This window comes from Amblyomma maculatum, chromosome 10, assembly GCF_055883805.1.
Source record: "Amblyomma maculatum isolate TAMU_Amacu chromosome 10, ASM5588380v1, whole genome shotgun sequence".
In the NCBI taxonomy this organism is placed as follows: domain Eukaryota; kingdom Metazoa; phylum Arthropoda; class Arachnida; order Ixodida; family Ixodidae; genus Amblyomma; species Amblyomma maculatum.
In genome coordinates this window covers 124664131-124736219 of record NC_139353.1, presented here as the reverse complement: position 1 = coordinate 124736219, position 72089 = coordinate 124664131, and the positions used below count along the sequence as shown (strand labels likewise).

Genomic DNA, 72089 nt, shown 5'->3' with positions numbered 1-72089 from the left:
ATCGGAGACACTTACTTAACACAACTTCATTCTCAAGAAAGAAGACAAACCTGTATGTGAGGGATGCGGAGAGGAACTAACAATCAATCACATATCATTTTCATGCAATAAGCTTGAGAAATTAAGAAAAAATAATTTCAACGTTTTTACAATGAAGAAATCCCGTTTCATCCTAGCCTGCCTTTGGGAGAAGATGTACTGGCAGAAACTTCTCATGTTTTTAAATTCCTAAAAGAAGCAAAGCTCCTAAGCAAACTTTAAAGTTTCTCATCTACAAAATAAAAACACTTTGCTCTTGGCGCATGATAGCCTCAGTTGCTTATGCGGCAAAAAACCCAACACAACACATAACAACCCCCCTCCCCCCCTCAGTTATTTAAATGTGGTCCACGGTGACCACATGTAAATAGCTGCACAACTTGTGTCTCCATTTGTGTTGTCAAGAACAAAAGACTGGGGCCATAGGCCAAGGATATATGACAACGACATTTGGAAACAGTGAGACCTGTTGTTAGAATTATTATACAACCATAAACATCAAAAGCTTAGTGCAGTCAAATGGTTCCGAGAAATAGCAGTTACTGTTAGCACGAGCCGGCCATTTAACACTGTACGAGGAGTCGTCACTGATGATAACCTTATGTTTGTGAGGAATAAAGGATTACATCATGGACTAAAGAAAAAAGAGTCATAGATGTTTACCGGATAATGATCAGGCACGTCAACAAAGGGATCCTCTTGGGTCTCTTGCGTCGGCGGCGCTCAGAATAGCGGCTGAAGAGCACCGACGCTCGTCGAATTCTTCTGAATCAAGAAGCGAAAATCATTGTTTAGTTCTTATATGCATGTTAGAGCGTCGCTGCTAACATCGAAAGGGCCAAAGGAGGTACATAGCCGCGCTGTGATAACAAATGCGTACAAAACAAGTTGTTCTTCATGGAGTGTTGGTATCTCCTCAAGTTGCAAATTCCGCTACTGAGGGCAGGCGGAGACTGCAGGGAAAAGGAGTGCGGTCGCGTGTTAGTGGTGCGCTGCTCTCGACGCGCAGAGAGCGTTTCTGGGGGGGGGGGGGGGGGGGTGGGGGGGGGGGGGGGGGGGGGGACAGTTACACCCTCGCTCGATGTGCTCCTCTACTGCTCTGCAATGCTCGACGCCTCTGCTCTCGTCCCCCCAATCGAACGCGCGATAAGTGTGCCTCCAGAGTACTCCAACAGTCGTACCCATTCAAACTCTTGTTATTTTGATTTGAGGATAAACGCTAAGAACAAAGTATACTAAATACCATTACTGATATGACATCGAGAAAGGTTCCACAGTCACCACGGTACAGCCTTCCTGTTGTTTGTGATTTCACAGTAACTCAGTTTTGTAAACTGGAAACACCACATGATCACATCCTGCAAGAAGTCCTAGCTCTTAAAGCAAAATATTAGAATTGCACACAATTTGATACGGATGGCTCCAAGACAACAAAACATGTGGGTAGTGCAGTAATACAAGAGAAAGGGGAAATAACGATGAGACTACCTCACTGTGCAAGTGTTTTCATTGCTGAATGCTAAGCACCTGCTCTGTCTGTAATAAGAATAGTGGACAAGACCATAACCAACAGTATTATTTCCACAGACTCATTAAGTGTTTTCACAGCTGTTCACCACAAAAACGCAGTTTCACCTCTACTTGTCGACATCACATATCAATGACGTCTGCTCAAGGACAGAGCCTTTTGTTGTGTGCCGAGTCATGTCGGCATTGGGGGCAACGAGAATTTTGCACTGATCAAGCCCATGAAAGACAAGTAAAAAACATACGTGTGCCGTACAGAGACTGCGTCCCGCTATTGCTCAACAAATTAATGGTAAAATGGCGGTCCTCATAGAGTAGGGTCGTAAATCATAAACTGCAGTTGGTAAAGAAAAGTTTGGGGAATGGAAATCATGTAATCAGAAAAGCTTCATGGAAGTGGCCGTCTCCGCATTAGCCACACACACATGCACAAACATTTTTTTTTTATAAAAGAAAACAAACCCCTGTGGGAAGAATGCGGAGAGGAACTCAACATTAGCCATATTTTAATTTCATGCACACAACTCGATACGCAAGAATACAAGTATTTGACTCGATTTTACATCTCATAACATTTAAAACAGCTTCCTCTTGCAAGTATTTAGGAGTTTTCATTCAGTAAGACTTGACCTGGAACTATCATATTTACTTGAGTCTAGCAATTCCTAACCGTTGTAGTTCGTTTGATATACTGACGTGTTATACTTCTGTGAATAATATTATCACGTGATGGTGACCATGCCATTGGCAATGAATGAGGAGGCGATCTTCACCGGGACCAAGTTTTCATAAGGTTAACGTGTGGCCGCAAAAAGAGCAACTAAGCAATCGGCAGTGGCGATAGCAATAATCGAGCTAAGCGGTCGCTGATCTACGAATGTCCATTTCACTCGTAAGCGCAGAATTCAAAAGCTGCGAAGAAACATCTAGATAAAACCGGGAATGATGACAAACATAAAGTGGATCATTGTAGAAACACAAGCGCGTGGCTGGAATCCTTCTTCAGTACGCCGTTATACGTCGGTAGTTTGTATGACTATAAGTCAAGATAGATTGTGTTAGATATTCCGTAAAGGATGCTCCCCTGTCCGTGATAAGCACTTCTGGGGTGCCGTGTCGGAGGAAAATATGTTCGACAAAAAATAGGCGACTTCCGCTGAGGAGCCTTTAAGTAGGGCCTTTCCGTCAGCGTAGCAGGCCATTTAGTCACTGACCACGATGATCCACTTGTTTCGCGTCGGCTTAGTTGCGAAGGGTCCGAGAAGGTCCATACCCATTTGTTGAAATAACTTAGTTCCGATGGTATGAGCTTCTGTAGCCCAGCAGGTCTCACTGGGGGTGTCGCGTCGCTGACAGTCAGGGCACGTTTTGGCGTAATGGGCGACGTGGATAGCCAGCCGCGGCCAATAATACGTCTCCTGGATTCGGTAAAGCGTGCGTGCAAGGTCAAGATGCCCTGCTGTTGGCTCAGCGTTGAGCCCCTGTAGAAGTTCCTCTTTAGGGTTCGCAGAAACAACAAGATTGTGCGTGTTCCGGATACGCTAAATGTTTCTCTTCATCAGGACGTCATTGTCTAACGCGAAGGGTGGCACCTGACGCCTAAACAAAGCAGGAGGATACGCTGTCTTTTCTTCGAGGTATTCTAAGTCAGGGTCTTAACGTTGCTGTTGTGGGAAACTTCTGGCGCTTACCGGTCCCAAGAAGGCGTCGTCGATGTCTTGTGGGAGTGCGTCCACAGGGGCCCGGGAAAAGCAGTATGCGTCGGAATGCTTCGAATCAGACTTGTAGACCACGTCCTTGACCAATAGTCGGTACCACGTGCATAGTCCGAGGAATCGGCACAATGGTTTCTTTTCACTGGTTTGTGGAAACTCTGGTCGCTGCTGTTTTCTGTGGGTCGGAGCGAACTCCCTCCTTACTGAGGATATTGTAATGACCACAGAGAAGATGAGGCGATAGAGATTGTGGAGAACGATGTTTGTTCGTAGGGCGCGCACAGAGCTGAGAGACTAGTAGCTGACAAAGCGTATCTGACACCGGTATCTTCGTGAAGGCCTTCGAGTGTAACAATTGTCAAAGAAATGAAATCTCTTCGCATACGACGCCCCGCCGGGGTGGTGCAGTGGTAAGACGCCCGACTACCGTCCGGAATGCCCGGGCTCGAACCCGACCTCGGCGGCTGCGTTTCGATTGAGGCGGAACGAAGAGGCGTCCGTGTGCTGTGCGATGTCAGCGCAAGTTAAAGATCCCCAGGTGGTCGAAATTACTTCGCAGCCCTCCACTACGGCTCCTCTTTCTCCCTTTCCACTTTAACTCCCACCTTCTTCCCCTCCTTTACGGCGCGGTTCAGGTGTCCACGGACACAAGTGTGACAGATACTGTGCGTTTCCCTTCGTGTGAACCAATTATTATTATTATTATTATTCGTATATGAAGGGACATTTCTCAACTTTCGATGTTAAACCGGACAACTAGATAATGTCAAGCAGTGTTCCAAGTCTGTACATGTTCTTCAATGTTAGAAGTAACTATACCAGAAAAATTTCCTCTTTCAAGCCAACCAGTACGCTATCGATTACTCACTGGTGATGCCGAGCAGAGGCCGACTGATACCTTGAAATAAAAAATGCCGTCTGATGTAATGAATGCGGTTTTGCGGTCACTTTCGTCGACATCAGTTTATCAGTACCCGCCCTTCTGCTCCGTCGACGAGAATTAGTAAGCGTTACATACCCGGTCAAATGTGTCGTTGATGCAGAAAAGCGGGTAGACATCCTTCTTCAGTATGCTAATCAAGCGGAGGTATTCAACGGAAAAATGAAGTGTTCCGTCTTACTTCTTCACCAGGACGACGGGGGCTGCCAAGGGGCTCTGAGATGGCTGGATGACGTCGTCCAAAGCATGTCCTCGACTTGATTGCGTATAGCTTGGCGTTCTCGCAGTGATACTCCACAGGGGCTTTGACGAAGAGGTCGGGCGTCTTCGTTAGTGATAATGCGGTGTTTTACCAGTCGAGTTGGACCTGCGACGCTATCGAAAAACACTCGCTGTATCTTTTAAGAATGCGAATCTGGTGTTGTCTATACCGGGGTAATGCTGGCTTGACGTCGAACGTCGGCAGAATTTATCGGGTGGGCGCGTCATCTGCGGGCTGGTCGGGTAGGACTGCTAGTGAGTCGAGGAAAGCAATCTTCGTGCCATTAAGGTGCCGGTATTCTTCAGTGAAGTTCGTCACCAGCACATGAGCTTCTCCTCCCCAGAAATTGGCGATGCCTCTTGTAATGCCGAGAGCTCGTTCCAAGAGCGACTGGGTGTTTCCTTCGACGACGCCTTCGCAAGTTTCAATGTCTGCGCTACCCACGCAGATTACGACGCTTGATCAGGGCGGCATGACCCCTTCTTCGTCCAAGATGCTCAAAGCGGTAGACTGCGTCGAAGTGTTCGTAGTAGGTATAGCGTTTTCCGTCGAAAACGCGATGAGCTTTGATCACAGCTTGACGATCGCCCAATGCTCGTTCATAAAAGCCATGAACGAAACCACGTCGCGGGAGATCTGCTGAAGGACTACAAATCTGATGGGATAAGTGCGTCCATTCACCATTACTCTTTCGGTGCATTGTTGTGACGCCGTAATTAGGTTGCCGCCGGTGGTGTGGATCAATAGGTCATCCCAAGTTGTCGTCCCTTTCTTGAGCTAGGCGGTGAAAGCTCCACTAATGACAGAATAATCAGCTCCAGTGTCTACGAGGGCGGTAACATGAATACCGTCGACAGGAACTTCGAGGTCATTTGCTCGGGTCATCGCAGTGCATGTTGGTTTGGTGTTCGACTTCTACTTCCTCTTGTGCTGTGGTCACAGCAAGAGCACACCTTCGTTACTTCGCTGGGCGGCGGTGTCAACTTGTCGCATCGCCGGAGGTGCTGTCGTCGTGCGTACCGGTGGATTAAACGTTGAAGCTTCATCACTCTTCGTCGGCGCGGTGGAGGATTTTTGTTAGTTCGCCATGTAGCATCCCCACCTCTAAGGGTTGCTGTCTTTATTTTCTCTTCTTGGGGCTATGGGACCCTCGTCGCTCGTAGGTGCGGCCCGGCGAAGCAAATTGCGAGTATTTCGACGATCGAGAGCGGGAAAGGCGGCTTGACAACCTGTACTCTGCCCTTCGCAAGTAGTCGTCGATTTCCTGTGGTCGTTCTCCATGGCGGGGTCGTGGGGCGGCGATGGCGAAGCCGCGCACGCCGGTGCTTCTGCATGGGCAATGGCGTGGCATGTGGCCTGCCTCAACGCAGTGGAAGGGTAGTGGGCAGTTTTTTGAAGTCCTCCAGGCGTCGTTCTTCCTAGGGCTTGAATCTTGTTCATAGCCTCGATGCGCGGGGGCCAAGTGACGGCATCCAGGTGCAGCTTGTAGGCGTCGAGGAGTGCTTGGAGGGTAGCGTCTGGGTGCAAGGCATCGTAATACATCACCATAGTTCATCGCTGTTGCTTTTTGCTCAGGAGCTGTCGGAGCCGTAGCTTTAGGAACGCCCAATGCTTGCTGTACTGCCTAGAGGATAGCGTCCGTGAGCGACGCAACATGCGTCTGCGTTGACGATGGGAGGCGTCGGCGCAGCTCTTTTCGAACGACCTCATGAATAATCTCACGAAGGTTATCCCCACCTGTAGCGGCGTTAGAGTTGTTTGCAGAGAACATTTGAAAAAGCTGGTTGCACTGTGGATTCTGGAGCATCTAGCGCCCGTTTTATTAAGGATGCTTCTTGTTCGAATTCGGCCACTGTTTGGGGTGGATTTGGCTCGAGGTACGCGAAAAGGGATTCTTTGAGGCCTTGTCTTCGATCATTTCAGGGTCTGCGCAGCGAAATAGCCGCTTTATTTCTTCTGCGTAATTGAGCAATGACTGAATACGCAGTGGTTTCTTGATTGCAGGAGCGATTGTGCTCTTTTTTTTATGCTGCTAGTAACATAATTCAATAGCTCTGTCTTAAAAGTGTCCCAAAACTTCACAACAGGCTCGCGGTTCTTAAATCACATTTGTGCGAATCGCTGAAAAGGACGCTACACATGCCAGAGCTTCGTTTTTTAATTCAACTGCCAGTCTAGAGGGAGAGCGTGCGCTCTTTCTTACGGCCTTCTCAGTCGCCGCGGCAGCAATGAGAACTTTCCTCCTTGAGTTAAGCTCTCCGCCGCCGCAAGAGGCGCGACCTGCTCACTGTTCGCTCAGCATCTGCTTCAGCTGTGGCGGGTGATTTTTGCCTAGTTTCCTGGTGAGTGCAGACCCGAAACGAAAGAACACGGAACACGGATGTTGCAGCAGCATGTTGCCAGCGTGCGACACACGTGAACTGAGTCTTTTCAAAAAACACTGTCGCTCAGAAAACTTTCCACAAGGATATCACATGCATTGCTGCATGATAGCTACTTTTGTTCATTTTAATCCGAATTTTTCTGAAGCTGGTACAAGAATAGCAAAAAAACTGAATCAGTTCTCCATTATTTGTTTGTTAAAGCTCGATATCGCGCGACGAAACTTTATCCGTTGCGTTGTCACTAAGATGCGCCGAGATCTGTCTTGAAGATTCCGACCACTCGCGTATGTTTATACAATGTTCCATGTTGTGATAGTAGCAGCTTGCGACGTTATCTAGATTGTTCTCTGCAGCCTTTATATTGAGCGTTGACGAGTGCGACGGGCATTTTTTGTTTGACGATCGACGAGCACTTTTGTTGCTATCGCCGCCGCCGAGTTGCTTAGTTCTTCTGCGGGCGCTAGTCAGCAAAATAAAAAATAATTTCAGTACTATGACGCCTGTATCTTCTTTTTTGTGTGTATGGTCTTGTCACCACTACGTGACATCTGGTGGAGGTGCTGCCTTTCGAGTCCCGGTTCACTCCTTCAAACCAAGACACCAGCCCTGTTCCTGTCATCCTCGGGGATCAGCCAAGAGGCCAGCGAACAAGCCACCGACTTCAAGGGCTCCAAACCGAACACGGTCTGCTGCCGGACTCCGGTCGATCTCGGGAGGCATCAACACTGATAATGGAACAGCCTACAGCACCGGTTATTTTCGCCCAACCCCGTTAGCCGTCCTGCTTCCTTGGACGACCGGACGAGGATGCGGAATATAGGCTTGACCTGTTGAGACGCGTGGCAACGTTCAACGCCTGGAACGACAAAACAAAGCTCAGGCAAGCCTACTTTTCTCTTGATGGATCTGCCCAAATATGGTTCGAAAATCATGAGGCAGCTTTAAAGGAATGGGAGATTTTCAAGAAAGCGTTTTTCACTGCCTTTTCAAACGTCGTCCGAAAGAAAATAGCCCAGGCCCTCCTTAAATCAAGACCAACTTCTAACGAGCCTGTTCTGGCGTACGTTGAGGAGATGAAGCGCCTCTTTCACCGCGCCGACCCTAACATGACTAATGGTGTGAGAGTAAAAGTTTTAATGTGAGGCGTTTAAGAGATGTTTTGTGCAGGCCATGCCCGAAATCCGCCAAAAACTGTGGCGCAATTTAAAACCGAAGCATCTACCATCAAGAAGACTTTGGACACCCGCATGCGCCACTACGAGCGACCAATTCAAACGGACTACTCAAGCCACTACAGACCATCGCGAGAGGAGAGAACCTTCGAGACCTCATCCGTGAGATCGTCGGAGAGGAGCTCGTTCGATTGCTGCTATCATCCCAATAAGCGCAGGTGGCGACGCTCGCCAACTTCGCCGAGAAGAAGTCCAGCAGACGCTGGGCGTTCCTCAAGCGACAGCTGCAACGGTTCCAGCACAAGACGCAATAGTGATGAACTACGCTGCTGCATTACGTCGCCCTGCGCCCCGACGTGATGGCTTTCCAAGCCCTCGCTGCTAATGTCCTGTTCCTGAAAGCTGCCCCTTGGTCCCCGCCTGCCGAGCCCTGAGCTGAAAGCGCTAGCCGCTTACTTAGAGGGAAATACCGCTTCCTCTTCTGTTGTGTTCAGGTGACATCTATCATTGTTCGCGTTAAGGAATGGTCTCCTCGTGACGAAAACCTTCGCACCCAACACGACCACGCAACTTCTTTTAGTGCCTAAAAACATACGGCAGGAACGCAAAAAACACAAACACACATATCTGAATACGATGCAGCACCAACTAGCCTCCGAAGCCGGTATTTTGAGATACGGCAGGAAATTCGGCAGGCGTTGCACGATGAGCCCACAGCAGGCCATGTTGCGTTAGGCCGCTCGTTGCGTCCAATCCAGGAGAAGTACTACTGGCCGCGACTACCTGCCGAAGTTGGCCACTAGGTGAAGGCATGTCGTGAGTGGCAACAATGCAAGACGCCACCGATCACAGCAGCTGGAGTACTAAACCCAATTCTGCCCCCAACCCTGCCCTTTCAACAAATTGGGATGGATCTCCTCGACCCCTTTCTATATTCGTATATGGGTAACAAGTGGAAAAATTGCAACCCAGGAAGTGCGACGTTTGGAGGACATCGAACAACCGGCCAATGTGCTTCCACTGCGATGAGGCCGGCCACACTCTGCGCCACTGCCCGTACCGACGAATCTGTCTTCGCGGATTTGCAGTCGACACTCCACGGCCACGCCCAGGTGAACGACCGCAAGAGATCGACAACTATCTGGGTAGCGGTGAGATTGCGCCGCCAAGCCGTCGGTTCAGGTCCCCATTTCCGTACAAGGCCCGCTTGCCGTCGCCAGGCCTTAACTACCAGTACCGTGTGCGCAGAAAGTCCCCGAGCCAGCGCAGGGGAAACTAAATAGTGCAACCTTTGGAGGTGAGGTTGCGTCGCGGCGAAGACGCGAAGACCCTCCATCGCCGACGACGAGTGACCACGACGCAGCCATTATATCGCCGATCCACAACACGACAACGTCGACGAGGCCACGCCCAGACTTCAAGTTGACATCGCCGCCGAGCGACGTCATAGCGACGGTGTACCCGGGCCGCGACATCAGCACGAGACAAACCATACATCGAACACCGAAGCCAATGTGCAATACTAGGACACGAACAAGCGACCTTGAGGTTGCTGTCGACGGACTCATGGTTACCGCCCTAGTGGACACCGGAGCCGTCTACTCTGTCATCAGTGGAGCTTTTGCCGCCCAGCTCAAGAAAGTGATGACCCAGTGCGACGGCCTGCTAATCCGCAACGCTGGTGGTAACGTTATTACGCCGTCGGGGCGATGCACCGCAATGGTTAGAATAAATCGACGCAACTACCCTACCAGCTTCGTCGTCCTACAGCACTGTTCCCGTGACGTGATTCTGGGCTTGGATTTTCTAAACGAAAATCGAGCGATCGACGTCCGATCAAAACTCATCAAGCTCTCGACCGAGCAAGGGGAAACAGCGCAAGCTAAACACGGACAAAAAAAGGGAGGACGAGATACACAGAGCGCTGACTTACAACCTGCTACAGAACTTCGACGCATCACGTCGCTCTCTCCGTCCTCGACAGAGAATTGACCGTACCGCCCCAATCAAGCGTCATCATCTCTGTGGTTACAAAAAAAGTTGAAATCACGGACGGGGTTGCCGAAGGACACACTCAATTGTTACTGGATAGAGGACATGGCATCCCAAGAGGCATCGTCCGTTTACGTCATGGACAAGCTCACGGGCTCTTCACGCACTTAACCGAAGAATACCGGCACCTGAACAAGGGCATGACGATTGTTTTCCTTGACGAGCTAGTGGAAACCCGAGAGGTCTTTCGCCCTCCCCAGCCGACTTGAAGACGATGCACTCATCTGAGCGAAGCAGCCCAATTTCAACATCAACCTGGCGCTCACCGGAGACAGACAAGACCGGATTCGCACTCTTCTTGAAAACTATAGCAAGTGTTTTTCTTCAGCGCCGAAGGTGCGGCAAACGCCGTTGCCAAAGCATCGCAACATACCGTACGAAAACGCTCGACCGCTTCGTCAAAGCCTCTATCGTGTATCGCCGCGAGAATGCCAGGGCATACGCGATTAAGTTCAGGAAATTCTTCGTGCTAACGTTATCCAGCCATCGAAGAGCCCTTGGGCGGCACAAGTCGTTTCGGTGAAGAAGAAAGACGGGACACTTCGTTCCAGCGTCGATTACCGCCGCCTAAACAGTGTAACAAGGAAGGATTTGTACCCCTTCCCTCGCATCGATTACACACTGGACCGGCTCTGCAATGCAAGGTACTTCTCATCGATGGACCTCAAGAGCGGACACTGAAAAATTGAGGTCGACGAGAGAGATCGCGAGAAAACCGCATTCATTACACCGGACCGCCTTTTTGAGTTCAAGGTGCTGCCATTTGGCCTCCGCTCCGCGCCAGCCACGTTTCAACGAGTTATGGCGTCTGTGCTGGCAGGCTTGAAGTGGCAGATTTTTTTGGTATACTTGGACGACGTCGTTGTGTTCTTGTCAAACTTTGAAGACCATCTCAGACGGATTCGAACAGTACTTGACGCAATGAAGTCCTCAGGCTTAACGTTGAAAGCAGACTAGTGTCACGTCGCCCACTTATAGGTGTTGTTTCTTATCTTCAGCAAGGAGCGAGTTCGCCTCGACTCAGAGAAAAGAGTTTCGACAGCCTGCTGATAACAAAGCTGTGCGCCGGTTCCTCGGCATACTACCGACGATTCGTCAAGAGCTTCTCACGCCTCGCCGAACCATTGACGCAGCATGCAAAGGCAGACGTGCCATTTCAATGGGAAGCACCACAAGCAGACGCCTTTGAGGAACTTAAGCGCCGGCTACAGTCCCCTATTGTGCTCGGCCACTTTGATCAGAACGCCGAGACCGAGATACATACCTACGTGAGCAGTCTGAGCCTGGGCGTCGTTCTCATTCAGAAGAATTCCGGACCGGAGAAAGTAATTGCCTCCGCTAGCAGGTCCCTCTCGAAAGCCGAAGCCAATTAGTCACCCACTGAGAGGCAGTGCCCTGCGATCTTCTGGGCCACTTCAAAGTTCCGCCCGCACTTATACGGCCGACCATTCAATGTGGTAAGCGATCACCACGCGCTCTGCTGGCTGGCTAATTTCAAAGATCCCTCCGGCCGCCTTGCCCGAAGGAGCCTACGTCGGCAAGAATTCGACATCACAGTCGTGTACAAGTCAGGCCGCTTAGCACTCCGATGCAGACGACTTGTCACGAGCCCCCGTTGATGTGCCGTCGAAAGAAGACAACGAAGACGCCTTTTTGGGACCGGAAAGCGCCTGCAGTTCCGAGGAACAACAGCGATCAGGCCCTGAGCTGAAAGCGCTAGCCGCTTACTTAGAGGGAAAGACCGCTTCCTCTCCTGTTGTTTTCAGGTGACATCTATCATTGTTCGCGTTAAGGAATGGTCTCCTCGTGACGAAAACCTTTGCACCCAACACGACCACGCAACTTCTTGTAGTGCCTAAAAACAAACGGCAGGAAATTCGGCAGGCGTTGCACGATGAGCCCACAGCAGGCCATCTTGAGTTAGCACGCACGTTGCGTCGAATCCAGGAGAAGTACTACTGGCCGCGACTGCCTGCCGAAGTTGGCCACTAGGTGATGGCATGTCGTGAGTGGCAATGACGCAAGACGCCACCGATCACAGCAGCTGGAGTACTAAACCCAATTCTGCCCCCAACCCTGCCCTTTCAACAAATTGGGATGGATCTCCTCGGCCCCTTTCTATATTCGTATACGGGTAACAAGTGGATAATCGTGGCCAGTGACTACCTTACCCGTTACGCCGAAGCAAAAGCACTACCCAATGGTACCGCGGCTGAAGCCGCCGAATTTTTTGTCGAACAAATTTTCTTGCGACACGGCGCCCCAGAAAGGCTCATCACGGACAGGGAAACGGCGTTTACGGAAGAGTAGACGCAAGCCTACAGTAGCCAAATTAGGACCGTAATTAGATTGGCGGTAGGGAAAAACAGTCAGACATTCCACCAGTGATGAAGGATGAGGTTCAGAAAGCACTAGAAAATATGAAAAGGGGGAAATCAGCTGGACAGGATCAGATAACTACAGATTTTCTGAAGGACGGGGGGATACCGTGCTAGAAAAACTGGCCACCCTGTATACGCAGTGCCTGGTGTCATCGACGGTACCAGAACCATGGAAGAATGCAAACATTATTCTCATTCACAAGAAAGGGGTCTCTAAGGACATAAAAGTTACAGACCAATCAGCTTACTGTCTGTTACGTATAAGGTATTTACTAAGGTAATCGCTAATAGATTCAGGACAACCTTAGACTGCAATCAAGCAAAGGATCCAGCAGGGTTTCGGAAACGGTACTCTACTGTCGATCATATCCATACCATCAATCAAGTGATAGAAAAATGCTCGGAATATAACCAGCCCTTATACACAGCATTCATTGATTACGAAAAAGCATTTGCTAATTGAAACCTCGGCAGTGATGCAGGCATTGCGATATCAAGAGGTAGGCGAGCCGCACGTGAAAGTGCTGGAAGATATATATAGTGGCTGCACAGCAACCATAGTTCTGCATAAAGAAAGTAACAAAATTTCCATAAAGAAAGGTGTTAGGCAAGGAGACACAATCTCCCCAGTTCTATTCACAGCTTGTTTAGAGGAAGTATTCAAAGACTTGGAATGGGAGCAGTTAGGGATAAGGGTAGATGGAAAATACCACAGTTATCTGCGATTTGCTGATGACATTGCCTTGCTAAGCAACTCGGGGGATGAACTGCAAATAATGATTGATGACCTAGACAGGAAAAGTAGAAAGGTAGGCTTGAAAATCAATATGCAGAAGACTAAGGTAATGTTCAACAGCCTCGGGAAGGAACAGCAGTTTACATTAGGTAGCGAAATACTGGAAGTAGTAGGCGAATATGTCTAATTAGGACAGGTAGTAACCGCAGATCCGGACCACGAAAAGGAAATAACAAGAAGAATAAGATTGGGATGGAGCGCATTTGGCAAGCACTCGCAGATTATGGCTAGCAGCTTACCGGTATCGCTCAAGAGGAAAGTATACAAAAGTTGCATCTTGCCTGTACTCACCTATGGGGCTGAAACGTGGAGGCTAACTACGAGAGTTCTACTTAAGTTGAGGACAACCCAGAGGGCTATGGAACGAAAAATGGTAGGGGTAACATTAAAAGATAGAAAGCGTGCAGAATGGGTCAGAGAAATAACTCAAGTTACCGACATTCTAGTAGAAATTAAGAAGAAGAAATGGACATGGGCAGGACACGTAGTGCGAAGAAAGGATAACCGATGGTCGCTGAGGGTAACAAACTGGATTCCAAGTGAAGGAAAGCGTAGCAGGGGGCGGCAGAAAGTTAGGTGGGCGGATGAGATTAAGAAGTTCGCAGGGGTCAAGTGGATGCAGCTAGCACAGAACCGGTTAAGTGGAGAAATATGGGAGAGGCCTTCGCCCTGCAGTGAGTATAATCAGGCTGATGATGATGACGCAAGCCGTCCTGGAATACAGTCATCCAAGCCATCGATGAACAACTGCGTACCATCCGTAGACCAATGGACTTACGAAGCGCCTGAACAAAATGATCGCGGACATGATCGCCATGTACGTCGCCGCTGAACACGAGACTTGGAACGCCATCTTGCCATACGTGATCTTCGCGTATAACACGGCAGTCCAGGAAACGTCCAGAGCGATCCCGTTCAAGCTTGTGTGCGGCCGGGAGTCCAATGCTAAACCAGGTAACCAAAGAGGACAGCTTTGACGTCGCCGCCCACCTGCAGCGGGCAGAGGAAGCCTGGCGACAAGCACGGCTGCGTCTTAATGACCAACAGCGCACCGACACCCGACGATACAACTGCAGGCAACTAGATTAGGAAGTCATTCTCGATGGTGCGACCGCATCAAACGGCGACGCGTGCGTCAGAAATTGTACATGTTGTTCGTCTGAAGCCTTATTACGCGCGATAAAGAATCCGTGGTGTTGATAGTTTGTAATGCTACTATTTAAGTTGCTTTGTTTATTTTGAAACATCGGGGCGATTTTGTTTAAGGGGGGAGTAATGCCGCGAAACCTTGAAAATTGTACTTGCTGTTTTTTTTAGCAACCGCCGACATGCGGCCTTGTCACTGATTCTGGCTCACGTATCAGTTCTGTATTCTGTGTTAATGCTCGATGCCACGACATGCAACTTTATCAGTTTCGTTGTCGCGCAAGATGTGCTGAGATCTGTCTCGAATATTCCGATCACTTGCCCATGTTTCTACAATGTTCCAGGTTGTGCTAGTAGCTGTTTTCTACGACATCTAGATGGCTCTGAGCAGCCTCTAAATTTAGCGTAAACGAGTGCGACGGGCATTCTTTGTTCGACGATCGACGAGCACTTTGGTGCTATCACCGCTACCGAGTTGCTTATTCTTTTGCGGGCGCAAGTCAGCCCAATAAAAATTAATTTCAGTACCATCACGGCTACGTATCCTTTTGGTGTGTACGGGCTTGTCACCACTATGTGACAAAATGAAAGGAGAGGCCCGAGGTTGCAGCTCCTGCGTCATATCGGTGCGCGTCCGTGACTGTTACCAGTGACCCCCAGCCTACGCATGCTCATATTTTTTCACTCACAAGGCCGGCAACGCCTGCGGCACGTATTCAAGACGCATTATCGGTGGTAAAAGAATACGCTCACTCACACTCGCGGTCTACATGAGCGAACTAAATGTTCTTACAACGGGCGACATTCTGCAGTCAAATAACCGTCGAAGCATGAAGTCATTCTAATCTAGTGGCACAGTGTGTCAATAGATGCTTGCGTGAAGCCACCATGTGAGCTATTCATCTGCTTCACTTCATACATTCTAGCCATGCAGGAAATTTAAAGATATGTCTGTCACGGAGGCAGCGCTTTCTTGAGCAGGATGTTGCGCCATTTCACCGTCGCAGTCGATTGCACAGAATATGGGTTTATTACATAACTGCAACATTCTTAAACAGCGGTGGAATGCAGGCATGCAAGGAAATGTGGTGTGCGGTTGAAAGTTCGTTAACAACTAGCGTTAGGCGCCCCCCCCCCCCCCCCATATGGAATTTTATTTCTTCTAAGCAGTGAAATAATATGGAACGTCATAGAATTTGCCGCTTTATAACACGCAATCATTATCCACAGTGAAAACACACGCTTTAGTCCGTGCCTCTCTGCCAGCAATGAGATAACTTCAAGTCCAGCATGACTATCTTGCTCTTCAATCACTGCAATATTACCACCAATCACAATTATGGAAACAGTCTCACAGGCGCTGCAGTGGTGCCAAATTATCAACAAACTACGGCCTGCGTGCTCTTCATATAGAAGAAACATACGCTTGCGATATACAAACAGTTTTAACTCAGGGTAATCACACTTTGCTTTCGTCACGCTAGATATTCAAATAACATCCACTGCTTCGGCAGCTCTCCCCACTATCGTGCTTCTGTTCTTTAGCCCCGGGATAATGGTGAAAGTAATCAATGCAGCTAGGATTCGACACTGTAACATAAGTCGAGATAATGAAAATGCAAATTTGGAGAAAACTTGATACTCACTGGGGCAAAACAGCGTTTCAAGAATAAAAAGCTTTCCTAAACGGACAGTGTATCAATAGCAAAGCTGCACGTTAAAACCAAGACACAAGTTGTATTATGTAAACTGAAGTATACGTTGGGTCAGTTTACCACCGAAATGTCCACATATATTATGCTACCCCACTGTTCTCCAAGACATACCCTAAAGTGAGCCTACATGTATACTGCAGCACATACAGTCCTAAAGATGATCATAATAAAACCTAATATAAATTGCCATGTAAGAACACTCGAGGCGAGAACAAAAAATGGCACCTCAAGAACGGGAGAGTTGCACATAACACAGTTCTGTGGACGTAGCACAGGAAATATGATAGAAGCTTGGGAGGAAGGAGAACCACGTGGAACGAAGACGCCTGGAGCTTATCTGAAGAAAGTGCACTTTTTCTTGGGGTTTATGTCGGAGCCTTCTGGGCACTTGAAGGCTTTGGCGAATGGCGCAAAGTTCGCCATCGCCTTGTTGCAGTTTCCGCCTTAGAGGTTATCAGCCTCCGTCTTTGCGCAGCTGAAGAGGCAGGCGGTGATGAAGAATGTCTTCTCCTCAGTCAGTTCCTGCGAAAGATGCAGTACGCAACGATTAGGAAATTCATTGAGCTTTAACGTTGCTATTCCGAAAAATTGAGGTGCTGCATTAATTATGGAGGCTCAACTTTTTTACACATTGTTTTCTCCTTATCTTGCGTTCTAGTCAACTCGAGCGTACTGTGAAGAATTTTAATTCTTTACCAGCATCAGTTATGGCAAGGTTTGAGACAGGAGTAAAAATATACTTATCAGTAGACTTAAATAGGTGACCCCTATAATAACAAACCTCACAAACATGCAGCCTCCGGCAGCAGTTAACATGCCATTTAAAAAACGATGGGCGAGTAATGCAGCAATCGGCATGCGAAATTCCAGGGCAGCTCTTTGGGCATTTTCGTCCTGCGATAGTCTCAGGTAAATAATTTAACAGAGGTATTCACACAAACTTGCAGTTAGGGCATATCTATATAAACGCAGAAGTCTCAATGAAACCAATCCTTTGATTCCCTCCGGAACACTATGTAACAACCATATAACCTTAAAGGCCACCCAAAAGGTCCGCCGTATTCACTGCTTCTAGGTAACAAGGTCGCCGGTGATACCCTAACCCACAGTTTAGAATTTCTCTAAATTAACAAACGAAGATATTTCACCGCAGAATATTGCTCAACAGGCGGCAACAGCCTAGTGCCACCCCTCCAGCGTTCCCTTTCTGCGCAATCCTAGATTTTCTCATCTGGTTTGGCGTGCCTTTCATTTACTGCGTTTCTTCTCTCTCTACCAGTAAGTATCGTCCATTTTTTATTTACGCTCTCCTCTTGCGCTCACTCCCCTTCCATTCTTACCATAGCCTTCTGTCCTCACAATAACTACCTGCGTATTCGTTTAGTAACACTACCCTACGATATGTAAATTCTTCAGCCCTTCATAACCGTCTTCGATGGTAGCCAGTGGACATCTAGTTTTCTTTCGTGGCCTCCACATCCCGGATGCGCATTCCTTTATTCTGGCCATACCAAAAGCAACGGTTGCCTTTCATGCTCTCATTTTCCCTCTTCATTCAATATGAGAGGAATTGCAACATCTTATATTTGCCACCTACTAGATATCATGAAACCAATCTGGTGCTTCGCTCTTTTTCCGCCACAGCAATATTAGCAACAAGTACCATAACGCGCAATCATTAAATAGAAGGCCACGAGGAAAGCTCAGTCTGAGAGAATTCTCCGCAACTCTGAATAGGACACTCCGACAGAAAATGACGTTGGTGTACATGTGTACACAATAACTGGCAAGAGATAATTGGTAGGCGACATGTACGGCACTGACAGTACAACGAATTGCATGCCGTCACAAGACGACACCACGTACCAAGGGCTGTAAACATGGGCAGATACAATGCAATGGGAGGATGAGATGACAATCGCGTTGACCGGGAGAATTGCACCCTGAGTCGCATTTCACTCCTATACTACCCAGGCTCGTTCACACGGCTTGATTAAAGGTCATTGTGTCTATATGGGGCGGCCTTTTCGCATAATGTGCGGATGGAATCCAACGTGCAACACCACGCCTAGTCTGCAGATGGAGGTATTCCGATGTTTAAAAGTCGTAGAGAAGGAACTATGGTTCATTTCGGATCACAACATCTTGGTTCTTACTTTGCATCACAAATCGAAACAAATTTTGCTTCAGCTTTACAACCTTTACTGGTGTTTGAGTCGGCTACCACAGGAACCATGCGAAGCAGCTGCAGATTTCAAGTAAAACTGGCTGAATCTTTTGCAATATGCTGATGTAAAGAATTTTGCAGGCATGTTTGCACTGGGGGGTATTTAAACTGTTTACAGGTTATTTTGATTCCACTGTAAGTTGCGCGACAGTGTCTGCACGGGTCAATTTTAGAGCCAGGTGGAAATTTTGTGCATGAAAAAGCTCCCTAAATAATCAAATAAGCAACTAAAATTCACAAATTAACGTATTTGTTTTTCTTAGGGTGACAAAATTATATTACGACTATTGACGCCGTCAACATAAAAGCCGAGTCCAGTCTTTAAATTGCCTCTGTCGGCAATATCGAAAAGCACTGAACAAGGTTTGAAGGTGAGGCTCAATTCACAAGCTGAGCCAATGTTTCCATAAATCCGCTTGTCGACAACGTTGCCTCGGCTCGCGTACTGAACCACCACTTATTCAGTGTTGTTTCATACTGTGTAGCCATCATCTTTGTCTCGTTCCATTGTCTATCGCCAATATAGATAAAAATGCCTAACGCCAGAAATGTGTTTTTTTTTCTTTCAGGTCAGACATCTGGTATTATGCGACGCACAATTTAAAAAGCCGTCGCGTTGTCTCCTTAATGCCTTAGAAGCGGTACCCATTGTTTAGGCGACATAAAACGCCTTATGATGCTATTTTCAAAATGTGCATTGCCAGAAGCAAGCTTCCAGAGCTAAAAATACCTATTTTTAAAGTTGATTGTCTCTAGTACATCGGCGATCAATAAAAGAGGATTTAAAAACTTAGTTCAGCGTTTATGTTAACGGCGAATGGGGCATTTCAGGAACGGAAGATTTGGGATTCGGGCTTCCCGCCGTTGCGTTTTTCTCGGCCACCTGTGATTGCTGTGTTAGTCTCCTCTATCCCCTTCTGCTGCCTGAAGATGCCTAGAGGTGTGCTGAAGACTTGAATGTCCTTCGGCCAGAGCTCCGTCCTGGTGTCCCACTAGCGTTTTTCTTTAGCGCCTTAGGTCGAGAGAGGACCCTCCGATATATAGCAAGGAGGATACGCTACGTTCTTGTCTGGCGGCTTTTGTCCGTGTAGACTTTTCTACACTGGGGTTCGTCAGCTGGGGGCCTTACCTTAAAACGCAGCTCGAGCCTGTCAATCGTATCCCAGTGATTCCTGGCAGGCACACCTTGCTTTGGTCACCCACCTTCACCAAAGAGGCTGCCCTACTTTTCCCGTGAGAGATCGGAGCATGACACTGGGTGCCTGCGGCGCGCGATCTTAGTAACTTTGTGCATGCATCAGAACCTTGCTCCTCGCAACCTCACGGGACGTAGTGACTGTTTGTATCGTTGGACTGCGTTCAATAAAATGAGCTTGGAGGATCGTTTCACTGCAGCGAATTTATCTCCTCCCTATAAAAGGTTGAGCGCATTGCCGTGTTTAGTGTGCTCGTGGTGACAGCTTATCGGGACAGGGCATGCGCGACGCTCCAACCCGCGGTGGTTGATGAGCCCAGCCGTCAGAGAAACTATGCCTTCAACATTCTTCGGCGCGCTTACTCTATACAAGCAGATTCTTTGACTCGTTATCAGGAAGTTTACTTGTTAGCGCCCTCGGTAAGAGCATATAAGGATGGGGGATCGGTCCCTGGTTTGAACACAATTGACTCGTTCTTCATTGTTTGTTGAAATATAATTTTGACCTTGGTCAGCCCTTCAAGGTCATGCTGTCGCGGCGAGGTTCAATCTAACAACCAATTTAAAAGGCAGCAAGAAAATGATAACAATAAAACAACACCGGCACCGAGATGCTGCTTGTCAACTTCCTTCTTCGGCGGAATTACAGAGTATAGCCACATCTCTCACCAGAAACCCTCACGACCGACTTTTTGATTCTAGCATTTTCACCGTCTTTCCTGCACACTCTGAGGCTGGTGCCAGATTTCCCCGACAGAGCCCAGTGGAAGATTTTGTTGTGCAAGTTGGTATGTTTAATCGTTCCCGAGGCAACTCACCTGCGTACAGATGTTGTTTTTTTCCTTGTTTCCTGCCTTTCGAGTGATCCGAATTCGGAATTTTTTTTTACCTTGATAACCGCGGAAACATTAACCCGTGATGCTTTGCAAAGAAGCTTCCTGCGGTGCGCTATTTCAATGGCGTGAACCACAATAATAAATGATGAAAAAAGAAAATTATTATGACCATTCTATAGTGGCTCCAAACCGGGTAGAAAACATGTGTGAGCGTGTGAATGGTCAGGAAGGCAAGTACAGTCTACAAATCGTGCACCAAAGGTAGTGCTCAAAGTGCATTGAGGACATTGCTTATCAGAATCCCCTGTTGCGTGGGAAGCATATAGCACAGACAGGATGATGTCTCAATAATTGAACAAGAGACCACTGATCAACAATAATTCGGAACACTGTACCGAACCTCTCGAATACCGCTAAATTAGCGCGAACCGGAAGAGATGCTGCTGCGTTTACAATTTCGCGTCTAAGATAAAAAGCCTGCATTGTATTCGCTTCCATGAAATAATAATTTTGTAGCCGTAAGAACATATGAGGTGACAGAGAATTAATGCGGCTAGACGAGCACGGTAGATCCTTCTCAGCTGCCCATTATAATGTGCTGATATTGTAAGACATCAAGCATAAGCTGACGAAGATTTTTTAGGCTTGGCCTACCAAGGCTTCTCGTGGCTAATGTGCCAGCACACAAGCTTTGTAGCTGCCGTATAAAGGACTCCCCCTGAATGTCAGCAGTCTTATGACATGAACAGGAATGTGCTAGAATTTAGAGCGATAACAAATCGTCACTTTAACACCATCATTTTCTACGTCTATCTCCGGTGTTGTTGTGTTCTCTGATGTCGTTTAAAATGATGCTTGAAAAATGAACACCGCAATTAAGACGCCCTTAAGTAGGGCTCATTTGAGTTCTCTTCGGAAACAACTTTTCTTTCAATTCATTTGCACAATATATGCACTCAAACCACTATCATCTCGCGCATCCTTCCAGTTTAGGTTCTTGTTCAAACATGATATATTATTCAAATTTACAGGCTGGATATCGCTTTGTGTGACACTTCGATTAATCATCACTAGCATACCTCCGATAGCTGAGTGTCGTTCTCGTCACTGTGCCGTTTGAAAGCGGCGTATGCCACCTCCAAGGCAGGCACTTCCGGAAAGACGCTGGAATCGGCGCTGGTCAGACAGCCAAGAACGCGTGCCTTGTAGCGATGCTTCACCGCCTCGGTAAGCCAAGATGACACTATCTTTCCTTTAGGGTCAACCTGTCCACGAAAAAGCAATGGGTAATAGTATGTCAACGCTAAGTGGTTGCAAGCTGGACTAAAGATGCAAAGCCGACATGCTTCATTCTTACCTCAAATGTACTGATATCAAGTAAAAACTAGATGGTTAGTTTGGTTTGTGGGGTTTAACATCCCCAAGCGACTCGGGCTATAAGAGACGCCGTAGTGGAAGACTCCGAAAATTTCGACCACCTGGGGTTCTTTAACGTACACACTAGACATTGATCAGTCAGATATAGCGCAAACACGCAGCGCCCATATCTCACTCTCATGAAAGGGTTTAAGTAACACGCAGTGTTCCGCAAGTGCTAAAGAGAGGTGAAATAGACAGAATTTACCTTAGGATCTCATATCGGTTTTAGAGGTCATGATGTTGCCTTGGCCCTTCAACCAATGCACTTTACATCTTTTTCATGATCGTCGTCCGAGTCGCTGTTAACAGTAGCGAAGTCCGAATGTCCGCTCCATCATGGCTTTCAAATGTTGATCTGAGACGCAGATATTTCTCGGAACAGCTCTACCATGGCGGTGTTGTGGTTAGTGGACTCGACTGCTGTGGCCAAAGATGCGGGTTCTAATCCGGGCTGCGGCGGCACTTTTCGATGAAAGCGAAAAGAATGGTGCCCGTGTGCTGTGCTATGCCATTCCACTTTGAAGAAGCCCAGGTGGTCGACATTTTCCGAGCCCTCAATTGCGGCATCTCATAGCTGAGTCGCTTTTAGGCGTTAAACTCCACTAAGAAAACCAAATCAATTTCTCCTATATATATCAACATCATCAGGAGCAGCAACCCGGCAGTGGCAAAAGCCGGTCAATATTGTCTCCTATAGGCTACCTGCGCTCCAGTTTTCTCCGTACTTTTAGAACCCCCTAGTGGCCTTCGCGGCACTCGACTAGTGGCATGATTACGGCTACCGCATGTAGGGAAGGGCAGCTAAATTAATTGCCTTCAAACCCTAAGGATCCTGGTTCTTTTAAAAATTCTCGACTACGATTCTCTCGACTAAGGCTAGTCCTTATTCAGTTTCGTAAAATAATTTTGTCCGAGTACCAAAATAAGCCAAAAAAGCAAGATTCATGCAGGTGGGCAAATACGGGGGATTGCTCGGCTTCTCGTGTTTGCTCTACACGTTTCTCAGTGTGGTTGTGCCTTTCTTACAGTAAGTGTAAATAACTTTGTTTCACTAAGATGTGTTGTCAGCCTAGTTGGTGCTAGCGCTCGTCCTGTACCCTGTCTTGTGTGTGTTTTTTCGCGCTACTATAAGATGTCTGAAGTAACTTTGTTTCGTTGCTTGTATCATTTGCTGAATGAAGGGGATTCAAATGAAGTCACGGGCGTTATTATGCTTTGCAGAGCACCAGCTTCAGCAGTGCAAACCAAAACAGATAGCCATAAACCGATTAGATATACCTGCAGCGTTTCGCCGGTTTCCTGCACCACAAAATGACCGTGTCTGTGACGTAGGGTAATACCTCCATACTGCACTGAGAAGGCGGTGTGAAGTTGGCGAATTTCATCTTCGTATAAAATTCAGCTGCGAGTTCGGGCATCACACTTCTGAGCGTGGCTGGCGCTCTGCATAGGCCATTGAGTTATGAGTAGCAAAAGTGAATAACAGAGCGTGAAGGTTGACATACGTGTCTATCTATAGCTGGACTGTTGCGACCACCTAGATGGCAAACCGACAACCAATTCGTAAGCGATGCGCAGTACTCTGTAATTTGTGGAATGTTCTAGAAGGGAAGTAATAAAATAATGGACCTACGTTGTCAATGCTTCCTCCAGTCATCTGCCACAACTCCCCTAATGCGGCCCCAAGAATTTTCAGAACCAAAGTATCTGTGCCACGCTTGAAAGCAACGCCTTTTGTGCTTGCCTTGAATATATATATATATATATATATATATATCGCTTGAGGAGCACTCAAAGCGGTTTTTTTCTTTATTAGGTGTGTCAGATTGGTTTCGTAACGCTGAAACCATTCCTGAACTCAATGTTTTTACCTACGCCCGAATGCAGCGGGGGCGGGGGAATAGGGGAATTGGGAGGGGAGGAGGGATGCGTACATGTACATGAATAGTCACCCTCATCACACATTTTTGGAATGATGCCTGAAACCTGGCACTGATTATTTGTTTCATTCATCGGTACTGACAGTAACACCTATAAGCGCAATCCATTCTGAGCTCTTACAAAATCAGAGCGCGTGCCGAGACTGATGAGATTTAACGGCGTCGTTACTTTATCCCACGCTCTCTTTGTAGTTCGCCTAGGCCTTCTGCCTGTCATTTATCAGCATGACAGTTCCGGCTGCTTCAATGCTTCCAATAACATCAGGTGGATGTTTTCAGATTCATTATGCGCTGCCTATCTTGCTGTTTTTCGCTTAGAAGAATATTAAAAAAAGGCAATTGTGCCCATGGAAGTCTAGTCGTGCGCCGTTGTAATCAGGTTGTTCTCGAAACTAGCAGACAGTTCTCATTTCTCTATTCATGTTGTCAATTACTTCGTCTTCGCAAACAGTGCATTATATAATGCGGCATATGAAGTAAAATTCTATAAAAGAAATGTTTTGCTGTAGAAGCTACACGATCGTTTAGATGCCTTTAAAAGTGGATCAGATCAGTTCTGCCCATGATCGTAACTCTTAGCCTATGCAGTACTCGAAAATGCATAGGACGTTTGAATGGCAGCACCAGGAATATATTTTTTAGTCGGTTTTGATATTTTGCCTCCAGGAGCGGCGCCTCATCACACATAAGTCGTACTTGCTTGAAATCGTAGAAGTACTTTGCTGTGGAGACACAACACTGTTCGCAAGGGTCCCATAACAAATAAAATATTACGGGGGACAATAAACCCACCTTTTTAAGTATGACGCGATAGCGTAAGCTACCAGCCCACAAATAAAGCACCGTTTTAACAAACTTCTATCAACGTGCCTGCGTGACTTAGGGAAACGTGAAAGGGAGTCCTGCAAGGCCGATTCTAATGTCGTCCTGTCATATTCAAGGAGAGCACAAAGTTGGCCGCTCCTGCCGTTCGGTTCGCCAGACAACCCTACGCCCACTCAGAGCCCGGCCATGTCAGCTGACAGCTACCGCCTGACAACCCCAAGCTCTTGATTTTCGCTCAAAACGCCGGCGTTCATTTTCGGTGGACGAGGCCTTTAAAGCACAATTAAAAGAAACACTGAACAAAAATTTTAACCGCGTATCGATGTTTTGCAGCCGTAAAGCACCGACGGCGAGGCTCTAACCGCCAAACTCTAAAAGCGAAGCCTTCACTGCAGTTAGGTTTCTTCATGTTAATCTGGAGGCTTCCTTACTGAGGAGCCCTTAGCAAACCCGTCCTCGGTGCTTCCTCTGTAGCAAGGTAGCTAGTAGCTGCCTTCATGCGCCCTCGTCGAGCTCCGCGCCTTACCGCCAAACTCTAAAAGCTTCCTTACCTCACTAAGGAAGCCTTCACTGCGGTTAGGTTTGTTCATGTTAATCTGGAAGCTTCCTTACTGAAGAGCCCTTAGCAAACCCGTCCTCGGTGCTTCCTCTGTAGCAAGGTAGATAGTAGCTGCCTTCATGCGCCCTCGTCGAGCTCCGCGCCCTGGAAAACGCACTTCACCTCACTACTGCCACACGTGACCCCACTCTCGCACGCGCGCGACGAGACGCGAGCGAGGCGATCCCGGCGTTGTGACGCAGGAGCGTGGGAGCGTTGGTTGGCGCAGTCGGGAAGAAAATGGCAGAGTGGGCCGACAGCTACGCGGTTGACCGCAGTGATTTTTTTACCCGTGCTTGTGAATGTGCCTTCGATGAAGCGTACATTTATCCCCCTACTGCTAAGTCGCTTCGCGATGTCACAAATCCTATGGAAATCTACTCGGAAGAGGAATTCGCGTTTCGCTTCCGATTTGGCAAGGCGTCCGTGCTGGCCATCTTGGCGGAGCTGCAGATGAAGGCCAACACCGACCTGAGAGGAGCGCCGCTTCCACCGCTTCTGAAGGTGCTTATCGCGCTTCGCTTCTACGGCACCGGTGCGATGCAGACTGTGATCGGTGACCTCGTCAATGTTTCGCAGCAGTCCGTGTCGCGCTGCGTTTGGGAAGTAACACAAGCCGTATGCTTACGCCTGTTCCCAAAGTATGTGCAGCTCCCCAAAGAAGCGGAGACAAAAGGAGTCATGGCTCGCTTTTACAACATTGGCCGGTTTCCCGGCGTCACTGGGTGCATTGATTGTACTCATGTCCCCATTGACAGCCCTGGAGGAGAAAACGCCGAAGTGTTCCGCAATCGGAAGGGAGTCTTCTCCATAAACTTACAGGTAAGCTTCCGTCGTTTCTTTTCCGCTGAGACGTGTGCACTTTATATCACGTTTAGGATTTCCAGGTACGAGATATTTCGATATTGGAAGGTCTTCGTGCATGTATTGTCATCGTTTCTTTCGTGCTTGTTTTGATAACTGTCTCCCGACGAGCGGGAGAGTGTTTACGTCTCGGCTCGAGGCCGCGCATTTGTCACATATATATGCCACGTTCATATTGTTTTGGTGCGAAACCTCACACTATCGTTAGAGGCGAGCAGAAAGCTTTCTTGTGTAGGTGTCCACCAAGAACTGAGGCACTGAGCCTTCCTTTCTACCAAAAGCAGACCAACTAAAGACGTTTTAACATTGCACCAGTCTCTTCAGTACTAAACCGGCAAGCAAAATCATGCCAAACAGTGCTTTTTGGTAACCTAGGCAAGAGTGGTTACAACATGTACAATGTTTGGTCTACAACAGATTACAATATAGAAAAAAAAATTGCGCACAGTAATGTTGCTGTGGAACACATTGGGTTATAAACTTGAGAATATCGCATAATACATTCCCATCTAAACACAAAGAAAAAAAAGGAACATATCAAGGGCATTCACTGCAAGAATCAAACATATGCTAAACTTACTGGCTGGAACTCTTTGCATATGAACATTATTCTGGAAATAAGGTTGCTACATTGTAAGGTAACTTGTTCCAATCAGCTATCGTTCTTGGAAAGAACGAGAGCTTGTAGGCAGTAGTTCTGCATTGAGGCATTAAAATTGTTTTCTCATGTTTGAACCGTGGACATTTCTTTCCTCACAGGCTGTCACTGGTCCAGAGCTACAGTTTTATGACGTTGTCGCAAGCTGACCTGGATCCGTCCACGATAGCCGGATATTTGCAAACAGTAGAGTAATGGCTCTGTATGAGCAAGGAGCTATGCCAGGCGTTCTCCTTGGAGACTAGGGCTATGCCAGTCTACCATTTCTGATGCCACCTCTGAGGGATCCTCGAATAAGTGCAGAAAAGAGGTATGTGGTGATATGATAATGAGGTGCAAGAGAACACTCGTTGAATTCTCAGAGAGTACATGTAGAGATACATTTAAACAAAATGGTGCCTGGGAAACAACTTGATTCCTCGCATTTACCGAAGTTGAACATGTATGAGGTTGTAAGTGTGCATGTAGAGACACGTTTAAAAAAATGAGGTGCCTGGGAAACAACTTTATTCCTCGCATTTGCTGAAGTCAAACATGCATGAGGTTGTAAGTGTGCATGAATGAATTTGCACTAAAACAGATTTCTTGTTTCTAATAAATTATTTGCACACTTTCTGCCTAACAGGTACAACATAAGCCAGATCAGAACCAGAAATACCGTGGAACGGGCCTTTGGTGTCTGAAAGAGGCGCTTCGCATGCCTAAGAGTAAAGCTGCTGACGGCCACTGAGCGGTCCGCAGCCATTATAACAGCTTGTGCAGCTCTGCACAACATTGCATGTGCAATGAAAGACCCTTTCCCAGGTCCTGAAGAGGAAGACCCCGACCTGGGTGAAAATCACACCCAAGAGGAATCCGATGCAGTTCTGGGTACACAAACCCGTAGCTGCCTCATTAGCCGGTGCTTTTCCTCTGGGTACTGATATGATGGAGTGGACTCTGTACAACGGTAAAGCCATTACTACCAGCAATACATTACTGATTGAAAAAGCTATCTCTTATGTTTCAGCCCCAAACAGTGTGTATCTGTTCAGTCAAGCAGAGACAGTCCTCAGAAAAATACAGCATGCCAACTGTGCTGTGCATAAAGCTTTGTTGTGTTGCAATGAAAAGCAAATGGAGGCTCATTGTTGAAAGCACTAGTTTAAAGATTTTATTGGAACTTGAACACATTTAAAAAACACACTGAGCTAACAAAAGAAAGAGTCGCGCTCAGAAACTGTGCATGTTTTGTGGCTTCATAATGAAGTTGCAAGCACCGCTCTTGGCACATGCATTGTTGTCATTTGTCACATTGTCGCTTCCTCGTCTCCATGGGCATGCAGCATCAAGTGTTACCACATCGTGCTCCTATAGGGTGCAAGCACACATTGGCTATAAGCTCACAAGCACAGGTGACATCGAAACACATGAAAAAATTAAATAATTGACTAGTCGCCTGCAAAATAAAATTAAAGTTGAGGATTATGTTTGTCATCTGTGATGGAATGTACTTATGGCCGTAACTACATTCTCGTGTGTGTATTTGAGTATAATGCTTAAAATAATATAGGTCACCAAATTGTTGCTTGTATGTTTTATTTCAAGTATGCGTTTGGCATTAGAACAGATGGACCACAAGTAATTCATCTAGAAATGGTAAAAAATAATTGAGCCACTACTTCATGTTGTTCACCTTTAGCTACAGTGATTCATTGTTTCATTTCTCGTGACTAAACACCGACTTCGTGTCACAGGCATCGTTCAGTTAATGAAACCAAAGCAACATCAAGAAGAAATTCAATTATTTTGCAGTTGTAGGCAACTGACTCTTGGTGATCCATCCATCCATGTATTACAATATCTAACGCATCATCTGAAAGCAAACACTCGGCTAAAATTTGGTGTCCATAGTCCTCACTGCAAGAGTGCGAAATTAGAATTCTGCTATTTGGAGTCATCTGCCTGCAGCTGCTCCCTGAGGACAGCCTGCTTTAACTTCTGCACATTTTCTTTTTCTTTTAAAATGCGAAGCCGCATTTTATGCAGCACCTTGCGCTTGTTCCTCTCATCAGCATGCTGTTCCCTCATGTGCTCATTCTGTTCTGATGTTCCTCTGTGAGACACCGAAGCCTTTCCCTGTGTTCAGTTTCTTTGTGTTTTTTTTTTCGCTCCTTATAGCATCAAGACGAGCCTCGAGCTCGGCGTCAAGCGTCTGCTGCAACAGCGCTAGCCTGCCTCCACGGGCACGCTGCACACTTGGTTCAGCTGCTGCCCTTTGGTTATGTGCAGATGCATCTGTTCCATGCACCGTTGTTTCAGGCGCTGTGGTTCCAGGCTCATCTGCTGCTCTATCTTCACTTTCCCTGGGTGGTGTACTTGAGCTATGCGCCATGTACTGCATAGCTGCCACATCACCTGAGGTGTGCTCCAGTGTTCGCTCTGCAAAAAGCAAAACCAAAAATACTTCCGACATGAAATCCACATATATGTTACATGAAATAAAGTAACTATGTGCAAGAGTTGTTGTTTTTGTCTGATGGACTTTCAGCATACTTCGAAATGAAAAATAAAATACAGCAATAATACAATACAATACAATAATAAGTTTATTTCCAGGTTCAACTGGAGGGTTTCCCGGATAAAAGCTGCCTTCGCAGCTTGACAGTGTCCAGGAAACCCTTACAAGCAGCAGCAGACGAGTGGTGAAGGAAATCTCCAAATCTGTCATATATACAGTAGTCACATTCAAATAACAAAACACACACGGAAATTCACAATAAGCTTTAAAGTAAATGGCAAAAAGAGAAAAACAGTTGAAATGCGCAGTTTTTAAGGGAAAAATGTAAAGTGAGCAAACATTCAGCAATCTACAAACAGAAGCATAAAATCACATTTCAACAAAATATTTGCGCAGCTTGGCTTTTGTGTATCCTATTGTACTTTGATAAGTGTTTAAAATAGGGGCAGGTTGTAAGACAGCATTTGTAATTTATAATCAGTGCGAAAACGTGGTACATTCCATGCATTAGTACTTCTTGTGTGCATGTTAGCACGATGCGTCTCCAAAGATGCTAAGGAAGAATAATATTCGGCAACGGATGCCTTCGAAAAATACATGATTTGTAGTAACCTATAATTATACAATTGATCAACACGGATAATACTATGAGCTTGGAATGCATATTTGGAGGTGGTCGCATAATCAACATTAGCTATTATTCTAACAATTTTCTTTTGCAATACGAGAAGCTTATTTATGTTTGTCTTGGTCATTGTGGCCCACACTAAACTACAGTAGTTAAGGTGAGAAAAAAATAATGCGTAATAAACTTGTAGTTTACACTTCATAGGTAGAGTAGCACGACATCGCGAGAGGGCCGCACAGGCAGAAGAGAGTTTTTTGCAGATATGTTCAACGTGAGCATTCCAGTTTAAATGAGATGAAAAATATACACCAAGGGATTTATGTTCTTCAACAATTTCTATTTGTTGGTTTTCAAACTTCAGTACACAGTTTGGTGTTGTCGGCTTATTTCTTGCGCGAAATATTACAGCCTTCGATTTTGAAGGATTTATCTTTAATTTATTTATCATTGACCACCTAGATAATCTATCCAGTAGGTCGTTACCTTTCGCTATTACATCATTGAGATTATGGCCTGAAAGAAGTAATGTGCTATCATCGGCGTAAATTACAAAATGAATAGAAGGATCTATAGTTACAATGTCATTTATATAGGTACTAAACAAAAGGGGTCCAAGTACGCTCCCTTGCGGGACACCACAGCTAATAGGTAAAGGGGATGAAAGTTCATTATCTACAGATACTGACTGGCTTCTGTTTTGGAGGTAATCTTCAAGCAGTCTGGGTGGTTTACCACGGATTCCGTACATTTGAAGTTTATAAGCAAGAATCGCATGATTTAAGCAGTCAAATGCTTTATTAAAATCAAGGAAAAGGCCCACCGTATATAAGTTCTCATTAATATTGTTCAAGATAATTTCTTTCATTGCTAATAAGGCTGTTTCTGTTGATTTGCCTGTTCTGAAACCAAACTGCGAGTCAGATATTACCTTATTTTTATCAAAAACCTTCGTTATTCTTGAAGAGATAACCTTTTCCAGTCCCTTAGAAAACACGGGAAGCACCGAAATCGGCCTATAGTTTCCTGGTAAGTTTCGGTCGCCCCCTTTATAAATTACTGACACTGTTGCAGTTTTCATTCCGTTGGGAAAAACCCCGGATTCAAGTGCCAGATTATAGATATGAGAAAGCAGGGGACAAATTATAGATATGACATATTTCAACGGTGTCATCTGCATGGCGTTTATATCTAAGGCTTTGCTATTACTAATTCCCATATACACGTTGTAAACTTCACTTGCATCAGTTGGCTCGAAGAATATAGTTTCGCTAACCTGACTAGGATAACCGGCGATAAGGGTGCCTGTCGGATCTTGAGATGAAGTAACACTATTAAGAAAATGTTTGTTGAAGTGTTGTGCGAGTGCTCTTCCACTTTTCCACTGGCAAGCATCGTTTTCGTAGCATGGTTATTTACACGGCGACCAAGGACATCATTTAAAGCTTTCCAGGTAATATCAGGTCTACTTGAACTGACGTTAGAAAAGAGCCGCTGATAATAGATATTTTTAGCTTTCCGTAGCTCCGCGTTCAATCGGTTCCTTAACTTTTTGAAAGAAAGCAGCGCATCCTCTGTGCGTGTTCGAAGGAACATTTGATACCGACGATTTTTGTCCTTTATCATTTTGAACAATTTTTTTGTAACCCATGGTTTTCTTATCTTTTTGGGAGGGGTGTGTACTTCCAGCGGAAAGTGCGTCGAATAAAAACGAAGGAAATGGTGAAAAAATAGGTCGTACGCATCATTGACGCTCGTTTTCTGCAACACACAAGACCAGTCAAAGTTCATAATACCGTGCTTAAAAGCTTCCAATGAGCTATCGTTGATGCGTTGCACACGTATGGACTGTTTCACAATGTTTCGCTTAACATGCTCATTCCTAAAAACGACAAATACCGGACAGTGATCACTTACATCAGAAGCAATTGTACCGCAAGAGAGTACACTGGTTTCAATATCCGTAATTAATAAATCAAGTGCAGTCGCACTAGTGCACGTGACACGTGTTGGTGTTTCTATTAAGTTTACAAAACCGCAGGACATAAGTTTCATGTTAAAATCACGTACAGTAGCATTCTGGTCAAGCATATTGATATTAAAATCACCACTGCACAAAAGCGAGCATTTGTTCAGCGACGCATATTCTAGAATCTGGTCAAAATAATCTGTAAAAGCCTTCATGTTGCCATTTGGGGGGCGATATACAACAGAGATCACTTGGTTTCGATTTTGCAGTGTTAAAACTTCATAATCTTCTGTAACCTCACTAAGATTAGGCAGAATGTGGCATCTTTTGCACGCGAGAGTATAGATAGCGACACCGCCGCCTCGTTTATTTGGTCTGTTAAGGAAGAAGGTTTCGTAACCGGGTAATTCCAACATCTTGCAGCCAGACTGATACCACGTTTCAGTGAGCATCAAAACCGTAAATTCAAAAGTGAACTGTCTTAACAAGAACGTGATTTCTTCTTCCTTGTTTCCTACTGAGCGGGCATTAAAGTGCAGGGCAGTTTCACACCTTCGGTCCTTTAGTTTCACCTGTTGTGGTAGTGCAAGTTCGTGATAGGCCATTTTGTTTTTAATTGTTACGGATTACCAAGCAGAAGGACGCCCCATTTCAATTGCTAGGTGAGCTATGAATATCGCCTGTTTCTAACTCAGCACGACTGCTTTCCGACGAGATCTTGATAAGGTCTTTCTCGCTGGTTATCGGCATAACCGCCGAGCCATCAGATTGCCTCATGAAAATTTTTCCATTTTGCGACCAGACAGACTTCCAATGATGCTCATACTTTTTTTTAACAGCGTATGCAAGCAGTTTCTTTTGTGCTGGGCAGAGGTGTTCGTTTACGTATATAGGGTCCGAAGTTTCTATCCCAACATCAGTGTTTGTCAGCCTCATTTTTTTTGGCTCTCTGAAGTACCTTGTCGCGTTTGGCTTGAGACCAGAACTTAACCACAATATTCGACTTGTCTGCCTTACGTGTCGGCACTCTATGACAGGCTTCAATATCCCGTTCTTCAATAGGCTCACTAATTGCAGTTCCTATTTTTGAGACTATGTCAAATACATACTCGCTGTCATTTTTGTTGACTCCTTGAATTTCTAGGTTGGCTCTTCTCGAGTATTGCTCAGAAAGAGTAAGTCGCTTCTCCAAGTCAAGCATTTTACCTTCCAGACTCGTGTTCAATGACTGAAGGGTCTCATTTTCTTCAGCAAGGTTCTTGTTTTTAGCGATATCTGCATTTAGCTTTTCCTCAAGCTCTCTGATAGAGCCATGTGCGAACTCGATGCTTTTAATTAAGCCTTGTTTTTCACTCTTCAGTTCTCTAATTTCATTACGCATTTCTCGCTCCATCGATTCACGAAATGTTTTGATTTCAGCTTTAATTTCTTCTCGTAGCTTTGCGATATCAGCTTTAAACTCATCTTTCACTTTTACCGCCTCTTTCCCAGTCATTTTTGAAAATATGTCTCTCTGCAAAACACTCGATAGGCCTCAGCAAACAGACGGAGAACAGCACAAGTTCACAAAGCACTTTCCCTTAAAACCACTTTCACTTGAAAGCAAATAAAATGAACTGAAATGAAAACGCTTGGCAGCAGCGACGAGGGGCCAACAATAATGCTTAAGATCAATGTGTTGTTTTCACTAACCTGCGATGAATGCAGAAGTAGATTAGGACGTTTCCAACGCTCTCGTCGCTACTGCCAAGTGCCGCGAACGTCGATGAAGGTGTTCCTTTTATAGTGGCTGAGGTCACGTGGAAGCAAACGTAGCAGGTCACAACGCAGCCGACAACGACGCCTCCTTGAACCGGGTGGTGACCAGCGTAACCCGCGTTTTCACGATGGCGGCTTCCAGATGAAACAGTGTTGGCGCCTAGTACGGCTGCGCAGGTGTGCCCTGCGATGAATGCAGAAGTAGATTAGGACGTTTCCAACGCTCTCGTCGCTACTGCCAATGAGACCTGACAACGGTTAAAGTACATATAGGTTAGCAGCAGCGGCTGCTTTTGAAACATACGCAGTGCAGATCAGCAGTCAGTAATCGTGCAAGTCCCAACCCAGTTGCAGAACGGAACGGTATGCATATTTCTTTTTTTTGCACATTACCTACAGCTCGTGTTTGACAATACAGTATTGGGGTACAGTCAAGATAATCATTATGGTATAGTGGCACAAAAACAAAATATAACTCATCTTATGTTAATGCAAACAAATACAAGCATAGATACTGCAGCAGTGAGGCAAACGATTCATTAGATTTTGTGGAAACGACTTCCTGGGACAACTTGTACCATTAATTTATTTTTGGAAACAAAAATGAATTCCACCATTTGCATGCCGAACTTGACTGCTATACAGTTATCGCTACGTTCATGATTTCAACAGTAGCGAGAAGTTTGCATGCACCTTGCAATATTTGAGAGAACGCACTCTCGCGCGAGCAGCCTACTTCGTTCCACAGCGTATCTGACAAATGAAGTTTACGTTCCCTGATAAAAACAGCCTACACGACTTACCCCATCTATGCCACACGGCAAGTCTTCTAATTAAAAAAAAAATTACGCACCTTCGTCACTGTCATCTGGTGCGCTGTCGCGCAGCACGCCGTCCAGTATTTCGGCAACGGATGCCGATGGTCCAGTTTCCAGCGGGCGGTCTCTGTCGTAAGAGTTAGGTATGCGCACGGCAAGGTGCGGTACAGCTGCTTCAACTTGCGCCAGCTGATCGTCCATAGGTGGTGGGGGTGGCCCGCCTCCTGCAATGTATGCATATAGTACATGCATAAAACAGGCCTAGTAGTTGCGGCTACGCGGAAGAGGCGAAAAACGTACTGTAGTACGTATGTAGTACATACCTGTCGCCATGACGTCTCGTATTTGCTTCGCTTTCTCGCGCTTCCACCGCTGTTTCATGTCGTCCCACAACTTTCTTAACTGCTTCGACTCTCGAGGGCGTACGAAGGGCCTACTGTTGAACTCTTCGCAAAGTCTCTCCCACGCTTTGCTTTTCGCGCTGAGCGAAACAGAGTCCGTACGCTTGTTTTCGATCACAGAGCTGCTCTGTCGGATGAGCTCCGTCAAGAGGTTTTTCTCTTCCTCTGTAAAGTATGCTTTGCCAGGCATGGTCGTCTCCTTCGGTGGTGAGTTCAGGTAGTGATAAAAAAAAACAACGCTGAAGCGGCGTGGCGGCGTGCATAGGTCGTGTACTTGCAGCGCAGAGTTGACATCGGCTCGACTGACCAGTGTTGATAGACGGCCGCCAGCTGGCGATCGCCTTTAGCAATGTTTCACGTTTAGTAAACGAAATCGAAAGAAGAAGGCGACACGCCTGTATGTCAGTAATTAAATGAAAAACTGTGAAACAAAGTGTATTTTTATTATTGAATAAAAGCGTTCGAGTAAAGCTTCTGGCGCTACCCTCAAACGCAGACGCGTGGCATGCGTTCCTTACGTGAGGAGGCGTGAGGGGTGCTTTCAGAGTACGCTGGCTTCCTAGATCAAAAACATGCGGAAAGGAGGCCTCGCATAAGGTTAGGAATAGGCTGACGGAAAGGAAGCTTTCAGAGTTTGGCGGTAAGCCAGGTTGGCACAAACCTTTAGCCGTCAAGGTATGTTCTTAAGGCAATTTTTGCAAACTGCAGTTCTATTAAAACAAAGCTGAAATAGAAACAATAAGCGTGTAAAACAAGCCTTTGCAACAGCCGGACATTTATGGCCCCCCTTTAAATGCATGACACGATACAGTTAACGACCCTGTTAGCTACTCATTTGTGTGAAGGCCGCATCGCCTCTAGGCCACGCAGTCGGCTTCGCAGCGCTTCGCCGTGTGCGCCAAACTTGTGGCAAAGGCTGTATAGAAAACCGCTGAAAGCATTTTTATTATTTCGTAGTGCATATGCGATGCCGTCCTGTCGTGAAGAAATGTCAAGTAAGAAGAAAAGTCAAGTAGAAGTTTAAATGATGCCTAATTTCAAAGACGAGATATTTTTAAAGAATCGCGATACAAACTACAGGCAGCCTGTATACATAATACACATATACATAAAGGCGGCCGGCACCGGAGGCGCGCGCGACGCATAGAGATGATCATGAAAACAAAATTTTATGAATATATATTTTTTTCGGTTCATTTTGTAGTAATGTAGGCCGCCGTTTATTCACAGTCGGGGTAAGGTTTTAAGAGCACTGTGACAAAGTATGCGGCGACATTTGGAAACAATATATTTCAATGATCACGATAGGCGTGTGAAGGAAGCTTCGCGGATGCAACCTTGACAGAAACTCCGTTGAACATTATCTCTCAGAGCGCTATGTTTACATGTATTTTTTGGGGGCCCATCTGCGACCATTGGTGATGCGCGCTGCTCCGGAGTGAGATTGTGCGCGGTGCATATAGCTATTTCCAGACACCTGTGCTGCTTCGGCAAAATCGCGTTTAGCGCATGCTGTGAAAGGTGACTGGAACCAGCTTTTGTGCCCTTTTATACCGCAACAAATGGCCGGGCTGCAGTGCGGGTGAATATAATATATATCAAAGAAACTATCTTGCTTTCGACTCATTTAAGTTCACACGCACACGGTATATCATGCCTTAGCCTTGTTGTGAGCGAAACACATGGACAATCTGCAGGAATTTATTCTTGCTCTAGTCTTGGCAATACCAAAAGCAACTACGCGTACGAACTGATCACGTTTCAACTGACCAGTTTCAACAGTAGTATGCTCGAAGCGAACGGAATCCATCTCGAAAGAGGCATGCTTGGCGCGCTCCAACGCCGCTGCCCATCGCTTTCTTATTAATTTAACTACAAAAAGCCGGCGACACCGGATGCCGATCTCTTTCTTGTGGCTTGCTGCACATCCGCCCACAGCTCAACTCTTATAAAACCGTTAGTTGTACTAGCAAAAAGCGTGGCACAATCCAATGCTGCCGCTCAGGTATATTGGATGCCTAACAAACGCCACTCGCCAGTGCCACCGGGTCTTTGTGACATCACGGGCTGCGTTCGTTTATACGGGAACATCAAGAGGAATCTAGGCTTTGCAGGAATGCAGGTTGTAAATCGGCCCAAGCCTTTTTGGTTCCTCCGCATAACGATAATTCTAATAATGATACTTCATTTCCGCAACATTAACTAATAAAAAGAAGTCGCATTTATATACTTGAACATTCAGCATTTATATTAAATCACAAAAAGTGCATTCAAACTGGTTTAATTCTGCACGTTCCTCTGTCAGATACCCTTAAATAAGGCACTGTGTTGCAGGTTACGGTCACCAGATCTATGTTATCCTTAAAACAAGATACTTGCATTTAGCTAGACCACTTTACTTTTCGGGTGCAACTTTTAAACCAGCCACGCTAAGCACGTACGAAGTTTACCTGCAAGCCCTGAACGTCCAAAGCCTTGATCAGCTCCTTGGCGTAGTAGTACCCTAAGCCACCGTGCAACATCGCCTTGGTGCCGTCCTTGTAGTAAAGGGGCGGCGCCAGGGCACCCAATGACAGAGAAAGCTGGTTCAGCACGTGCTCGTACTGGATATATGGCTCCGAGAAGCACTTCGGGATTCGCAGCTCTTCCAAGCCAGCGACTGAGCCGAGGCGAGCGCGCCACGAGCGCCTGGTTTCGATCCAGTAATGCGCAAATGATGGCGACTTGTCGGGGAAATTAGCGTACGCCTCTTCGAGCACCTCCGTCGTGAGGAACATCTTGGCTGGCCAAAGCACCCTACGCATATTCATTAGCTTCTCGGCGGCGACATGCTGAGTCTGATTGTCCAGCCACGACGCAGCGAGACACATTTCCGTGGCCATCTGCGAAACCTCGAGTCTATGGTGTGTATGCTTTGCAGGAAAACCAATCATTTTGTAGAGCACATTGGGTAACCAGATTCCAGACAGGAGAAAAGGCGTAGGTAGATCTATTAACAGCCATATTACCATTCATGCGTCCAAAAAGAACGCGAAGAAAACTTCATTGTTACAGCCCTCAAAGGCAGCAAACTGGCGCGTGATATGTAAGGATATCTAAGGTGATGTGTAAAGAAGGTTGACGGAGAATATCTCAGAAATGTTGGATTTGCTGATGATATTGTCTTGCTAAGTAACTCAAGGGAACACTTGCAACGAATTATTATTGAGCTAGAGAGACGAAGCAGTAAGGTAGACGTAAATATTAATATCCAAAACACTAAGGTAATGATGAACAACCTGGAAATGGTAAACCAGCCTAAAATAGGTAGAGAAGCGCTGGAAGGGTTATGCGAATATGTCTTCTCACGACAGGTACTAACCGCACATCCGGACCCCGAAGACTAATAAATTGAATAGGTTTGGGAAAGAACGAAGTTTTAAGATACTGCCATATAATGACTAGCAGTTTACCAGTATCACTCGAGAGTAAAGTGTATAACAGTTGCACCTTACCGTTACTGACCAATGGGGCTGAAAACTGGAGGCTAACAAAAAAAAAACTTATATTTAAGTTGAGCATATCGCAGAGGGCTATGGAGCAGAAATTCGTAGGTGTGACGTTAAGAGATAGTAAGCATGCAGAGTTGGTCAGAGAAATTTTCTAGTTACTGATACGCTAGTCGAAATCAAGAGGAAGAAATAGGCATTGCCAGCACCTGCAATGCGAAGAGAGGATAACCGACGGTCGCTGAAGGTAATCATTTGGATTCCATGGGAAGGAAAGCGTGGCAGGGGGCGGCAGAAAATTAGAATAGTGGATGAGATAACGAAGCTCGCAGAGATGAAGTATATGGACTAAGCACAGGACCTAAGTACAGGAAGATGGGAGAGGTCGTTGCCCTGCAGTCCGGCTGATAAAGATGACGACGACGTAAGCATTGGCCGAATGGAACACTCAGCCTTTTAGGGTTCATTGTCGTAAATCAAATCATTTGCGCAAAGGAAGCGCGTTGCCTTCTCAAGTCATAAAAGCCGTGTGCCTTGATATTTCTACTTAAACAAAACATGGAAATTCCAACGAATTCAGTGTTCGCTTTTCGGAAAATTCAAGCGGTTTCGACATTTTATCTACTTACTTGACGCCTGTATTCTTGTGGTTAGTATCCATCATCTACTCGAACTCTAGATTCTGCAGCAGGAGCGATTATTGCTTTTTCACACACTTCGCACCTCTCCAATCGTAAATAGAGGGTTTACAAAAGTACGTCTGGCAACCGTGAGCGGCACGCTGATCCCGCGCTGGCCGCCATATTTTGTTCGCTCCATCTGTTCGCTTCGTGTCCGTCCGTCAGCGCTCGTCGTTCTGTTCGCGCTTTTCGCGTTTTAACCTAGTGTGCTGTGCTTGGACCTCTCTTCGGTCCCTGACGGTTTCTGTTAGCGACGCCTAGAAGCGTATTTTGACAGCCGAGACGTGGCGGGGCCCACCAGCCGCGCTGCGAGCGCAGTTACGAATTGCTCTACGAGTTGTGCTGGGCCCCTCGGCAATCTCCAGCGTCATGCCTATCCAGGTACAGTATCCAGAGTTCTGTAATATGGATTTTTTTTCGTCTGTGCGCCTTTGCTGTTTACTTAAACGCCTATGAGAGATCATCGCGAGTTTGCTTGCTTGGTTTGCGCAATCCCCGTCGCTCACTCCACTGGAAGATTCTTGGTTGGTGAAATGAACGAGGATGCATTTCATTTTATGATAAAAGGATCGTGCGTAATTGGACGTAAGTTGGACTGGCGCTTAGCACTTTCCTTCCCATGCCGTCGGCGCAGTAGTTGGCATTGGTCTCGGAAATAATCGGGGGCTGCGTAAAAAAAAACGTGCCATGGTAATTTGTCCCTCCAGTGATTGAATATTGATTGGTGTGCGATAGGCGATGACGAGTTAATAAAATCTTTGTAATTAATTGATCAATTGATGAAATAAAGAAACGAAAAAAAAAAGAAAAAATTGGAAAGTAAGGGTTTAAAGGTGTCAGAATGAAAAACCAGTGGTTACTGATGCTAAGGAAGAAAATTTAAAATGTGTTATTGATTAATTGAAATAATTGAAGAATGTGTTCAAAAGCCAATTGTTGCTGACGCATGCGTATAAGGTGAATAAAAATATAAAACGTCAAATAAAATAAATAAATAAAAAATGATAGAAATATAACATAACATACATAACATAGAAATATAACATACATAACAACATATAACATACTACACTTGTGTGTAGTATGTTACTTTTGATGAATTCATATTTCACTGCATTGTATTCTTTTCGCCCCTAAATAAAAGAGCTAAAATATAACACGTGAAGAAAGAAAACATCGTGCGTGTGTGTGTATGAGACAGAGACACTATCGAGTTATACCTTTAACGGTGGAGTTTAAGTGACCCCCTAATTTTTCTATAACGATATGATGTAATATAAATCTGATTTTATGAACACAGCCAGTTGCACAAAGCACAAACACTTCGCAGTGATGTGAGTTGACTTTTCAAATTTCTTTTCCTTTCAGCCGAGTTCCTCCTCCTCCGAGTTCCTCGAAGCTTCCGATGTCAGCGCTTTCATATGAGATTACGGCTTCAAATGTTTACTTTCTGGCAAAGGGAATAATAAATCGACATATTTAAAAATTCCAGTGAATTTCAGGTAGCTGTGAATTAGCGAACCATCGAGTGACTCGCAAAAACACACAAAAGTGAAGCGCAGGCTTCGTTAGTTTATCGGCCGCGCTGGCAGGTATAAAACCTGAGCTGCGCGCTCTGGACGTGGAGCGGTCGAAACGGGCTGCACGTGAGCATGTTACAACACACTAGTGGGATGTCATCTTTTCCTGCTTTTCTAGACACCGCGAGTTTGGCAGCCGCTTGCTTTTGCAGCGTAAAACACGCACCTCGGGCGCACTAGACAACCGTATTGCTCTTTGCACCAAGCACTACCATTTTGTACGACTATGAAAAGTAGTTTCGGTAATCATGTCCGTGTCTTAAATCCAATACACAATGGTGAATGCAACCTACGTACAAAATGTTTCAAAGAACGTATTGGCACAATAGCGTTTGTTATAGATGCATTGCTCCTACTCCCGTGTCCTCCATCGCAGCATAAGCTTCTCCTTCATGTTCACAAGGCTCCACAGCGCGCAAAACAGCCTTGCTGCTTTAGGTGATAGCACATTCTGTGAGCTAGCTCCCAGTCAGAGGGACGTGCAGTAATGCTTTACATGATGCAAGTGACCCTTGTAAAGCCGATTAGGACTGCAAACGAACGGTCGCATACACGCGTATACCTTGATTCCGTGCGCGGAGGGGGCCAGCTTGGTCGGTCATCTTGCGAGCGATAGAATTTGCCGCCTCATTTCCAGGGTGCCCCGCGTGAGCCGGAACCCAAAAGTGGTGGATAGATCGGGAAGGGGGGGAGGAGTGCTTAAGGATATTGAGAGCAGAGGAAGAGGTTCTACCCTTTGTAAAGTTGCGGACTGCGGTCTTAGAGTCACTAAATATGAAAAGGGCTGGTGTGCTGGCATTGGCGAGGGCGATGGCTGCTTCCTCTGCGGCAGTGAAAGTGAGAGCATGGATAGTGGCGACGAAGAGGGGGTTAGTATGTTAGAAACAGGCCAGAGCATAGGCGGGATGCGAGGGGTAGGGTGCCGCATCATCAAACACGGCGTCAGACTGTGTACCGTAGTGGCACCAGAGGGTGGAGGCGAGGGCAGATCGGCGAGCGGCATGCTGTTCAGGGTGCATGTTCTTGGGAAGGGGCTTGACAGTGAGCATGGAGAAGAGGGAGCTGGGCAAGGGATGGGTGACACAGCTAGGGGAGACAGGGGTCAAGCGAAGGGAAGTAAGAATGGCTCTGCCAGGGGTGGTGCGAGATAAACGATCGAGTTGTGCCACGCGATGGGCCTCCACAAGTTGTGAAAGAGTATTGTGGACGCCTATCGCCAGTAGAGGAGAAGTGGGGGTGGAAGTGGGAAGCCCGAGAGCCGACTTATAGGTTTGGCGGATGAGACAGTTGACCTTGTCTTCCTCGGCACGAGACAGAAAGAGGTAGGGGAGGGAGTAGACAAGGCGGCTTGGCATAAAGGCCTGAAAAAGATGACAGAGGTCGCGCTCGCGCATGCCGTAGTGTCGGTTAACGTCCAGTCGGATCAGCCGTACCGTCTGCTGGACGGTGGTAGTAAGGCGAGAAACGACAGTAGTGTGTTTGTCATTGGATAGGAGAAAGAGGCCGAGAATACGGATGCAAGAGACAGAAGGGATGGGATGTCCGTCGATAGTGACGTTAGGGTTAGGATATGAGGTTGGAACTATGCCTCGAGCCAGGAGGAGCAGGAGCTCCGACTTGGACATGGAAGAAGCTAGCCCGACCGTGCGACACAATCAACGACCGTTTTAGCGCCCGCCTGGAGAGCGGCTTCCATCTCTCCAAGATTGCCGGTAGTCAGCCTGAGGGTGATATCATCAGCGTAGTAAGCATGGGAGAGGTTAGGAATGGTAGCTAAAGCACGTGCCATAGGGAAAAGGGTGATGTTGAAGAGAAAGGAAGAGAGAACAGAACCCTTGGGGGGGGGGGTACCTCAATATTTAAGAGTGAAAGCAGCAGAGGAGAGGGTGCCGAATGAGAACTCAGCCCTGCAATGGGCGAGAAAAGCCTTGATGTAACCATGGATTCGGGAACCCACGTTAAGGGTAGAAAGGGCGTCTAGGATGGCGGTATGGAAGACATTGTCAAATGCTTCCGTCAAGTCCAGTGCCATGATCGCGCGAGTGCGCTTTCCGTGAAGAGGGTGGAGGACCTCTTCGGAGATCTGGAGCATGACATCCTGTGTAGAGAGGGATGGGCGAAGCCGAACATCGAATCGGGGAAAAGATGGTTGTCCTCAAGGAAGCTCTGCAAGCTTCCAGAACGACGTGCTCAAAAAGCTTACCGAGACAAGAGGTGAGGGAAATAGGACGGACATTTTGAATGTCTATGGGTTTGCCAGGCTTGGGGATGAAGGTTACCTTAGTGTGGGTCCACTCAGAAGGCAGAGTGCCTTCGCGCCAATGTTCGTTAAAGAGGTCCGTAATGGCCTCTAGGGATGATGTGTCCAGGTTACGGAGGGCCTTGTTAGAAATTTGGTCTGCTCCTGGTGGGGAAGTGGTGCGGAGCTTACTTAGCGCCGCACAAACCTCCCCGAAAGTGATATCTGCGTCTAGCGCAGAATTAATGGTGCCAATGTAGGAAGGGAGGGGGACGGAGGGGAAGTGCAGAGATAGCGATCTCGGAGTGCAAGAAATCGGAATCGGACAGCGGTGAGGATTGTAGGAGGCGCATCACATCACTGCGTTGCCTGGCCTTTGTATGTGACGGGTCAAGGAGGACACGTAGGAGCACCCACGTATCCCTCAGCCCGAGGTTACCGGCCATGCGGTCGCAGGTCTGGCCCCACTGCTGCCGGGTGAGGTATGAGCAGTGCTCCTCAATTTCCGTACCCAGGCGGGCAAGGCGGAGGTGTAGTGAGCGGTTGTGTTTTTGTGAAAGCCAGCGGCGGTGCAGGAAATGATGCGCCTTCCATAGGTGAAGGAGGCGGCTGTCGGCAGTGGAGGAGTGAGGAGGGGTAGGGACGGTAGAGGTGGCTTATGAAACATCTTTGAGCAAGGTGGCAGTCAATTGAGAAAGGTCTGAGATGGAGGTGGGGGCATGTTGCCGTGAGTGGCGGAACCGATGCCAGTCGACTACCTGGCTCGGACGCTGGCGGGAGAATAGGCTAAGAAGAGAGAAAGATTTTGGACAGAATATAGTGGTCGCTGCCGAGAAAGACCAAGGTGTTTATCCGCGCGGCGTTCACGGCGGTTTTGCAGATGGAAAGGTCCGGATTAGTGTTGCGTTGGACGCTGGAGCCGATGCGGGTTGGGTCAGAAAAATCATTAAGGATGGATAACTGTTTGTTCTGCACATATGTCCACAGCGCGAGACCTTTCCTAGAGTTCCCGGGATAACCCCAGCTGACGTAATGAGCATTGAAATGCCCAAGAAATGAGGAGGGCATTGCAATGTGCGCGAGAAAGTGCTTTGCGTAGAAGGAGGAGGAGAGGAGCTGAAGGTGTGAGAGGAGGGCTGTAGACAATAAGAACAAAGAGACTGGCGTCCGGTCGCCGCCGGGGGAAGAGTTCTAGGAAACGGTGCGTGCACTCTGGAACGTCAAGAGGATGTTCTATCGCCGTGTAGTTGCGGTGAACCAGAGTGACAATGTTCGGGGGGATACAGAAGGATGATGGAAAGCAGTGAAGTCGCGCAGCTTAACTGGGGAGAAAGTTTCTTGGAGGGCGATTAAAGTGGGAGGTCGGAGGGAGGGATGTTCTGGAGGTGGAGCTGCAACGCGTTCCGCTTTCCGCGGAAACCGCGGCAGTTCCACTGTCAGAACTTCAGGCGTGAGGGGTGTCTGGCCATCACGAGGCCTGGGTGCCCTTGCTGGTGCCGAGGGATTGGGAGATGAGGAGGAGAGGAGGAGGGATGACGCCATTAGGGTCGTCTGGGCAAGTTCGGCTTCGTGGGCACTCTGACGGGCCTCAATTCTGTCTACGCGTTCGTTAATTTGTTCCATACATTTGTGCGTGTCGGTACGCAGGGCAGAAATGAGGCATTGCTCATGGGCATCAAGAAACGAGGCTGTGTGGCGGATGACGGCCTCCACCTCCGGGGTGGATGTGGGCTGGTTGGTGGATCGCCTCTTTTGTTGAGGGGTGCGGGAAAGGGAGGTGGCGCGGGAGGAAGCGTTGGAGGAGGTGGACATGGAGGCGGGAAGGGGCGGCGGGGGCGTTTGAGTGACAGGTGGTGGGGGGCATTGTGGAGAAGGGGTTGGGAGGGAGGGGGTGCCCTAACAACACCTGCAGCTGTTGTTTTAGCAGTGTGATCTCCCTGTTTTGGGCAGTGACTTGAGGTTTGAGCTCTTCTTTTTCGGGGTCCGGGATGGGAGGCTGCAATGGGAAGACGTCGATGGGGTGTCTTGGCTCGGCAGTGGTGGAAAATAGACGAAGCGGCGGCGGGGGCTGCGTTGTTAGCGGGTCCAGGAGTTGGACCGCTGGCGAGGTCTAGACGGGCGGGAGTCTTCGGTGGAGAGTTTTGATTGCGGTGGGGTGGATGACGTTGACTTAAGGCTGGAGTTAGTTGAAGAGGGACAGGACCGCACGTAGTGAAGTCAACACGGGTGGGATCCCGTGACATGTGTGCCCTGGCACAAGATTCATTTAGGTGTGCAGTTGGAGGGCTCCCGAATCTCGTGCACGGCTCCGCAGCGAATGCAGCGTTCGGATCTGGGATGAGTGCATACGTCGGAGCGATGGTCTTAGCTCCAACAATTGGTGTAGGCTACGGCCTTGCGGCGGAAAGGGTGGCAGGTAAAAAGGCCGCAGTTGAATACACGGTGCGGGGTAGTTTTTTTGTGCCGACGAAGGTGATCAGGATGGACCGCGTACGTCCCATCTGTCTTGCATCGGCAATGGCATAGGTGTTGCTCGGGTTCATAGCTTGAAGGTCTGCTATGATCTCCTCTTGGCTCTGTTTGTCCAGGGCGTTGTAGATTACGCCTCGGAGATCATTGTCAGAAGCGGCAACATAAGCGCACAGGGGGTACGAATGCAACTCAGATGTTCGGACATATAACCGGGTGCGCTGATCTGAAGGTGAACTAACAGTGAATAATTTGTTGTATGGGTTGATACTCACGCGATCCTTGGCACGGGCAATGGCATAGTCAACTTTGTCGATGGCACAAAGTCAGGTCAGGAGGGCCCCATTGGTAGTGGTGCGGAGGTCGAGGCCGCCGCCGGGGCGGAAAACGATCTTGTAGTCTTCTTGTGGAAGTCGAGGTAGGGGGACATGGTAACGTAATCTAAGAGTCTTCAGTGATGGCGGGGGCGCTATGGCGGACTTGAGGGGGTCGCTTTGAAGTGTACCGTCTCCTCTAGGGTAGGCCGAACGATGGGCCTTAACAGTTCGAGTCCAGCGGGGGTCGGCTTCAAATTCTTCTGGAGTGATGGACGTACCGTCAACTTGGTTCTCCATGTCGACGTCTTCGAGGCTGCAGCAGCTGCAGCGGTAGCTCAGCGGCCCCTGGCGTGAGACGCAGCTCTGCGCTGCGGACGAAGCGGTGGCACGCCGACCGTTAGGCTTAGCTTGATTGCTTCGTGGCGGGTCAAAGATGAGGTCCTAGTCAACCGGCGCTCGGTCGGATGAAGGCAAATAAGGTGTCAGGTGAATACTTACACCTCCACGGGCTTGCTCACAAAAATGGGTGAGTATCCGAGGCGAAATATGAAATCCAGGCCTGGTGGATGGACGGATGGGAAAACATTTATTTCACCGGCTTTAAGAGGTTCAGTTTGATTGCTGGCCGCGCGAGATGGCCGCCAGTTGCGTCCTGTCGGCGATCTCTTCGGCCCACTCAGTAACCCGAGCCTGGATGGCCGGGTCCGAGCAGCACAGCGGGGCCTCCCACTCCTCCAGAGATGGAGCTGGCAGCAAGTCGGCGGGTGGCGGATAGGCCGCGCACCCCCATGTAATGTGGTCTAAAGAAGCGTCGACGCCACACTCTTTGCATTCAGGGTCAACCTGCTCTTTGAATATATATGAATAAACTTTGAGGGGGAAGGAGCGGGTTTGTAGCTGACGTCAGAGTATCGCCTGGGCCTTGCTTAATGAATTTTGTGGTTGAGGGAAGATGCGCCTTCCCAGGCTAAAATGGCGAGTTATATCATGGATCGAGAGCAAGCCCTCCCTCGCGCCCGCGGGAAACGAGGTGCTCCCCGCCCGGCCGACGAAACCTCGGGCATATTCGTGAGCCTTCTCGTTCCCGGGATTGCCCGAGTGCGCCGGAACCCATACCAGTTCTATAGTCCTACCAGGGACTGAACGGTAGCTTTTAAGGATATTCCTGGCGGCAGCCGACAGACGGCCCCTCCCGAAATTCCGTACGGCTGTTTTGAAATCACTGACTATTACATCTGCTTCGGTAGAAACGATAGCCAGAGCGATGGCTGCTTCCTCTGCATCCTCGGAGGTTCTGGTGCGTACAGTAGCTGAAGCTAAGATTTTGGTTGGTGTGGACTCACGGGCCCCAGTCACAGCACAAATCGCGAAACCGCGGTCCGTCTCCTCATATTCGGCCGCATCTACGTAACCAAATGGTTTCCTTTGTATTTGGTGTGTAGTGCACGTGCGCGTACTAGTCGCCTGCCTTCGTCGTGAATGGGGTGCATATTCTTAGGGAGGGGCTTAATAACAAGCTCCTTCCTGATTGCTGTGGATATTTTCCTGGGATCATCCGCCATGGGTTCGGCATTGATGCCTAGCCTCAGCAAGACAAGCCTCCCGGCTTTGGTGCGCGCCAGTCTGGAGTACTGCGCTATTATATGCGTTTCCTTGAGTTCAACTGTGTTGTGCATTCCAAGAGCTAACAGCCTATCGGTTGAGGTGTTTCTCGATAGTCCTAGTGCTGTCTAGTAAGATTGCCGGATAAGACATTCAACCTTTTGCTTCTCGTCTCGGTAAAGGTGCAGATAGGGCAGGGTGTAGACTAGCCTGGTGATGACGAAAGCCTGAATGAGTCGACAGGTGTCGCCTTCTTTCATGCCCCTCCTCTTGTTGGCTATTCGCTTGATTAGTCTGGCTGTTTGGGTGACTGTTGTGGTCAGTTTATCTAATGTTCCTAAATTTCTGTGGTTACTCTGAATGAACATGCCTAGGATTCTGATGGTGTCTACTTGTTTGATTGGCAGTCCTTTGACCTCTACCCTGATTGCAGGAGGTGGAGGTCTGTTCTTTCGATTGGGGCCTTCTCGAACTACAAGGAGTTCGGACTTAGAGTGTGAACATTCAAGATTTTAGGAAACGTAGCGCAAAGAAGACAAGGACAAAAAAGAAGGAAACAAACACGAGCGCTTACTCACAACTGATTTTTATTAGAAAAGCTAACAGAATATATAGGATACAAAAAATTATCAAATACATGTAATAAAGGGGTGAAATTGACAAAAATTGACAAAAATGTGAAAAAAGGCAAGTCTGCAAAGATACACACGTGAAAAAACTACTTGACCACTGATTCTAGGTATGTAATCTCTAACTTTTATTAAGTTAATAGAAGCTTCGCTAACACACTTATCCCCTCCTTTCATGATATGATATGCCTCTATAATTTCTCGTGTACGTTGATTGCGCGATGTGCCAAGAACGATAGTTTTATGGAAAATGGGGCGGCATTTACACTTCGTGCAATTTTTAGGCCAATTGTCTTGTGATGTAGGGGTTAAAGAATTTCTATGTTCGAAGAGCCGGATATTCAATCAACGGCCAGTCTGCCCTATGTAGTATTTTTTACAAGAAAGATGAATTTTGTAAATTACCTGCGTTCTGCACTGTACAAACCTAGATTTATGGTTAACATAGCAGCGATGCTCACTTTTTAACGCATCTGCCTTTCTTCTTACCAAGGCACACACACCTGACAATTTCGTGGGGGCTGACATTACTGTGCCTACATCATAGCGATTGGCGACATTCCGCAAGCCATGTGAAAAACGGTGCACGTACGGCAGAACCACTGGTTTCCTTCTATTGCTGCAACACTTAGACTTTTTTGTGTCCTTTCCCTTCACCCAAAGCAAGAGTTTATCACATCTGCTACTGATTAAAGGAATCTGGATAACCAGAATTACTCAATCTATTGACTTGATCGAGAAAACTTTTACAAATTTTATGCTCGCAAGATTTAATTAAAGCAGAGCGCAAACAAGACGAGACAATTGCGTTTTTCACCACTTTGGAATGTCCGGAGCGGAAATGTAGTAAAGGCTTAGATGATCTAGGGTGATAACCCTAACACACATGCTTATTCCCAAAATGAAGAGATAAGTCAAGAAATTGTAGAACATCATCAACGGGCAACTCAAAAGTTCAAACCATGAGCACTTTCTTCGAAAACCTTTAAAATATTAACAACAGAAAGATTGAACCGATTGGAAGGGAGAAGGACTAAATAATCATCAACGTAACGAAAAATACTCAATGAAAGGCCATCTAGATTCTTTTGAATAGCTTTGTCTATTTGGCTAAGAAAAATGTCTGAAATTGTTATGTACGGCAACGCGGGCCTTTGTCAAAAACATGTGATTACATAACAATTTCCACAAGGTTTCTGTAAAAACAGCCAAGGTCAAGCAAAGGGCGATATCCCTTCTCGAAGAAATAAAACTAGATCGTCTTTCGACTGCAGTTAAGGCAACTAAGGCATTACATTTAGACATTTTTTTTCTCTGTAAAAACACGTAAGCCTGACTCACCCTTCCGCGCGATTGTGTCCGAAGCTGGTTTGTGGCAACATGTCATTACAGGTTTCCTGCTCAGGTGCCTTTCAGCTTTAGCAATCGATGACCCTTTCCTAATTTCCAATTCAGAAAAAATTGTCCAGCATCTACAGATTTCCGACACAAAGGGGCTGCGCGCTTTCAGCATAGACGTAGAAAGTCTTTATTATGACATCCCCCACAACGCCCTTATGCAAAGTGTGAGGGCGTGCATTTCTGACTTTAATGATGAAGCACGGTGCATAAATCATTGTAGCATTCCTGTAGAATCTTTTTAGAATTAGTTTCTTTTTACCTCAAGTCAAGTTTTGTTGGGTGGAAGGGTTCTTTATACTTACAAAAATCTGGCGTTTGCATCGGTTCGCGTGTAGCGCCAGTTCTTTCAGAAATTTTTCTTAGCCAAATAGACAAAGCTATTCAAAAGAATCTAGATGGCCTTTCATTGAGTATTTTTCGTTACGTTGATGATTGTTTAGTCCTTCTTCCTTCCAATCGGTTCAATCTTTCTGTTGTTAATATTTTAAAGGTTCTCAAAGAAAGTGCTCATGGTTTGAACTTTTGAGTTGCCCGTTGATGATGTTCTACAAATTCTTGACTTATCTCTTCATTTTGGGAATAAGCATGTGTGTTAGGGTTATCACCCTAGATCATCTAAGCCTTTACTACATTTTCGCTCCGGACATTCCAAAGTGGTGAAAAACACAATTGTCTCGTCTTGTTTGCGCTCTGCTTTAATTACATCTTGCGAACATAAAATTTGTAAAAGCTTTCTCGATCAAGTCAATAGATTGAGTAATTCTGATTATCGGCTTCCTTTAATCAGTAGCAGATGTGATAAACTCTTGCTTTGGGTGAAGGGAAAGGACACAGAAAAGTCTAAGTGTTGCAGCAATAAAAGGAAACCAGTGGTTCTGCCGTACGTGCACCGTTTTTCACATGGCTTGCGGAATGACGCCAATCGCTATGATGTAGGCACAGTAATGTCAGCCCCCACGAAATTGTCAGGTGTGTGTGCCAGGTAAAAAGAAAGGCAGACGCGTTATAAAGTGAGCATCCTGCTATGTTAACCATAAATCTAGGTTTGTACAGTGCAGAACGCAGGTAATTTACAAAATTCCTCTTTCTTGTAAAAAATACTACATAGGGCAGACTGGCCGTTGATTTAATATCCGGCTCTTCGAACATAGAAATTCTTTAACCCCTACATCACAAGACAATTTGCCTAAAAATTGCACGAAGTGTAAATGCCGCCCCATTTTCCATAAAACTATCGTTCTTGGCACATCGCGCAATCAACGTACACGAGAAATTATAGAGGCATATCATGTCATGAAAGGAGGGGATAAGTGTGTTAGCGAAGCTTCTATTAACTTAACAAAAGTAGAGATTACATACCTAGAATCAGTGGTCAAGTAGTTTTTTCACGTGTGTATCTTTGCAGACTTCACCCCTTTATTACATGTATTTGATAATTTTTCGTATCCTATATATTCTGTTAGCTTCTCTAATAAAAAATCAGTTGTGAGTAAGCGCTCGTGTGTTTCCTTCTTTTCTGTCCTTGTCTTCTTTGCGCTACGTTTCCTAAAATGCGAATGCACCAACTCGCCCAATTTAGCATTCTTGTGCAACATTCAAGACCCGCCCTTAGAGCATGTCTCAATGGTGTCGACTGCTTCCTGAAGCACACTTTCTATTTGGGCATCACTTCCCCTGTTCACCCACAGGATAATGTCGTCCGCGTAAAACGTGTGCTGTAGCCCCTCGATGGCGGTGAGTCTGGGGGGCAGTGTTATCAGTGCAATGTTGAAGAGGAACGGCGACATCACAGAGCCTTGTGGTGTTGTTCCCTTTCCGCTCAGAGATATGGGGTCTGATTTGATCGCGTCGAGAGTGAGCTCGGCCGTTCTGTTCGTAAGGAAGGACCGGACGTACCCGAAGACTCTCTCTCCAGGATTCAAAAGCGAGAGGTTTTCTAATATCGCCTCGTGCGAGACGTTATCGAAGGCTTTACAGAGATCAAGCCCAAGTATTGCCCTCGTTCCATGACAGTACCTGCGATCCATGACATCCCTCGACAGCTGGACCATGACATCCTGCGCGGAGAGGTTGGGTCTGAATCGTATCATGGTTGAGGGGATGCGGTCGTTTTCCTCTACATAACCCTGCAGCGTGTTGAGAACGATGTGTTCCATTAATTTGCCTAGGCACGACGTTAACGAAATGCGTCTTAGGTTTTCTATGTTAATCTTCTTCCCTGGTTTCGGTATGAATGTCACTTTGGCATGTTTCCATTCTTGCGGTACCTCTCCTTTCCTCCTGTAGGTGTTCATGAGGACAGTTAGGGCCGAAACTGAGCCGATATCTAGGTTCCTGAGGATTTTGTTTGAGACGCCGTCTGGTCCCGCCGCCGAGGTCGTCCTGAGTTGTCCTATCGCGTACATCTCCGCTTCCGTAAAGTTCTCGTCCAACTGTTCATTGGGGAGTCCTCCATACATAGGTAGTGGGCTAGTGCTAGGTGTCGTGTTCAGGTACATTTGACATAGTGCATTTAGCAGCTCCGCGTCCGTACCTTGATACTTTTGTATAATTCGTGCGAGGTGATACCGCGCAGCAGATTTTGTTTGCGTTGCGTCGAGTAAGTGTCGGAGCAAGAGCCAGGTTTTCTTACTGCCGAGCTGTCCGTTCATTCCATCGCAGGTTTGCCCCCACTGTTGTTTCTCCAGTTCGCTGGCATGTGCCTCGATCTGCCTCTCTAGTTGTGCAATGCGCCGTCGCAGCGTTCTGTTGAAACGCTGCTTTTTCCAACGGCAAAGTAAACTAGCGTGAGCCTCCCACATGTGCAGTAGCCGCGCGTCCGTGGTTGTGTTGTCCTGACCTGCGGATTGTATTTCGGCTGTGGTGCTGTGAACGTCATTAATAAGTGCGCTGGTCCCGTCTTTAAGGCCGGTTATGTTGGAGGGGGCGATTTGTTCCCTCAGTTTTCTAAATTTGTCCCAGTCCGTAATTGTGGCTTTTGCGGTTAGGCGTTTATGTGGCGTTGTGTTGAACTTGGCGGAGATAATGTAGTGGTCACTGCTTAGCGAGTGTTGCGTATTGTTCCAGCGAGCGTCCCGAATGTTTTTGCTTAGTGTTAGATCAGGAGAGGTGTCTCCACTTACGCAGTTGCCTATTCTAGTGACTTCCTGTGGATCGTTAAGAATGAAGAAACCAAAATCTTGGGCTGCTTCCCAGACTCTGATGCCCTTGGGCGTGGTTTTATTGTAACCCCATGCCGTGTGACGTGCGTTAAAATCGCCTACCACCAGTAACTGCGCCCTGGCTGCGAGCTTTAGTACCTTCTCTAGTAGACGCGGTATTCCTGAGCCCGCGTCTTTGGGTGAGCTGCACAAGTTTAGGATGAAAAGCGTTGTATCTTCTTTTTTCCTGGGGACAATTTCTAGCAAAGTGTAATTGACGTCGGTGTCATCGAATGTGTGCTGTATGGCGGTGATGTTTCGCTGAATGAGAGTCGCGGTCAGCTGGTCCCGCTTGCTCGACACGCCTGTTTGTACAAAAGCTTTGTAGCCTGGTAAATTGATTGGTCCCCTGTTTTCTTGGAGCGCTATTACAGCTGGTTTGCTAGCTGAGTTTTGAATGTGGAGCAGCAGGTTGCCCCGCTTGCCGCGGAACGTCCTGCAGTTCCACTGTTATACCTCAATTTCTTGGCGAGGGGCCATCTTTGTGCTGAAGATTTGGCAAGGTTGTCGGAGTTGCCGACAACCTGTCGATAATTATATCTAGTTTGGTGGATTGACTGGCAATTGTTGTTTCTATGGTTGCTACTTTGGTTTCCATGGCTGCCACTCTAGTTTGTAGGTCGCCTAAAATTTTATCCTGTGTGTCCATACGGGCGTTGCTAATTGCATCCCTATCAGTGAGACTTTTGTTTAAGGCATTGAGTCTGGCGTGATGGTCAGTTGTGTTGGCATTAATTTTGGCTTCGGGTTTCCTGATGTCCACGTCCCTGGTTGGTTGTAGAGGGGTTCCCTCAGGGGAGCTTTCCAAAGGTTTTTTGGCTTTGACGCCCTGCTCGTCCCTGGTTGGTTCCTGAGGGGTTTCCTCAGGGGAGATTTCCGCATGTTTTTTAGGTATGACTTCCGGCTTACTGTCCGAGGGTGCCGGACATTTTAAGCTATTGGATGATCAACCTCCATATCTTGTGGCACAGTCCGTTTACGACACAAGTGTTAAGAACGCCAGTAGGTAGGGGAGGTTTAGGACTTGCTGTTTGTTTTGATGTAGGAACGACGCTCTCGTGATTCTTTCGTGGGTTTCTATTCTTTTCATCATGTAAGCCAACTGCTCCCTCAGAAGTTTGTTTTCTGCTGCCAACTGCTTTTCTAGAGGAGTGGAAGGCGCCATAATGGCTGCACTGCTCACCTGTGCGTAGGTGCCTTGGCTTAGAAGCGGGGGGAGTGCTTGGTCCATTCCTTCCTTTGTCCACGCTGTGGGCTTTAGGCTGGTCGGTCCGGCCGAGATCGTGCTGTCTGGTTTCCCGGCTCGATGTCCAGGTTTCACAGTCATGCCACTGCTCGGCTGTCACTCGAAGCGGAGTTCACACTCCCTAGAGCCCGTGAGGTGTTGGCCTCTGCATACAATGCACCTTGGCGTGCAGTCAGGTTGCTCTTTCTTTGGATGCTGCATTCCGCACCTCCTGCAGAGGCTTTTCCTCTCCTTTATGCAGACGTCTGCGCGGTGTCCAGGCTTCCAGCAATTGAAGCACGTTTCCACCTTGTTCCTAAAGGGTTCGCACCGGTAAAGTCCCGAAGCGAACCGCATTCCTGTGGGTACCTGCGTGATGTCTGTGAAGTTCACCACGACAGACCTTGACTTTCCTATACGTCTGTGTCGGCGATCTCGTATGGGGGGTTCAAATTCTGGATGTTCTCAACAATCTGTTGGTGCGTCTGTCCATCGAGCGCTCCACGTAGGACGCCTTTAATGGAGTTGTCTGGTGCCGCGATGTACGCATTAACGCGTAGCGTCTGGTCTTCGATTTGCACGTATTGCAGGGCTACGTATGCTTCGGTCCTTTTAGTTCAAGGCGAGCTTACGGTGAAGGAGTTATTGGTGGGATTGATCCTCACCTGATTGAGGTGCTGGGCTTCCTCGAAGTTTTGCTCGGCTCCTTTACACGCGGCGCGCAGGAGCGTCTCTGCAGTGGTTGCACTGAGGTTAAAACCACCTTGAGGCCTAAATTCCACTTTATAGTGTTCTATTGGTAGTCGAGGTAGCGGCTTCCTTCTCGGTAGCTGCCTCTTGGCCGGGAGCTTAGGAGCTGCGTTGGCGTCCGTGACCGGATTCGGCGGTGTATTGCCAGGCTTCGGATGGGCCCTGTCGTGGGCTTTGATGGCCAATGTCCACAATGCAGGATTGTTATATTCCTCCTCGGTGATCTCGTCCCCCTCCACCGTGTACACCATGGGGTCGGATCGCGGTGGAACTTGGTGTGGAACTCAGTCGGAACGCGGCGGCCTAGCTCGCCCGCGTAGCCGATGATCACAAAAATGCCCAAAAATGGGCCACAGGACGGTACTTGTCAACTGACAGTCACTCTACGTGGTCACCACCAGCATTCTTGAGTCGTGTAGAACCAAACTCGCGAACAGAAAAGTTCTCGTCGCAGGAGCCCATGTGAGGCACGTCCTCAGAGTCTAAGCGAACGCGTGGGTTTTTCAGGCCTGAAAAATACGAATCCCAGGGACGACGGCTGTTGTTGCGTCGCGCGTCTTCCTCTCCCTCTTCATTTTTTCCTCTCTATTTTCTCTTCTGTCCGCACGAGACAGCGGAGGTGGCTCCGCTACAGAGCCAGTGCAGGCCCGTGCATTTTCTTTTCCTTCTTGCTACTGCCACAACAACAACAACACTCCTCCTTTCCGGTGGAGCTAACGCATGGCGTACGAAAGTTCATGGGAGTAATGGTTTGAGATGGCATAGGTCGTCGGTGCCGATCACTAACGTAAAACAGGATTTTATCCAACTAGTAAGTTGTGCTCTGCAACACGCTGAATCGTTTGATACCACTCCGATACGTCTTCGTCAAATAGGTGTGCTACATTCATTTTATACGGATGGTGGTGGTGGTGCTAAGTGGTCTAACCACGATAGTACACCGTGCTCGATGGTTCTCAAACCGGAGTATATATAAAGGAACGAAGAGGAGGGCGCTGCGATCGCCATAAAGGAGGGAGAGAGAGAGAGTAAACTTTATTTGTTTAACAGAACAGCGTGGGTAGGTTCCTCAGTCCATTATACCATTGGCCTGGGCTGTCTTCCGGGCCCCGGGGAGCAGGATGCGCTGCTCAGAGAGACCCGTGTGGGCCAGCTCTGCCTCCCACTCCGCTTGGCTGAGAGCTCGAGCTTTATAATGTTCTAATTGCTCTTTGCAGTTCCATATCATGTGAAGGATGTCGAGACTTCACTGCATGCAGTGCATGTGTTATTTGTGAATTTTTCGGGCCAAATGTTGTGGTACTTTGCTAGGTTTGGGAACGTCCTAGCCTGTATGCTCCTCCAGGTTACTGCCGCCTGTCTACTGAGGCCTTTCTGCGGTTCTGCGTATCGTTTTCTTTCTAATTTGAAGTATTGTATTAGCTCCCCGTATGTGAGAGGGGTTGAAGGTTCTGGAGCAGCTGGCGCAGGTGCCCGGAAAGTATGCCCTCTGGCTATCCTGTCGGCAGCCTCGTTGCCGTCGATTCCTTCGTGTGCCGGTATCCGCATGATTGTATGCTTCATGTTGCCCGTCTTTTTTTCCTGCTTCATTATTCGGTGTTCTTGTTTGCATACGCACCCCAGGAGGAAGGCACCACAGGTCTTTTGGAATCGCTCAGTATTATGTGTTTTCTACCTCGGCTGCTGACGTGTTTAACTACAGGGGCGATTGCAACCTCCTCTGCATCTTCTATGACGTACTCATATTGGCTTCGTCGTTGATTTCCTTTTTCGCAGCGCTAATTATTCTGGATCCAGAAGATTTTAATACCATCATGTTCGTGAAGGTATCCGCATTCATCGGATAGCGGACTTTTTATCAAAGGCGCGTCATTCATCGAATTAACAGATCTCCTGATTCACCGCCAAGAGGAGACGCTAGCTCGAAGCGAACCCAGGGCTCGCTAGGCGTAGCCAGCCGTACTTCTGCCGCGACATGGAGGGGTCCACCGCCGCTTCCGTGCATAACACCAAGGTTTCCCTGATGGGCGTACAAGTACTAAGAGAAGAAATTACCCCCGAGAAAATTCAACGCTCGTCCGAATGGCTGCATATCGGCGGGCACAAGAGCCCACCACGCCTGCAAAGAACGCCGGGTGAGTCGACTTGTCAACCTGATGCACCGAGCTCTCAGGAAAACCCTAAATTCAGCAAGAACGTTGAGACCGCAGTTATTTGGAAGGCTCGCATGCCCGCCGTGCCAGCAGAACAAATTAAAATCGTCGCGGGTCCCCGCGGAGGGCTCGATATTTCCAAGGCAGGAGCTGCATGCGTAACTACTGCCATCATGACGGCAGCAGGAATTGAGATGCCAGATCAAGCTGAGGATACGGAGTGTCCCAATGCTCAGCAGAACATTATGATGGTCAGCACTCCGAGCTAGGAGCGAGCGGAAAAATATGCTCGAATTCAAGCTATTTTGAGCCTTTCATGAATCTTCTTTCATTTCTACATGCCATGAGCTTCTTTCATTTCTACATATCAACGTCATCGTATCGCGGCGTCGGCACGCGCCTGGGTTCGTTATCGGATTTAAACGCTAGACAAGGCATCGCTGGCCTTGCCGTCACGAACTTGCCGTCTCGACATGGCCTTCTTTCACGATATTAATGTCCAAGCCAACACTACCAAATAAGTGCTTATGGAACGGCGGTGCCCACGACACACTCAAGGGCGTGGTCATGGGCATATCGCTCAAAGACAGCGAAGCTTATATAATGCAGCAGATCATATCCGAGTACCACCCCCTCACCGCGGGTGCTAAGCGAATCTGGAATACGACGATAGTCATCGTAGTGTTCAACGGTGTCAAGGGTCCTAAGTATGTGCGATACGGTTCCACGCTGTACCCGCGTAGTCTACAAGAAGCAAATAGAAGTTTTCAAAGTATGTGGCGAGATGGGCCACAGGTGCGACGTGTGTCCCACACCAAATGCACATGCTTGCCTTGCATGCGGTGCTTTTAATTCAAGAGACGGCCGTACGTGTGTCCCCAAATGCAAGCTCTGCGGTGAGGAACACCCCACCGTTGGCTGCGTCTGCAAAGCCAAATACAATGTTTCATATGTCTTGCGGCGACGGCAATGGGAACGCCGTAACGCCGGAGAACAGAAAAACGAAACAGTCGAACGCCGTAATACCGAAGAATATCACAAGCAAGCACTCGACTCAAGCTCGTTTCCAAGCATGGATGCTCTCGCTCGCGCAATGCTTCCCGTACCGGATCCCCGAAGAGCGTCGCACAGCGCATTGCGTGGCCGTGACTTATCTCACAGGAACAGACGCGACGCTAAGCGTTCGCTATATCGTGGCAGAATCAGTTGGGCGGACGCAGCAAAGGAAGAAGTTAAAAGCAGCAACCCTAGCTCCAACAGCGCCAGTAGTTGCCGAAGAACACAATGCAGCTAGCAGGAATGGACTGCCAGCCTCTACTACAAGGAACTCGAACAACTCCGCGCCGCCAACGCGACCTTGTTAGAAACCACGCGCCGGCTTACCCAAGAGCTTGCCGACGTCGGAGGAGGAATCAACATTTATTATGCCCGAAATATTTTGGTGGTGCATGCTTGGACCAGACGGGGTGGTTCTCTAGTTGCGGGACCCATATGTTCCTTGCTGCTCTTGGCCCCTGTCCGTCAGTGCGAGCTGGGTGGATAGGGCGGAGCTGGATAACCAGGTCTCCCATCGCTCAATGGGTTGGAGACGGGGGTTTTGGCGGGAAGGGGAGGAGGGGGTCTCGAGTTTTGTGCATTCTGCCAAAACGTGCAGCAAGGTGCCTTTTTCCTTTTTTTGCAAAAAGGACAGAGCATATCGTATTCCGCAGGGTACGTGCGGTTCATCAGAACAGGATGCGCAAGCGATCCCGCCTGCGCTCGACGTAGGATCGTCTGTTGTTGCCTGGTGAGTTTGAGGTGCGGTTCTGGCAGTCTGCACCTTTCCTCTCGGTACATACGGGTTATCTCCCTAAAGCTGGTAACCGCATGCAATAGCTCTTCCGGCTCGTGCTCGCCCTGGATTGGCATTTCTCGGGCACGGTAGTCTGCGATGGTGTTGCCTGCTACCTGCGAGTGAGCGGCGACCCACACGAGCTCTATGGCTCTTCCCGGAGGCTTGCACGTGGATAGAACGGCTCGGGCCGTGGAGTGGATTACCCCTGCGGAAGCTTCTGTAGGCTGTCTTTGAGTCGGTGACCTCAGTGTCCACGCTCGGCTGTAGGCTTCTTCGGCAAATGCAGGGTCTGTTGTCTTTATGGACGCGCTGACGATCAGCCTGTCTTTTGACGTAATCACCACCGCTGCACGGTCACTGTGTTTTCGGAGCGAGGCGTCTGCGTAGAGGACCCTGGGGTTCTCTTCCAGCTTCCGGGCTCTGGCTTTGGCCCGCGCGGTGCCTCTCTCATAGTCCTTGATCGGCGTCACGTTTTGGGGAAGGGGTTTGGTCTGAATGGTCGTCTTCCAGTCTTCCGGAAGGGCTTCCTTGAGGGGTACTGGCTCAATCTGCCTTCTATCTTGCGTAGGACGGCTGGTTCGTGTTTCGTGTGACTGATCCGGATTCTCTGATTAGAGAGGTGGGGTTCCATGAGCTCCTCCACCGTGTTGTGGGTTCCCATGTCTAGCAGTCTGCGTAGACGAGTATATGGGTATGGCCAGTGCTTGCTTTCTTGCCTTACGAAGCATCGTGTTTAGGGTGTCCCTATTTGCCTTTGTCAGCTGGAGATAAGGTGCGGAGTAGGTAACCCGCGACACGACGAACACGCGTATCAGGCCCGTGGCATCGTCCTCTTTGAGGCCTCGGTTTCTGTTAGATACCCTTCTAATCATACTGAGTATCTGTTCGGTTGTGGTCTTGATTTTTTTTACGGTGGCGTGTGCCTTCCCGTCGGTCTGAAGTAGTAGGCTGAGGATCCTAATCTGCTGTGTTGGCTTGATAGCCGTTCCATCGTTGGTGACGACCACGTTCGGCGGCAGCTCTTTCTTAGATCTTCCCGGTTAGATCATAAGCAGCTCTGATTTCTGGGGGGCGCTTAGTCTAATTCAGTGCGTTTCCTTCTCTGTGTTCTACCACTTTAATGTCAGGCATTTTTCAAGGTCATGTTTTCAACTTTTCATCAGATGAGTCTGAAGGTCCTCCCCTAGCTTGCTATTCTCCTATACGGTTGGAGAACAGAAGACGAAAGGGAGGTTTGACTGCTGACAAGCTGGGTATACTATGTGTCAGCGCACAAGTGTTGCGGGCACTCCTAGTCGCGAGTCCATGCCGGTGAAGACTGAAAAATGGATAAGCGCTCGTTGCCTTGTAAGCTTTCCACTGCCCTAGTTAAGCGCTAAGTACAAGAATATCATAACAAAAACCCAACGCTTTCTTTAACATCCTTCGTATCTAAAGAATGAAATATCTAAATTTAGTTCAATAAGAGAGCACTGTGAGTTGTTGCTTTAACTATGCAGCGGTCTTCCAACTTGTATTAAGTTTGTGATTCGAGTCCTAGTGTGGCTTTTAGTCTACCGGTTTATTATTCAGTGCGTTTCCTCCTCTGTATTCTACCAATTTAATGTCAGGCATTTTTCAAGTTCATGTTTTCTCCTTTTCATCTCAATAGCTTCTACATTGGTTTTTTGCAGTAGCTGGCATTTACTAGTGCCATTTTGTAAAGCAATCAAGGGTCCTTTCTCTCAACTTTGAAACTTGTTTCTCACTCGCGACAATTCTTTAAGTACTAGACGGAGTCATTGCTTGTTACTCTCCGGCGTGGTGCCCGGTAACGTTAGGCAAGGGTTAATTAAGCCTTTCAGGTTGGCCAGACAAACCATTTCAGTAGATCTGTCAGCAGTCTTGTGCCATGCAAGCAATGTGTTGTTCTCCAATATAATAAGTTAGTATTGAGGAAATTTTAAAAAGTACAAAATTTTGACAAAAGGCGATGTGGTTTTCAATGATGGAGAACCTCTAAAGAAACCCTTTTAATATATTTGCCATAAAGAAAGCCCCACGTGTATCTTTTTTCCGAGCTACAGATGAATTCCACAAAATACAGAAACATAGCGGGATTAGCGTGTTAGCACGCCACGATTGTGCTGCTCTCATTGATGGTTATAGTGAACGAAATCAGTTGCGGCTGAGCTCTGCGTCCCCGTTGAAGCAGCTGGCGGATGGGTCTGCGTTCGTGTCTACGCCCGCATCAGCTAGTTGGCGCACATGACGAGACAGCAGCAAGCGTGGAGCGCTTATGCACTATGCAGCTGTAATACTTTAGACATCAGAAATAGAAGCCCGTAATTATCGCAAATAAATGCAATGGGGATTCCTTAATATGTTTTTCAACTTTTAACATCAGATATATTGTCTAAAAAATATTTAGTATTCAACTAATCTGTCTTATAACTAGCCATTATTTGCAAAACAGGAAATTGCCTGTGGTGCTCAGGACGGCAGGAAGCCATACGCAAGTGGTTCGTCTGGCCTATATAAAATATAATTTTTCCTAAACTCATCGACAACGTTAGCTGCTACACGCTGTATATTAAGGTGAGATCCTTTATAGACTCATGAGTGTTAGCAGAATGTGTGAATTCCCGAGATGGTGCGTGATATAGGCGGTGTTCGGTTTCACTTTTAAGAACGGGAATCGAAATTCTACTCGTAAGGTCGCAAGACGAGCGCCTTACTCAACCAGCGCCTAAAAAGACAAGGCACGTGAGCAACGTATCTAGTTCTCTTTTCTACCTTCTACCTTCCCCTTGGCAAAGTAAGCGGACAACGACGACAGCTTCAAACCGGTCTACTTGAGGGCGCTTAGCCTACGCCATCTACCGTAATCTCTAAAGAAGAAGCACCGCAAAAGCGCGCTTTCGCTGCCGAGTGAAGCTGCTCACCTTGAATTCGGCATGGAAGAAGTACTGTCTGATCGGTGGTGTTCTGGCAAATAATTACTAAAGTAAATCAGTCCCAATAGTTTTCTCCTTACCACCGCTAAGAGTTCCTAAGTGACTCAAGAATATTCACCCTTCCGAAATTTATGGTTATATCTCTAATTAGAATCAGGTGACCTTTGTATGAGATCCAGTATGTAACTATTCTTGCTCATTCTTGTCACTCCCCCAGAATATGGACATAGGACATCTCGCCGTTTTAAGAAGCGCATGTTTTCAAATACCTGATATTGTATAGCATATCGGATGCATACCCCTGATGACTAAAAAAACTCAGTGGCAAAACCAATACTCCTGGATCGCTGCATTATGCTGACTAAGGGTCACTGACATCACTTTGTTACAAAGGGCACTGCTACTATGGCAAATATCTTCCTTTCTTTCTTTACTAAGCTCAGTTATCCTCACAGTGGCTCATTATGCTCGCAAGCGTTTCCAAGAAAGGACAGCAAGAACGGAATATCACTCGGTGTACGGTACTCAGTCTTGGTTCAAAGTTTTGCTGCCTTTTTTGGACGAATTGAAAGACGAATGTTCCTTCCTCCACTCTTAATTGCACTAATCGCGATCGCTCACTACCTCTCGAACCCCTACTCCCTAAAACAATAAGTATCAACTCACCGATGCAGACGGTTCTTTTGTGCCGACATCTAGCAGCAGTTCATTCAGTGCCGCCTTCATAGAGTCCTGTCGGGCTTTCTGGTCGCTGGACTGAGGCGGCTGGACGCAAGACAACCACGGACGCACAGCTCTGGTTGATCGGTTTTGAGTCAGCGCTAAGGGAGGGCGCTCAGGCACACCACTGCTCCCCTCCTTCCGTGCCGCATCCTTGGCTTTCGTCAACTGGAGCAAAGAAAACGTGGTGGACATATACTGCCGGCATGGGGCGTTCACTGTGATGACGTAAAGGTTTGCAGGAACATTATCGCATTTAAGTTTTTAAAGACATTCACCTACGCTCGGCCTAAAGCAATGCAGTAACTTGAGGACAACAGTTTAGGGCGAATATGCGACTATCCTGAAAGGTAACGAAAACGCTTATAAATTTGAAGATAATTAAAAAATTAAAACATACAATACAAAGGCAACAATGTTGCAGCGAACAATTGCATTTTTTCAAGCTTTCCTTTACACCCAGCGGCTAAATATAAATAAGAAAATCATGCACCAGTGAAAGCTCTTTTATGGGGGAATCATTTTTCCTTGGGGCAAAACAATTTTATATGCCTTTTATAGGAAACAAAATTACCCGCACATAATCAGAGCCTGGCTAATCGTTTGTTTTTATATTCTCGATATATGTCTGAAGATGACAATTTTACTGCAGTTCAAGCAAGGAATTTCCACTGTGCACATTGAACACAGTGAAAATCACAGTAAACTGCAAACCTAACGTCACAAATGTTTGCGTATCTGTGGGGTCCTATCGCGTAATTGAAACCTTCTCGGAAATGCAAAAAACATCTAAATGAACGCACAGAAGTCGATTTCTGCTTAATCAGGGCAATTTTGATAAGGTATTTGAAGAGACCTCTGACAGTGAACGTTCCTCGAGATGCTTAAATCAAGAAAAAAGTTCAAATGCCGTCTTACCAAAGCGTCTCCAGTGATAGGTGATTCCAGACTACCGCTGGAAGGCGCGTGTTCAGGCAACTTCTTGAATTTGTGTGACGTCGACGGAGTGGATACTGTCGTAGCCGAGTCCGCGAATGAAGGCGCTTGTGATGACGCCGTAGAGGCGCCCTGCTTTCCGGTAGGCGTCCTCCGGGACTTCCTGGGGCCACGCCGAAAGCTTAGCTTCGGTCGATTCGCTGGCGCTTTCGATTTTCGCCCTGCCCCACGCAGAGATGGTGATGGAGAAATCGGAGTAGCAGTGCTGGGCGGAACCGCGGAAGAGACGCCCGCATTCTGTCCTGCGTCCACAGCGACGCGAGAAGACCTCCGCTGAACGACAGGCTGCGGCGGGGATGGAGAAAACTGAGTATCCTGGGAGGAAGTCGGAGCCGCGGAAGAGCCACCCTGGTTACATACTGCGTCCACTGCTAAGCAAGAAGGGCTGTATTGGATGGCAGGCCGTGTCGTGGACAGAGAGGGAGGAGATACGGAGGAGGCGTCCGAGTCTAAAGCGACGCGAGAAGAGGTGCGGTTGGCGTGAGGCCGAGGAGCGGAGGTAGAAAGATGCGAACCTTGGCGAGCCAGAGGCGTGGAAGAGGAGTTTGCGTCGAGCTCTGCGTCCACCGCGACGCGCGAAAACTTCCGCTGAACTGCCTCCGGAGTCTTGCCTTCCGAGGATGGCATGGGAAAAATTAAACCCGAGAACGAGGACTTCTGCAGAATGCTAACTGTACGAGTCGAAGCTGGCGTCTTCTTCTGAGCGTGCAACTCGCAGGCACGTACCGAGGCACAAGCAATGAAGCTGGAAGGACGTAGCTTCCGGTTGTATGCCAATTAAACTAATAAGGCTTAGCGCCTTGCACATAAATTGCTTGCTGGAGGAACAGTTCTCCTTTTTCACCATGCTACTGCAGTCAATTCTCGACAGTGTAGAAAGGGCTGCGATCCGATCACAATGCAATGTTGGCAGTGGGAAATATTGGCAGATCAGCAGAATCGAGACGTGTAAAGGGTGCAAAAGTTAAATTAGTAATCTGGTGAAGAAGGTAAACGTGCGAAAATTATGCAAACTAGGGAATGACAGGGAGAAGTCAGAGCATAAACGCGCAAATTTTTAAACAATAAATATCGCAGTGTTTATAATAAAACTGCGCAGCTAGAGTCTCTACTATTTGACAGGACGCAGATAATTTTGCATCGCCCGAAACATGGTTAGCTACCAATACTTATGACCGCTAGTTAGGGCCAGTAGATTGAAATGTGTTTTGCAAGTTCGCCATAAAATAAATGTGGAGCATCTGCGGGCTCCAAATAATAATGTGTAATGCTCTTAGAATGTGTGGCAATGCAAAAACAGAAATAATATTTTGCATTACTATATTCCAAAGGCGTATATAAAGACCTCTCATCTTTAATGCCATTCTAAATAATCTAAGGTGCACCTAAAATCAAGCCTTAAACGAGAAGATAGAATAATAATTTTTGAAAATATTAACTGTTCCTTCTTTTGATTATTCTCATTCAGCTTTTTTGGACTTGGACAAGGCATTGTCCCCACATTCGATTTATTACAAGTTATAAATATTTCTTGTAACATTCAATGTAATTGAAAATAAATTCTTTATCTCCTCTTTATCAGTGCCAATAGAATACATTACGTTCTATTCGATGTTTTCAATGGCATCCGATCACGAAACAATCTCGTTAACTTTCAAAATGTACTGCTCAGTGCTTGCAGCAGCGTGCCAATATCTCCGAAATTTTTCTTCGCGCTGATGGTGAAACAACAATTGATCGTCTGAAATTTCACTTCTACGTATTCTAAATAAATGACTGCAGGGTCAAGAGCGTTTGATTGATGTTCAAAGATATTGTTACGGACGACATCAAGGAAGAAAAAGCGGGCAGTGTTGCGGACAGGAGCGCTCGCGCTAGGCCCGGCAACATTTTCATTAAACGTCATCTCACTGTCATCGACCATCTCTCTGTCCTCTGTTCTCCTGTTTTTATCGGCTTGCCGTATCGTAACATTTGGTGGAGGTGCTGGGTAATTCATCATCACCCCCCCATCCTGGTCCGGACCATCAGCGCCCTGCGACTTCTTGCGCCGTCGGCGAAAGGTTAGGAGACACTGCATGGCTGTTCCCCAGCCTGCCGGACCCAGCAAGACCTTGCCGTTCCTCCGCCCCGACCACAAGACACGACGAAGGAGAGACTGACCCGAGACGCCACACATGACCACAAGACACAAGGAGAGACCCGAATGACCTAATGTGACCCCACTGACCTGATGTGCCGACCTAAGACCCGACGACCCAAGACACCGCTATACTTCAAGACATTCTCCCGTGCCAATGCCATGCGGGGCGGGGCTTGGCCTCCGCCATCGAGTCGTGGCAACGTGTGGCCCGAGAGTGTCCTGCCAAGGTTCATCGCGAATCATCGTGCCGGCAAGCCATTCTATTCTTCCTTCTTCCTCTTCTTTTTCAAGCATCTAGACACGCCCATCATCATGCCATGGAGTCATCAACATCGTGCATTTCCTCGTCCACGATCGGGACGACCGCTCGGTGGCCCCGGGTAATGTTACGGACGACTTCAAGGAAGAAAAAGCGGGCAGTGGCGCGGACAGGAGCGCTCGCGCTAGGCCCGGCAACATTTTCATTAAACGTCATCTCACTGTCATCGACCATCTCTTTGTCCACTGTTCTCCTGTTTTCATCGGCTTGACGTATCGTAACAATATAAATGGGGCTTATGACAAAGTCCTCCGTAATGCTATTCTTGATGGACTTGACGACGTGGGAGTTGGGGGGCCGGCTTGACTTGTGGGTTGTTAATCTATCTCAGTGGCCGGTCTCTTCACATGACTACGCCTGAAGGAGATACTACCCGCTATCAGGTCGGTCGTGGAGTTCCACAGGGAGGAGTCCTCAGCCCAACTTTATTTAACGTTGCGCTAATTGGCCTGGTGAGTAAACTGCCAACTAACATTCAAATCAGTGCATATGCTGACGACATCTGCATCAGGGATTCTGGTTCGACTCTCCCAGAACTACGTGCGAGATTGCAACGAGCTGTGTCACCTACATCGATATACCTACGGCATCAAGGTTTACTTTTAGCGGCAGAAAAGTGTGCAGCGATCGCACTTACGGGAAAATGTGTCAGCCGCTACCCGATTACTCTTCATGGAGTCGTAATACCGTACGTATCTAGGCACAGATTCTTGGGAGTAATTATTTACCACCGGCCTATCTTGGTCGAAACATATTGCTATGGTGAAGAAAACGCTAATTAATTTTTGCCATGTACTTGCCATAGCTTGCATCAAATGGGAACCAACTGAGCGCTCCTTAATACGGCTTTACGAGACTGTTTCTTGGCTACATCTGGTACACTCTCCCAGTACTTTCTAGTATGAGCATTTCCTGCTTGCGGACCTTAGAGAGCGTGCAAGAAAAGGCACTCAAAATATGCCTTGGACTGTCCAGATGCACCTCAAACAAAGGCACAATTCAAGAAGCACATTCTTGCCCAATTCCACTTCGTGTATATTTAAGAGCACTTACTAGACACTGTTTTCACCCACTCAGCAAGATTCTGGATGGGCTGCCGGACTGCAGTTTTACAAATGCACTCTGCTGCCATCAGTCGCAAGTACCGACAGGGTATGCCCTCCCATATCGTCCCGCCCAACCACCATGGACGATGGATAATCCTTTGGTGCATCTTCATATTCCCGGAATACTAAAGAAATCAATGGTGCCACTTAGCGGACTCAAACAACGTACTCTGGCGCATATCTGGTCAGAATATCCTAATTATATTCACGTATACACCGATGGATCTGTGTCATCACAGGCATCCGCTGCAGCTGTGGTCATACCAGCTCAGACAACGACTCTACATTTTCTTTTGTGACATACTTCAACATCAACCGCTGCGGAACTTGTAGCCATTAGGGAATCTATTCGCTACATATGTGGGGAACCATCTCAAAAATGGTGTATATTCACGGACTCGAAGACTGCATTGCAAATTTTGGAAAACTTCTTACGCCACACTGCCTATCAGTCCCTGGCACTAAACATTATGGAGCTCCTCACATCTGCTCAGCTCCGAGGTCACAGGATATTGTTTCAATGGATCCCTGCCGACTGCGGGCTCCATGGAATGAACAGGCCGATGTTGAAGCGAAAAGCGCATTCAGCAATGGCCTCCAAACAGCTGTGCCTTTTTCAAGAGCGGATACGAGACGCCTTCTTACGAATTGTATGAAGAATGCTACAGTAGCTTACTGGGCCCAGACAGAAGCCCGGCACATTCGTCTAAAATGGCTCGATCGAAGATTGAAAGTTTATGTTCCGCGTGATATTCCGCGTCATCAGGCACGCTTGCTACATAGACTTCGTTTCAACGTGGCTCTCACGCGCAAGTACTTGCATTTAATTGGACAGGTGGACTCGCCGCAATGTTCAACTTGTTGCATCCCAGATTGTGGACAATGTATTATTGGTGTGCCCAGTGTATGCGGCCGCAAGAAATGTGCTAGCCACTTCATTGAAGCGTTTGGACAAGAGGCCTTTGTCGGAGGAACTGCTGCTGGGCGCTTGGCAGGACAACGGAAGGGTGTCCAGGCAGTGCGTGCTCTTTGCCGTTTTTTGTGCGCCAGCGGGCTTTATTCGCGCCTGTGAGGCAAGCAACTGTGCCTGCATATATATTTCATATGCCTTCTCCCACATCGTCACCCATCATGATCTTCTTTCGTCTCCCCTTCCCTAGTGCAGAACAGCAGGCCAGATTTGAATTATTCCGGCCAAGCTCTCTGCTTTTCCTTTCAATAAACCCGTCTATGTATCTATATGGGGTCGGGCCTTTAGAATTGAATCGAGCCGTTTTTTTCCTTTTTTTTTGAGGGCCTCTTAGCTTCGTATAAAATTTACGTGACGTCTGAAATCCAACCAACGCTGCGCATATAAGGCTGCTTATTAAAATGCTTACCGTGCCTAATGTTTCCTTTATATCGAACTGGTTCACTTCACAAGTTTTCTATTTTCGCTACTCTCAGGCCCATGCTTCTTTTATTTTTAATTTTTTTTAAGTTTGCGATGGACTCATTTTGATGCAGGCCCCCTTAGTTTTTCTCTTTATTGCTGTTTTGTTAGGGCCATAAACAGGAGAACGGGTGATAGGTTGTGGGCAAAAATGGGCGGCCTAAGTACGTCAGAAGAACTGTAAAACATTTTACAGGTATATGCTGGGGATCCGGTAACTATGCTTTCTGTTTAATGTAATAAAGGCACATTACGCAGACGTGGTACACTTTTGCCCTTGGGTATGGCCTACAGGTCGAAGCTGTATTGCTAAATAAGACAGATATCACATTATTTTCTTTTGGTACAGCAACCAAGGCAGGACTTGTTTCCATCATCTGTATAATTGTTAAAACAATGCAAATTCAATGGGACAGGTTAGTGGGCTAAAAAAACACAGATCGTCATGTCACCATGCGAATATGCACCGTAATATTGAGATGTGACCATCTTCGTCCAATTCTCACTCGCCGTGAAAACAATAGGTCGTTAACCTATTCCTTTGAGCTTAAATGGCCATGACCTGTTGTTTTGAGGAAGCTTCACTGCACGGCATAACTGCACTCTTTCTGCAGTGAAGCATCCGCTATATGTGAAGGGGTCATTTTCGGTGAGGCAGCATTGCTACTGCGGCGTAATACAAAAAGGGCCGTGCACTGACGATTCTGGTCAACGTAGAATGTAATCACTGTGGCTTTTATTTGCATTGATGCGACATTATACTCAAGGCCAAAAGTAAAATATCAAGCAAAATGTCTTAATGTGTTTTCTCCCAGTGAAATCGCGACCGAAACTAAATTTTACCTGCAGATGGCTAGCTATACCTGACTTTGTGTATTTCATTTCTTCAACGCCGTTGTTAAATTGCTGGGCCAACTTACTTTAGTCACTACCTGGCCTTTGTGATTGCCCGCTATGCCAGACATCGCAGAACTACAATGTTTGACGTGCGTCCTTAAGTGGGAAGTGTCATGAAGTGTGCTGTGTTCAGCGTGCGATTACAACTGTAGCAGTGAGTTCGCCTGTGCAGTGCTGTCTAAATGCGATATTCGATATAAAAGGCCATTTTGAGTCTTGTTAACTTCGTATTGTATGTGCTTCATTTTGCTGTGCTCTGTCTAAAGGATGGGTGCTCGGTTTCCAGTTTCAAACGATCGGAAGGAGGTGGCCTGGACAGTTCTGATCTATGCGACTACATTTTGTATCTGCCAAAAATGCGGCATCATGTTTTCCTGAACCTGGATAAAGGCGAACAGCTGGCTGCATGACTACACGTAAACAATGTTTACAACCTGAATTTAAAATACTTGCACACATTGCGAAGACAAGTTAGAGACGACGTATTGTATCGCACTGCTGCGGTAGTTGCCTTTACAGCCTCTAAATTGAGTTGTAGGCGTTTTGTCTCGAGTGCCGTAAAGTCGTCACGGCACGTGTGGGTTAAAGTCGCGGTGATTTGTTGCTTGAAGGTGTGGTGCAAAAGGGCTGCAGCGTTAGCATAGACCTGGTCGTTTTCGTATTTAAAAATAATACGACCATGTATGTGCAATATTGTTTGTGATTTTAGTTTCAGAATATGACAGATGGGCAGTTTTTAATTGAGATGCTTGATATTAAGCGCTAATCTGTCTACATTTGTGTCTCAATCTACGCATTTCAACGTGCGCTTCTTCCCGTATTCTTGTACGTAGGTTTGTTTCGTGTGTTCATGTACGCCCGCGCTAGTTTAAATTTATATTTGGTGATCAAGATAACAGCAGTATTTTGTGAACACGGGCACTCAAATCACTCTAGCATGTACTTTTTTGGCTGTGTCATTTGACTGCTGAATCCATCCAAACTAGAATCGCGATCCTGTTGGTGTTACTAACGAGGTAAATTTCTCTGAGTCTGGATTTACATTTTTGATCACGTGAGCATTCTTTTATGTCAATCTTGTGTCTGTTTGCCTAGACTTTATATTCTGGCATTTTGATGCGTCGAATTTGTTATTGGTTTTGGGCTTACCATGGTTTTGGACGAGCATTGGCACATTTTTCTCCACAGCACCCCAATGATTGTGCTGATCAGATGAAGACAAGTCCCCGTATCGAAATTTTGGCTCGGCTTGCGAACGCGGGCTGTCTTACAACCCTTACTCAGTGCTCTTTCATACTATTGCCATCTTCTTTCTCTCGTTATTCCTTTTTTTACGAGTCACGTAAGGTGTTGAGTTACATTCCTCTTTTTCTTAAAATTATTGCTTGAAGCAGAAGAATACAGTGCAGTAGTAACAAGAGCAAGGAAGACTGATGCAAACAGAATAGCTGACTAACAACGCTGTTTATAGACTTTAATCAGCTTATAGAGCCACCAGTTCCAAGACAAAACAAAAAAAAAGCAAAACACAGGTCGCTCAACTTTTAAATGATTGCTTTGCTACTCCAGTCCTTCCCTTTGATCTTTAACATATTCATGCGCATTTAAAAACAACTCGTTTCAGCTCATGTGTATTCACGGCATGGTAACACACCTAAACATTTTTGAAATGACCCAAGCTTTTCAATTGAATCTTGTGTCTGTCACGACAATTGTGTAGAACAGCTGTTTTTTGAAATAGAAGTCTGCAGTTCTTACTCTAGCTGCAGTGTTTGCTTACCTCATCCGAGTGTCTATCTTTTACTGAGTTTTTTTAGTTATATGTATCATGCTCTCCGAGGCCTCTTTTCGCAACGGGGGAGTTCAAGTATGTTGAAAGCAATTTCAAGACACTTCACCTCCATCTTTTTGGATACAGTGTGAGGTCATATTGTATCTCAACGAAGTGGAATTTTTATTGGTACGTGTGTTGTACTAGTCTTGAGTGATATATATATATATATATATATATATATATATATATATATATATATATATATATATATATATCTTGGTCGGCCATCTTGGTCTGCATTTAAGAAGAATTTTTCGGAAGTGTTTGGCCGTCCTGCAGTTCGCAAACTCCGAGCAGAACAACGCTTGCGTGAGCGCACACAGCATGCCGACGAGTCATTCACAAGTTATATAGAGGACATCGTTGACCTGTGCAAACGTGTCGACCCAGTAATGTCCGAAGCGGCTAAGATCGGACACATCTTGAAAGGTATCTCCGAGGACGCGTGTCAGATGCTCTGGCTGAAAAATCCTGCCTCCGTCAGTGAAGTGATTAAACTTTGCCAGAGCTACGACGAGCTTCGAAAGCAGCGCGCTTCTACCCGGCGGTCCGGTTTTAGAGACGACACCATTTCTACACTAGCACTGGGTGGTTCTACTTCATCTGAGGACAGCCCTTTGATTCAACAGATAAAAGCCTTCGTTCGCGAAGAGGTCGCCCGCCAGCTATCCCTGGTCCCTCAATTACAAGACACTGGTCGCCTTGTTCCTGACATGGCTCCGTCTTTGGCCCCTTCCATACGGCGTGCCGTGCAAGACCATATCGCTGATGTCCTTTCGCCCAGTTCCGTGCTCTCGCCCAGCCCAGTGCTTCCGACCAGCCCCGTGCCACCGCAAGTAACGGCACCACTAACGTACGCCCAAGTTGCGGCCAGGCCGCTAATGCCAACCGCACCTGTTTCCTACCAGGCCGCCCCTTCCAACCATCCTTCACCATCGCCTGGGTCGGCGTTCCATGTCCGTATTCCAAGGGTACGCCAACGCCCTACGAACCCTTGGCGCACCGCAGACAACCGGCCAATTTGCTACTCTTGTGGGCTGCCGGGCCATGTAGCCCGTCTTTGCCGCCAACGCCTTCCACCTTCTTGCCCTGACCCCTGGAACTACACGTACGACGCCGACCAGCCCTCGCCGAGAACTCAACCCGGTTCCGAGTTCGTTCCTCGGGACAATCAAACGTATACCTCTCGCCGATCATCTTCCCCTCGTCGCCGTTCACCATCACCGCTTCCCCGACGTTCTACCGGCGCTGTTGAGGGAAACTAACAGTCGCAGTTCCCGGGGCAAGAACTGCGCTTGGTTCGAACTCTTCAAGTCCTCCGTCTTCTCCCGCGAACGTAATACAAGTGTTCGTCGACGGTGTCGCAATACTCGCTCT

The 72089-nt window shown here is 47.3% G+C and overlaps 1 protein-coding gene and 1 pseudogene across 1 annotated transcript; both read right to left on the bottom strand.

The window, feature by feature from the left end:
- Nucleotides 1–16429: 16429 nt before the first annotated feature.
- LOC146177401 (neprilysin-1-like) lies at nt 16430–37644 on the bottom strand (annotated as a pseudogene).
- Nucleotides 28766–34952, bottom strand: LOC146177402 (uncharacterized). The gene is made up of 3 exons (XM_084580751.1): nt 34685–34952; nt 34397–34585; nt 28766–29112 (listed from the first exon to the last, which is right to left on the bottom strand). The coding sequence occupies exons 1-3, from the start codon at nt 34950–34952 to the stop codon at nt 28766–28768; spliced, it is 804 nt and encodes a 267-aa protein (XP_084436877.1).
- Nucleotides 37645–72089: the final 34445 nt, after the last annotated feature.

Excerpts from the sequence above, each read along its gene's own strand:
- LOC146177402 (XM_084580751.1), bottom strand. The coding sequence starts at position 34,952 with ATGCCTGGCAAAGCATACTTTACAGAGGAAGAGAAAAACCTCTTGACG. Across the intron at positions 34,586-34,684 it reads ACGAGACGTCATGGCGACAG|GAGGCGGGCCACCCCCACCA; the intron begins GTATGTACTACA and ends CATACATTGCAG. Across the intron at positions 29,113-34,396 it reads ACCAGATGACAGTGACGAAG|AGCGAACACTGGAGCACACC; the intron begins GTGCGTAATTTT and ends TGCTTTTTGCAG.